General features: G+C 42.2%; 1 protein-coding gene and 1 pseudogene across 2 annotated transcripts; one reads left to right on the top strand and one right to left on the bottom strand.

Annotated features, from left to right (window-relative positions):
• Nucleotides 1–1,655: 1,655 nt before the first annotated feature.
• Nucleotides 1,656–8,198, bottom strand: TM4SF1 (transmembrane 4 L six family member 1). Its single transcript, XM_079764213.1, has 5 exons — nt 7,897–8,198; nt 5,946–6,035; nt 5,712–5,857; nt 4,378–4,558; nt 1,656–2,514 (listed from the first exon to the last, which is right to left on the bottom strand). The coding sequence occupies exons 1-5, from the start codon at nt 8,071–8,073 to the stop codon at nt 2,500–2,502; spliced, it is 609 nt and encodes a 202-aa protein (XP_079620339.1). The 5' UTR covers nt 8,074–8,198; the 3' UTR covers nt 1,656–2,499.
• Nucleotides 8,199–24,302: 16,104 nt separating this feature from the next.
• LOC307096776 (large ribosomal subunit protein bL19m-like) lies at nt 24,303–51,084 on the top strand (annotated as a pseudogene). The gene is made up of 2 exons: nt 24,303–24,347; nt 50,395–51,084. The product of its transcript is annotated as a large ribosomal subunit protein bL19m-like (transcript).
• The last annotated feature ends 21,005 nt before the right edge of the window (nt 51,085–72,089 follow it).

Raw genomic sequence — 72,089 nt, 5'->3', positions numbered from 1 at the left:
TACCACCACCCTCCGTCCTTGCCTTCCCTCTGAGATTATGTTACAGAATTTACCAAGTGACCAGAAAATACACACAGGAATACTCAGAGATACAGGAAAAAAACATTTATTTCCAGATGTACTAGTACTGTGATTCAGGGGAGCCTGTTTCCAAATCCTGAGCAAACCAATATAGAGGAAGCTTTCTCTTTATACCTTTTGGTTTCTTTGTACCCCACATATGGATCAGACTTCTGGACCTTTCACGGGCTTTGCAAAAAGCCCCGTGTGTTGGGATGGGGGACGTGAGACCACACCTAAAGGCCTGGCCTGGCGCCAGCGCTGATAACCCCCTCTGGGGGTTGTGTATTGTTCATGGTTTATGGCCTCTCTAAAATGGGAGTATTTATGTCTTGCAAGACCAGATAATTAAGGAAGGGGCAACGAGTTAATTATCAGCTAGCAAGAATGTGCATTAGGGATACTGATTAGGTACAGAGTCAGGCTGCTAGCCCACCCCCCTCAAAAAAAGTCTTATTTCCCCATCAATTGGATGGTCTGTTCTTTAAACAGTATCCTTCATAAAAGTCTGTAGGCTTCATCAGACTGCCAGAGGGAAAGAGGTACAAAAAAGATTAGAATCCTTCAGTCAAGAAAGTGCTATTGGGTGTCTCACAGGCAGGAGGAGCTCTGTGGTCTAACAGCCGGCAAAGCTGATTTATTAACTGCTTGTCTGTTGCCAAGGAAAATAAACACCTTTAGAGATGTAGATGTGAGCAAAAACAACTCCATCTCTGTGTTCCAGATTTCATCTCATTTTTTGTTTCATGCTGCAAACTTTCACCAACCTCACTCACTGTTCTTGGCAAGTGTATCAAAGCCTTCTAGTTGATGACATCTGTTTGCCTTAAAATGTAGCCATAAACACTGTTGGGAAGGTGGGACAACTGGAGATAAATATCAAACTGGTGATAGATGATTATAATCAATCATCTATCGCAAGACCACCAGGAGGCATGGCCCCTGTTGCTACTGCAGTCTTTGTCCCTGTCTTGTCAATTATTAGTACCTGTCATACTATTTTTTAAAGTATAGTAACAGGAGTCCGTAGCAGAGAATAATCTGTGCAGAATTGTTGGGTCATGTATTCTGCTCAGACCTAAAGTTCCCATAAGTAAATTACCCTGCAATATATTCTATTATATTTTATGGAGTTGCCTGCTTCGTTTGTTTGTCTTAACATACCATCCTGGTACAGTGGTCATTACAGCTTAGCTCCATCATCAGACAACATTGAATGCAGAAAATTTCTGAAAACAATACCCAATAAATAGGTCAGGGGATCCTGTCACTTGAAAGAGCCTACCTCTGTACAACCAACATGAAATATCAAGAAAGAAAATGTTTGTCATCCCTCCTCCACCCCAGCCTGATGCCAGCAGTATCCAGCAGAAAGGTAGGCTACCTAACAGGTGAGGCCTCCGAGGGATGGCAGAGCAATGAGCAGAGGAAGGTAGGAGAGGAGGGAGGGGATGAGGGAGAGAAAGTGGGATAAAGAAACAGGGAAACACACAGCGCCTAACAATAGGGGTTTCACAACCTGCAGACTAGGAAAAAATAGGGAGGAAAAAAAGGAGAAATTTTAAACAAAGGACAAAGAAACTACACAAGAAAAAAATGGTAGTGGATATTTTATTTAGTTGTATTTAAACAAGCAAGTTTGGGATATTTCCTTGTGGTCCTCCTGCCCCGTTTCCCTTCTCCCACATTTTCTCATGGTGCTTTATTCCGTTTCCCAATCATCCTTCCTGTCTAATTATCCAGGCCTTTCTCTTCTTAAATACATGATCCTCAGTGCTTGTCCTTGAAGGACAAAAAAGTTTGCACTGTTAGGAACACTTAGGATCTGGAAGTGCTTGCAGCAACCAGCAGCATTGTATGTTTTGACTCATTCATTAGGCTTGGAGCATCGTGAGTCAGTCCTCCCACTCTGGGCAAGGAGCTGTCCCTCCCAGAAGGCAAAAACAGTGCAAAGAGGCTTCATGTTAGAGAGTTGCAGGTATATCAATGGAAACACCATATAAACAATGAAAAAATCATCTTTTCAAGTTGTTGGATTTTCTCCTTCATGATCTTAAAAAAGCTATTAGAAATCTTTCATTTAATAAACACAAGAACATATATACAGCAGAAATTTGGATGTAATATTTATCATTGCAATGTTTCTTAAAAACATTATTTCAAGCCAGAGTTTATCTCAGATGCTCTGAGGACCATCACTCCATCTGTAAATTACCTCAAGAGTGTGGTTTATTTTCTCGTTCCTTAAAAATATATATATTTGTTTGCAAAGTGCAAACAATGACATCACATGAAGATGCCAGTCTTTACACACACTTATAAAAGGAGCATATAAGAAGTATGATACACTAGTACAAAGTTTTACAAATTAATACAAGTAAAATATATAAATTACATTGAAATAAAGGAAGATTGTGGTTCTGTCTTGGGGTGGTTATTTTAACAGTCATATTGCTGTAAAGAAAATGAAATATGCATTAGGTTACAAACATGCTAAATGAACAATGATGGCATTTCAGTCTTTTAAATACCTATTTTAAGCAAGCATGAAGCTGGCTGATCTCAACTTCAGCAGAGCTTCTAGGGACAATACTAGAGCTCAGACAATGCTCACAAAACATTTCCTACACAAACCAGACAGACCAGTTGTCCTCTCAGAGTAAAAGCTGCAGAAAGGGGCCATGGAAACTGTAGCTTACCAATGCTGAGTTGGCTTTGAACATGTTGGGTAGGTTTTTAATCTTAGGGATTTTAGAGATAATGCCATGGGAGTTTCACACAGGAGTGGGCTCAGTGTGGGTAACCTTTCTCATTAAATGCTACCAGAGTTCTACAGTTGACTCATCTTCAGTAAAAACCTTGCCCTTTGAAAGTCACTTTTGTCTTATAAACAAAGGTAACAGAGCTGCTCTGCAGTGTTGGGAAAAGCAGCCACTCCTACTGTGACTCAAATGTAAACCCAGGGGAACTGTTTGCTCCCTCCCAGGAGAGCGTGTCATTCTGCTAAACCACTACAGTAACTTTGGTCATGGACATATTATGCCTGTCCCCAAGATGCATGAGAACTGCGGTCTAGTGGGGCCTCACAAAATTTAAACTATGCCTTATATGAAGCTCAAAACTAAAGATAGGTTACTTAGTAATCAGAGAAGACTCTTCCCTGCCTCTGCCAAACCATCTTGCTGGAAACAGCTCATGGTAAAGGGTTCCCCTTCTTTGTTTTCTTGGGAATTTGGGGAGCTCCCAAGGAAATTATTAATCTTGCTGGATTAATCTTGCCTGACAAGGCAAACTAGAGTTTTATTTTAACTTTCCCTCAAAAATTATAGCAAGTTTCAATTTATTTGCAGCACCATGTATTTTTTTTATGGTAACAGTGGGCTTTTGGTGTTCATTGAGTTTTGTCTTATTTTAAAAGAAAGTTAAGAGACCTTGAACCATTTACAGAGAAGTAAATGGCTAGGGAAATATACATTAAATAAATTTCTATTCATCTAATCCTATTTTACAGAATAAGACATAAAACAACACCACCCTCCAAATTGGACCAAAGCTGAACTTCCGTCAATTTAACAATATATAATTTTTAGGAGGCTATAGAAACAAGATGTTCCCCACTACTAACAAATGAATATTTTTCTCCAAAATCATATCCTCAGGAAACAACTGCTTCCTGGTTTTCTTTCACAATGAAAGGCTTTTCATGAGCTGCTATTGAAAGGCTACTAGTGATTCTCTCTGCTTAGCTGTTTGAGCTTTTTATGACTTCTTATTAGGAAGGAGCTGTAGAAAACTCAACAGAACAGCAAGTATTGCATACAGGTTAAGAGCAGGTGCTGCGGCAAAAAATGACCCAGGTTTGGAAGCTCATTACTTTCTTGACTAAGTGATTTTAGGCATATTGCTTAATGTCTGAGTCACAGTCTCAGCTGAAAAATGGGTTTAGCACTATGCATAATGCAATGAATGTTGGCTATTATTTGTGAAAACTAGTTGGTAACAGGAGAGAAGCAAAGAGAGGACATTTCTTTTGTGTCTGCACCCAGAACAGTGGGTTGGCTCCTGAATGGGGCACTTTGTCTATGGGTGGCATTTTCCCATATCCACAGAGTCAATTATGAAGGTAACTGTAACCTTCAAGGAAACTTATTATTGAGAGCAAACTGAACACTGTAAATACTTTGCCACAAAGACAATGTAGGAATAAATGCTGGTAGGCTGAGCAATGTTTGATTTTTGCCTTTTTCTCTGTTATGGTGCATTATATTGCTTGACTACACGAGGGACAGGCTACGATTTTTTCACGCAGGTTCTTACCTGGTGGTGAGTACAGCAGTAGCCACATATGCCTCCAAGCATTCCGTTTATTACTTGAATGAGACACAAGATGAATTCAACTCCACCTAGTGCCAAGAGTATAGAAAACAGAGAAACATTCCATTCCACAACGTGCCTGGGTTCAATGCACTGGGACCATGTGGATTTGTCCAGAAGGTATCTGCAAAAAAAGAGAAACTTCTGACACATGACCACACCTAATGGAATATCTCATAAGCTACTTTTTGTGGGGTGTTTCTTCATTCAGAAAAAAAGGAATGAATTAATTTAATGGCCTATCTCAACTTCTTCCGATCCATGTCATTCCACAAAATGATAGTTTAGCCCAATTTTGTTGTCATGATAAACATAAAACTTAACAGAGAGTATTAAACACTCAGTGTGAGACATTGAGCCAGGGCTGGGAACGCAATAGTGAATATGGCATGGGCTCTGTCCTGGAAAAGCACAATTTTAGGGGACAGACAATAGGCAATCTCATGCAACAGATATACTAATCAGGTAAACCAAGTGCAAAAGGGCCACAGAGGAATGAAACCTAACCTAGACCAGAGAGAAGACCTACGTATGTAGCTTTCCCACAAGTCTGAGCTTCATGAAGGTGGAAACCAGACCTTTCATCATTGTATATCCAGCCCTTAGACCACTATCTGGCACATAGTAGGTTCTCAACACATTTTTAAAGTAATTGAATGATACTTAACAATCCAAAGTTACTATGAAAAATGTTAGGAAATAATGCTGAGGTCATATCTGAATATATACATATATGAGGTAATATGCAAGTTATGCAAATTAGGCCAGGATGCTGTAAAAGTCACGACTGGTCAGAAGGAGGTTGCGCACGCAGGTGAGGCCTGGAGCGGAGATGGAGACAGAGACAGGGGGCCTGCCCAAGCTTCTGCACTGCTGCGCTGGCTTGGGCAGTCCTGGAGTGAACACAAGCAGGGGGGCAGGGGGGCAGGGGGGAGGGGGAGCCTGGGGCTGGCTGAGCCGCCACACTTGGAGTGGACACAGGCAGGGAGGCGGGTGGGGGGGGCTTGGAGTGGACACAGGCGGGGTGGGGCGGGGGCTGGGGCAGAAGTCAGGCCGCAGCAGCCTGAGAAGTAGGCAGAGGACAGACCACTGAGGGTCTTATATACCATAGCAGGGAGCTTAGCTTTTATTCCACAGAAGGAGGAAAAGTGAAGAATGTCAACCATGGGAGCATCCTGGATGGATGAACGGATGAATAATGCCCTTTTAGTTTGATGGGTTTGCACTATACACATGTGGTGGATAAGAATGTGGTCTGTTATGGAACAATTACTCACTGTCCTTCAGTGTCCAGAAAGGTATAGTTCCACTGGTTGGAGGAATCAAGACATAGTGGTCCTGCCGCTAAGCCCAGAGCTGCCACAATGACGCAGTAGCCAGACCCTGCAATTCCGATGAGAGATGCCAGCACAGAAGAAAGCATCTGGAGGAGGAGAAACACTGGAAGTGAGCCACAGAGTGTCCTGCAATGATGTGGAAACCAATGTCTCCACCAGAGCGGGACGACCTACCGCACATCTCTTGCCACAGTTGTCGTGGCCGCAGCAGCCACAGCAGTCCTCTTGTTCCAGCCCAATGAAGACAAATGCTGGCAGGAATATCTGATTAGAAAACAAGCAGATTAAAGTTATTGTCTTTCCCCAAGCCCGTTAAGGGTCAGGTTAAGTACTTTTGGTAAAATATATTTACTTCTGACATTGTTGACTGGCATTGGGTTACATTGATCAAGTATCTCAAATAATGTGACATGATGAAGAGAAAAAACCCTCTAAATGTAATATCTGCTTGTTTTCATGTAATGTGTCAAAGCATTCTTTAGGGTGAGGGTGTGGTATGGGAGGACTAAAACAATAACCTTTGAATGTGCTTATTTCACACAAGTTCCTAACATAGTCCTAGCTGCAACTGCTGCTGGGTTTTGTTGTTGCTTTTTGCAAGTGTTGTTTTGCAATTATTAAAACTTGCCTTTAAATCTGATTTGTTTTTCATTGTAAAAACATAGAAGATACCAACAATCTTTAACAGAATAACTGACACCTCTTTTTGTAAATGAAAGCGATGGAAGCTCTATAATAATAAAAGTGAACTGCTTCTTTGAAGACACGATTGTATGGTTATCTATACTAATAAAAGCCTAGGTGACGTCTCGCCCTCGCATCAGCACAAGATGGTCGCCCCCACATCATCACAAGATGGCCACCACAAGACAGCCACCCCTATGTTGTCACAAGATGGCCACCCCCAACGTCATCACAAGATGGCCACCACAAGATGGCTGGCAGGGGAGGGCAGTTGGGGGCAATTGGGTTGGCATGGAGCAGTTAGGCATCAATCAGGCTGTCAGGAGAGTGGTTAGGGGGTGATCAGGCTGGCAGGCAAAAGCGGTAAGGGGCAATCAAGTAGGCAGGCAGGTGAGCAGTTAGGAGTCAATAGTCCCGGATTGTGAGAGGGATGTCCCAGATTGGAGAGGGTGCAGGCTGGGCTGAGGGACACTGGGCCTCTAGTAGCTTTATAACAAAGCTCTTTAAATAAAGTAAGTATGAAATACTTTGAGATAAAAAGAAGCTTAAACAAGTACAATATTATTGAAGGACAAATGATTATATTAATGTTATAGTAATGTTTAAATCCAAAGCAGATTTATCAAACTCTAATTAGTGTATCAAGGTTTAAATGTTTTAATATCCTTTATTTGAATATGAAAACTATTTTCTCTAGTATTAGCAATTCTATAAACTTCTCTTTAAAATTCTCAATCCCAGCATTTTAAAGTAGCAAGCTCAACTTTGTACACATTCTTTCCATGCTATGCTTAAAGCTAGTATTTTCAGCTCCAAAATTGGCAAGCACATTCCTCTCACTTCAATTAAAAATAAACTCTGAAAAAAAACAACACATTCCACTGCTAGCTTCAGACACTGACCTGCTGCTAGTGGCAGGATTTTCCTGGTCACCACACCCAGGAATTACATAAAGGGGAAAATCTATAGTTCTTCCTAAATAATAATTTACTCACAATTTTCTTTTCCTGTCACATTGCCTGAGGACAAACAGCAGAGATTTTGGATCCCAAGTTCTGTTGATTTAGACAGAAAACCAGCTGACTCCTCTCAACTCCCCAGAACAAAAATGATCCAGGGCTGCCAGCTTCAGGGCTAGAAACTCCAGTCTCTCAAATCTGATTTAACAGCTAGTATCTGTTTCTAGTTGTAAAGTAAAAGAGTTTAGCAAAAAGATAGTTCACTTTTAGTTGAAAGAGGATTTTGTAAAACGACATCCAATAAAATTAGTATCTTATGCCTATCTCAACTTTTGCATAATCTGCTTTCAAAAGAAGAATGAACAAAAATCACTGGGTTTGGAAATAGGCATTATAAAGAAAAATTTCCATGAAAACACAAGAAATCATCACATTTAACAGGAGAGAAGTTGTTAAGGTTGTAATAATTTTGAACAACTTACCAGCAAGCCCCCTCCTATGATGCCGGAAAAGAACCACACGAACTTGCTAAGGTGGTCTTCAGAGGCATACTTTGTTTCCCCATTGGGAAAGTACAGCAAGATGTTAGCTACAATGCAGAGGATGGCGAGCCCCACCAGAGACTGTCCGATGCATCGTGCGCATTTGCCATAGCACATGGTGGCAGGGAGTCTGGGGATTATTTTCCCCCCTTCACTCTGCAGCTGAGGGATGGCCCAAATCAGATGGGAGTGTGCCTGTCTGCACAGAAAACAAAAGCTGATTTTCAGCCCATTCCTACAACCTCTTAAATACTCTGAGTTGATGAGGTAGTTTGCTTTCATTGGTCCTGATTACAGGCTGCAGTTGGGGAGGGGCGGGAGAAGGAATGTCCCGCCCTTCAAAAGGGTTGGGACAAGTGAAACTAGGGGCAGGACATGAGAAACAGTCATAGGGAGGAGAGAAAATGATTAATCCTCAACAAGAAATTAACTGTGTAACTCCTTTCCAGGATAAAGGATCCACAGGAAAGTCTAGTACAACTTACTAGTAACTGCCAAGTGTAAGTGTCCACGCTGTGACCTACCCGGCTTGAGGCTTTGAAAGATGGTGGGCTGTGATCCTGCTCCACGCAGGACAATTTTTAGTTTGAGAGCTCTGAGTTCACTTCCACTTCTGCACTGATTTAATTGGAAACCCGGGCTAGTCCCCTGAGGTCTGAGCTCGTTTCCTGGTCTGTTAAAGGCAAGGCGTCCAAGCCATTGCCCGTGGATTTGAGGAAGCTGTCAGGAAAATTACAGAGCAGCCTTCTTTCCTCTGCCTATGGCATGCTCTGCAGGCTGCCCTGACTGTCCCGCCTTCCTGGACAGCTGCTTCCAAAACAAATCTGGCACTAAAACAAAGATGGCATTAGTCAAGATCAAGAGCTCAGACATCTTTTTACTGCTGAGCATTGCTGTCAGGCAAAGTGATGCCAAGGAGGGCCCAGGGAGGTCTACAGTATGGGGGAAGGAGAGAAGAAGAAGAAGAAGAAGAAGAAGAAGAAGAAGAAGAAGAAGAAGAAGAAGAAGAAGAAGAAGAAGAAGAAGAGGAGGAGGAGGAGGAGGAGGAGGAGGAGGAGGAGGAGGAGGAGGAGGAGGAGGAGGAGGAGGGAGAAGGAAGAGAGAGGGGGAAGAGGGAGGGGGAAGAGGGAAGAGGGAGGGAGGGAAAGAAGAAAAGAGGAGAGGAGAGGAGAGGAGAGGAGAGGAGAAGAGAGGAGAAGAGAGGAGAGAAGAGGACTGGCAAGCAGACTGGTGACACAAGATTGAGAGAACCTGGAATGACTAGAGTCACAGTCATTGATGGGGGGAATGGGGGAGGGTGAATTGTCTCCCCAGCCAATCCCCTGAGATGGGTTCTGCACATAAAAGCAGAAAAAGGGTGTCAGACCAACTTTCTGATGTGGTTCTTGCAGAGAAGTCTGTTTCTGAATCTGTTTAGCCCTTGAATAGCAGGTTGGACCATCAGGCAGCATGGGGAGAGGACAGGGTGGCCAGATGGACCAGGACAAAATAATGAGGACAGAAAAGAGGCCAAAAGCCAAGATGGTGAGTTATCAATTCAGAAAAGAAAGGGGAGTGGGGCTGGTGAATCCAGAAGCTCAGGCTGAGGCCAGAATCCAAGGAATTTGGGGCAAAACTAGAGAGCAGGACTCATACTAAATGTGAGGAGCCAACTGGAGTTACTGACGGCAATCCACTCTGGGAGGAGGACTTAAGAGGAAGCATGGCCTGAGCATGCTAGCAAAAGTGAGGCCATGATCCACATTAGCCTGAGGAAATAGACAAATGGAAAACTGAGTGTTGGCAGGGAAGCTGGCATCACTGTCTGCTAAGGAATAGGGAGGCAGATCTGCACAAGTGCACCATTCCTTCACCACTATGCATCCAACAACAGGGAATGGTGCCCTCTGTCCTGGCTAAAGAACTACTGCAGGTGGGATTCCTCAGATGTCAGGGCCTGGGTGGCAATAGAGGTGAGTGAGTTGAGGCATCCTCATTCTAACCCTCTATTCTGTTGATCTGTTCCACCAGTTTTTCCATGACACCCACCACACCCTTGTCTGTCTAAAAACCTGCATATAACTCCCATTTTGTCCTTCAACACGCCCCATCCAGCACCATGCAGACCGTGATGCCCTAATCAGCCACCAAAGCTCTGCTAAGATCTCAGAAAGCAGGCTACCTTCCAGGGCACAGCAGCTAAAACAGTGTCAGTGATTTAGTTGGCTCTCAATAAACATTTGCTAAATTTTGTTCAAATAAATAGCAGAGTTGAGTATGTTCATTTCTAAGGTTATTTGCTTTTAAGCAAAACCAAAATGTCTTATGAAAAGTTAGGCAAAATTGGTATTTCCATTTGAAAATTTTCAGTTTTACCTAGTATTCTCAGGAGCATCTGATCAACCAAGTGATTCTCTCTGTGGTTCTCTTTTACGTTTCCAGATCCCAGCTACCTTTGGGGGAAGATGACAAAAACTGTTATCTAGTTTCTGTACATTTAGGGGAGAGGGAGGGACAATTAAATAGTATGCAACCCCTCCCATTGCAATAGAATTTTATAGCTCTCCTGTGTGGAGCTGTTTCCAGGTGAGGAAATTGAGGCTCTTATGGGTAAGTGAGCAGGCTAGAGTCACAGGCTAGTGAGTGACACACTCTGGATTCCTCCTACTCAGGTCTCACTGACTCAGGCACTCGTGACCTTTACTTTACACGTTGACATCATAGCACCCTCTCCACTGAAAAACGTGGACCAGATTTAAGCACTTTTTATTTGTCATTCCTGAATAACAATTTCAAGACATTAATTATTTTGGTTCTACTTTAATTAGATAAATGATTTTAAAGTTAACCTGGTATTTTCAAATGAGACCACTCCCCACAAACATGGGTTGAATGGTCAGAATTTGCCGGGAACCAGTTCCAACATGTCATAATTACAAGAGTTTCATCAAAAGGTTGGTGAAGCTTGGAGGTCTCAACAAGGACTGAGCCACATATATAGTTTGCCTGTTAGAACGGCTAAAAAGCATCTCCCCCAAACCTGAATAGGATAATCATTTGCTGCCAGACAGCTCAGGGCATCTTAATCTACATGTTATTGCCTCCTGTTGGCCAAACACCTGAACAGCTATAGGCTATTCCCTAATCTGACAATGCTTCTGTAAACCCTACCCTTTGAAGTGCATTATCTCCACCTTGCCTTAGGACAAATTGTGTTAATAAAAAGCATGGGATCCTGAGTCAAGGAGAGTCTTTAGCTCCTTTAGCTGAAGCTCCTCTGACCCCCAATGCCTTTCAAAATTATCTTTCATCTTTGGACTCCTTATTGAATCTACACCCAGCTCCTTTCTCCAGATTGCTGAACCCTTTGTAAGGCTGGGACAAGAACCCTGGCAAGAAATCTAGTGGAAGCACAGCACTAAGGCTGTGCCAATAGTTGATAAGCTTGTTTTATTGTAGAAAAATAGAACTGTCAACAACCAAGACATATGCATGCACAATTAAAGGTTTAAAAATAGTAGTTAATTTTTCCTAAATTCAGTATAGTAGAGAAATAATAAAACCTATTTTCATTTTGTTCATCCTGATCTAATGTGTAAAAGAATCTCCCCACCTGGCCTTCAAACTTACATAAAAAAATATGTTAAACTTTTTTCCCCAGAAAGCTTGGGGTGGACCTCTCCCCCTGGTGCTTTTGTGCCATTTAAAATTCAGCCCAGTAGGGTTTCTGTGGGAACTGGAGAACATACAATGATGAGAAGTGAGTGCAGTTGGCTTGGAGCTGATTTTTAGACACCACTTTTCAGGGTTCCCTGATGAAAGGAGCTTTTCTTTGGTGGTTGAGTTCTGAATAAAAATCCTTCCTGCTATAAATCTGCTGTCATTTCTGTGGCTTCAGTGCTCTCAGATACTTAGATTGAAGTATACATAAGAAGTAGTGTGAGCATTCTCCAAGTTATCATTCCAAGTTGGTGAGCTAATACTCCACCTAGACCTCCTGGTATCACTACTTTCAGTCAAACTGGTTTTTGTGGCTGTCAGTCAAAAGCCAAAGTGGCAAATTTCCCACCGATACTGAATGAACTGAAAATTCCAGTTACTGGTGATTTTTCCCTAGGGAAATTTTACCAAGAACCTTTATAGAAATGGAGCAGTTGAGACTTGGTGTGTGTGTGTGTGTGAGAGAGAGAGAGAGAGAGAGAGAGAGAGAGAGAGAGAGAGAGGGAGAGAGAGAGAGAGAGAGAGAGAGAGAGAGAGAGAGAGAGAGAGAGAGATTTGGCTGTAAGACTTGGTTCTGACCAAGGTAGACAAGTTGATTGACCTTACTTCCTACCTTTCTGTGCATAGTCTCTGCCTGACACTGATTCGAGAGAATTGCAGTTCTAGCATCTAGCATAAACACATGCCTCAGATTTCCTCCCCAGAAAAGGAGTTGAGATTCTAACTTGCTGAATCATCTAGTGACAACCCCTTCATTGTGTTAGGTTACAAAAACATAGTCGTGTACTATGGGTACTCTGATGGGAAATCCATTCCATTTTCAAGTTAAGCTATTAGCCACTCTGTTTCAACTGACTAAAACATTCTGCAATCATGATTTTCAGCAAATCATGGTGATTTGAAAATTACTTTTTCAGACTTAGAAGGTGAAGAAAATTTGAGCAAGAATTGCTGAGACTGAAACACCAATTTAAAACCTAAAAATTATCTAGAATATTTCTAATAATTCTTTCCTTGCCCAATAGGAGCCAACTAAGCTTTTTGGTGAGACCCTTAAGGATAGCTGTCCTTGAAGGTAATGAAATCAGGAATTTGGTATAGAGATGTCAGTTGTTGAGAAGATATTATTAGAAACATGCTTGGGATTAGACTCCATGCTTTTCCTTGCATCTTCTTTCAGACATAGATTCTGGCAGCTCTCACATCACCTCAAGAGAGCACCAGGGAGAATGATTATGAGCCTTGTCTTTCTCCACTTCCTCCTCCTATTTCCTCTTTTCTCAATTGTCTTGGTGTCTGTAGGAATCTGAGCCCCAGACAGCCACATTTAGATTTGGCACAAGGCTTGTGTGGTTTTCTTTCTCACTTTTATTTTCTTTTTTAATGAAGAAGGATGAACATGAACATAAATGAACAGGAAACATTTTTTTTTCTTGAATCGCATATGTGGCATTTCACAGGGATATCTTTAGCTTATGGTATATTACAGCATATTAAAGACAATTTTAAAATTATTGTAGAGAATTCTTTAAAAAAATTCTACAAGAGGATAAAGATTTCTGACAAATTCACTTTTTATTTATTTTCTAAAAAGGATATAGATCAGGGTTTCCCCTTCATTGTCATTTTTTCTATCAGAGCTTCTAATCAACATGAGGATCATTCAACAAATATTTACTGAGCAATTACTGTGTGCCAGGTATGAGTTGAAGAACCTTACATGTAAATCTCAACTAAATTCTTACAACCACCTTTTGAGGTAGGCACTATTATAAACACCACTAGTGGCCTGGTGCACGAAATTCGTGCACATTAAAGGGGGATTAATTAGAGGAAATAATTTAATATTGCTATTTGCCCTTTCTCTATAATAGAAGTGTCAGAGATGAAAGAAAATTAGTAAAATGTATATGAAAACCTTCCTCCTGTCAGAGTCTGGGGTGCACCATGGGACCCAGAGTCAAGTCCCCACTCAACCACATGCGCCTCAAAATTGCATGAGACCCAGACCTGGCCAGCCCCCGCCCCCATTGGGCTAGATCCAGACCTGGCCAGTCCCACCCTTGTCAAGCCCCACCAGGCAGGGGACGTAGCCTCAGGTCCCCTGGCCTGAGGTCCCCCAGCCCAGACCAGGGTGGGGGGCATGCCTTGAGGTCCCCGTCAAGCCCCGCCAGGTGGGGGACATGGCCTGAGATCTCCTGTTAAGCCCCGCTGGGTGGGGAGCATGGCCTGAGGTCCCCCATCAAGCCCTGCCAGGTGGAGGGGGGCGGGCGCAGCCTCAGGTCCCCCGTCAAGCCTCGCTGGGCAGGGGGCGTGGCCTGAGTTCCCCTGACCCAGCACTGGGGGTGCACCTTGAGGTCCCCCGTCAAGCCCCACTGGGTGAGGAGCACGGCCTGAGGTCCCCTGTAAAGCCCCGCCAGGCAGGGGGGCATAGCCTCAGGTCCCCTGGCCCAGTGCTGATGTGGGGGGCATGGCCTGAAGTCCCCTGTCAAGCCCCACCTGGTGGGGGTGCAGCCTGAGGTCCCCCAGCCTTGCACTGGGGTGAGGGGAGCAGCCTGAGGTCCTCTAACCCAGCACCAGGAGGGGAAGCACATCTTGAGGTCCCCCATCAAGCCCCGCCGGGCGGGGAGACTCGGCCTGAGGTCCCCTGTCAAGCCCTGCCAGGTGGGGGGCGTGGCCTGAGGTCCCCTGTCAAGCCCTAAGGGGGCGGGGGAGGGCATAACCTCAGGTCCCTGCTGATTGCTCGTTAAGGCTCCTTATGGGAACTTGGCTTCAGCTGTGGGTGCAGCCATCTTTGTGACGGAGTGATGGTCAATTTGCATATTCCCTCTTTATTAGATAGGATAACACAGGCCATTAAATTGTAAGTAACTCTCCCAAGATCTTATGGCTTGTCCTTGGGGCCAGGATGAGAATTCAGGCAGTCTGGATCCAGAGCCCACCCTCTTAACCATTCCACCACATTACCTCCAACTCAGGCAGGTGGTATATGAGAACAAGTATTGCCATAAGTGTTAATACCATTATACGTAAAATACACCTAGCCCCCAGATATTGGTTTCTAAATTTCATTCTTCATTAAAAAAAAAAAAAAAAACCAAGACACTTTAGGAAAATGGCTGGTTCTAGGGCTGAAGCAAGGAAGATTTGAGGTAATTTTGAAATGTCTTGTGTTAGTGTGCAGTGGTCTTTCAGGTGATGATTAGTAAAATTTAGTCACAATAGGTGACACAGGAAATACTTGAGCATACTTGCATTATGCTCAGTCCTGGAAACAGAGGCACAGTGTGCCATGCGGGGTCACAGGGAAAGACACCAGGGTGTTCAGGAGGCAAAGGAGGCAAAGGGGAGAGCTTAGGCCACCTTTATTGGAGTTTCAAGGGAAAGGCAAGGCATGGTAAAATAAACAATTTAGAATTGGCTAGTTTGGATAATTGTGAAGAGCTATAAACTATAGGATGATCCCTAGTTGCCTGCACCTGGCCCTGGGATGATTAAGGAAGCAGAATATTGTCTCCTGGGGTCAGGAGTCAGATAGAGGAGGACTGGCTCAGGATTGGTTAGTATGTATATTAAAGGTATGCTCCTGGCTGGGCCTTTGCTATCTCAAAGAATTGGCTAGCCCCAGAAAGTGTAGTCTCTCCCGGCCAGAAAGGTTTTAAAGATACCAAATACCTTAATATACAGAAAATGAAAATATAAGCAATACAGCTAGAAAGTCAGGAAATGCTCACAGAATGATTGGCCCCTGTTGAAAGGACACAGGGGTCAGCTTGAAAAGGTTTTCATGGGCCAAATCTGGAACAATTTGAGCATTAGTAATGGATTATAACTAGTTGAATTATTAGGAATTCACAAGTTTATAGAGCTATTAATTAAAAGTTAGATGAAAATGCAACATTGACATTGTCTCAAAGTACATATCTCCCTGCAAATTCTTATATTTAGAAAGGGGAAAAGAGTAACTGGAGAAGACTGGTGGACACCACCTTAATCAGGTGATACAAGTTAACATCACCAATAGTGAGACTAATGAATATCATGAGCCATCTGATAGAATGCAAAGAGGGGGACTTTAACATGCCCCCTGCCATAATCCTGCTTCTGATATTTGTGTCCTTGAATAATCTCCTCATCACAAGTGTGGGCAGGACCTGTGACTTCTTTCTGAGCAATAGACTATGGCAAAGGTAATGGGATGGCATTCTGTGGTTATCTCACATTATATAAGGCTCTATCTTGCTAGCAGTCTTACTCTAGAGTCTTGCTCTCCTTGTTGACTTTGAAGAAGCACAAGTTCTACAACCACAAGGAAATAAATCCTGCCAACAACTGAGTGAGTGGGGGAAGCAGTTCCTTCCCGAGTAGAATTCTGAGAGGAGAACTCAGCTGTCAATTAGACATTGATTACAGCCTCATAGAGCACTCAGCTACACTGTGCCCAAAGTCCTGACCCCCCAAAACTGTGAGATAATAAATGTGTGTTGTCTTAAGCTGCTAAATTTGTGATAATTTATTGTGCAGTATAGAACATGAATATGGCCCCTTCTACCATATTCCTGCCAAAGATGCGGGCAATCTTCAAATGTGTCATGGTAATGAAAGTAAGGAAAAACTGAGGAAATAGGCTTGATTGCAGCAAACGGAGGACACATCTCAACTGAATGCAAGGCAAGATCTTGGATTGGATCCTGACCCCTAGGGGAAAAAACATTGCTATTAAGGACATTATTGGAACAACTGGTGAAATTTTAATATGGACTAGGGATTAGATAGTAGCATTGGATAATTATTGAATTCCTTGATTTTAATTATGTAAGATGGTTATAAAAGAAAATGATAATATGAATATGGCAAAGTGTTAACAATTGGCGAATCTAGATAAAAAATATATAGGAGTATTTGGCACTATTCTTGAAACTTTTTAATAAATTTGAAATTATTTCAAAATAAAAATTTCAATGTTAGAGTTCACCTTTAAAATTGTACTGGAAATAATTCAGAGAACCCTATTGCCATTTTGGGAACCCCAAGGGACTTAGGGACCATAGTAGGTATACATATAAAGAGTGTGAAGTATATAAAACCTTTTATCACTTTCTATGGGTTTGGTATGTTGTCAGGAATTTAATGTTAAGAGTTGCCCTTTGGTACTAATTCTTACCCGTTATTCACCTAGGAGCAATAATTCCTGGATTGAGTGCAGTGAAGTTGATGTGGTGACATATAGTGGACTCTGTGGGGCACTGCCTGGATCCCCTTCAGGCCTAAGGCCCTCGTTCCCCAATCTGCTGAGAGTGTACTGGCTGAGGCTCTCCCTGAGCATTGCTCTCAACCTATGGAAGCTGTCTCACACAAGGTATAGCCCTTCCTGAGGGCAGCCCACTTGTAATGACTGATGAAGAGGAATAGACTTAGCATCCTTGCTTCAACTGAGACAACTCAGAAAGGCCACCCTAGCTCCAGAGCTCCTTGTGGAATCAGCCAAGGTTCCTGTTATAATTGCATCATAGTTTAACTTCTCCTGTTGCCCAGTCCTGCTTCTTCCTCCCCTCACCTCAAAGGTGATGATCCTAAGAGCACTCCCTCCGAAACTTCCTGCAAGCTAATCTCCATCTGTAGTCTATTTTCCAGGTAAGTTGATCTTTAGCACATGTCTTGTCCAAACCTATCAGACTATCTCCTGAATAGTAGGTGCCCTGGCTATATAGCTGCTCCTTTGCATGGAACACAGACAACATTTCTGATCCATAAAGAGTATGAATTTTTAAATTCTGATTTTTTAAAAGGATAATGTGGAAATAGGACCTAACAAAAATTAGATATTTCTCAGCCTTTCTTCTTACTACATTGTCCTCATTTGAGAAAAATTGATCTGTAGTGATTTTGTTTATTTCAAAATTTTAAACATACAGAGAATTAGACAGAATCATATAATATTAGGCCTACCATATAGTTCCTCACCCAACTTCAAAAATTATCCACCACCAATCTTGCTACATCAATACCTCAGCTACTCCCTCTCATTCATATTATTTGAAGTATATTCCAGACATTATGTAATCTGTAGTTTTTCACTATGTATCTTTAAAAAAGAATGTGTTAAAAAATTACTAGCATAACATTATGAATTAGTAACAGCAGTTCCTTAATAAATAACATCAAATATGCTCCCAATGTTCAAATTTCCAGTTGTCTTATAAATGTTATAAAAGTTGTTTTGCTTTGTTTATGCAGTTTCTATGTTTGAATCAAGATCCAAATAAGGTGTGCATGTTATGATTGGTTGAAATGTTGCTGAAAGTTCTCCTCCACCTCTTTTATTTTCTCCCTTTCACTTTCTTTGTTAAAGAAAGTTCTCCACAGTCTAGAAACCTTGTCTATACTAATAAAAGGGTAATATGCTAATTAGACTGGATGTCTTCTGGACATCCTTCCAGATGTCCTTCCGAACAAAGCCATGGTGGTGGGGGCCGAGGCAGAGGAGGTTAAGGGTGATCAGGCTGGCAGGGGAGAGCAGTTAGGGGGATCAGGCTGGCAGGGGAGAGCAGTTAGGGCATCAGGCAGGCAGACAGAGTGGTTAGGGGCGATCAGGAAGGCAGGCAGGTGAGCAGTTAGGAGCCAGCAGTCCCAGATTGTGAAAGGGATGTCCGACTGCCAGTTTAGAACCCATCCCTGTGGGTCGGGCCTAAACCGGCAGTTGGACATCCCCCAAGGGGTCCCGGATTGGAGAGGGTGCAGGCTGGGCTGAGGGACACCCCCCCCCCCCACGCACAAATTTTGTGCACTGGGCCTCTAGTATTGTATAACATGCTTATCAGTATTTCCTATAAAATAGTTGGACCTGGGGACTTTATCAGATTCAGGCCTTTTAATTTAATTTAAAATTACAAAATGATGTATTCCATCATTAACTCTTCATTTATTAGGTGGGCTACATTTAAAAAGAAAACTTTCTCCTTGTCTATTATTTGGGGCCCAATGGCATAGTTTGAATAAAAAACTTAGAATAAATGTGAGATTTCTTTTCTTGATTTACCACTGTTCAAAATAATGAGTTGGTTTCCTATCATCCTCCCATGGATATTTATTTTATTTAATAACATTATGAACTTCTGGAGTCTAAAATGTGCTTTAGGCCATCGAGGTACTATCCTTATTGATGCTCAAGATGCTCTCTCTGGTCAATGGGAGTCTCTTCAAGTTGGATCCTGAGTCCTTTTGTCATGACCCTAGTCTTCTTTGGTAACTTCTTTGCCCCCTTGTATAACAAAATGTGCCTAGCTCATCTCGTATATTTTCTGCCCCCTAGACCTGGAATTAGTTATTTTTATAAGGAGCTCTGTTTCTGTGTAGTGGGAAAATATATTCCAAAACCACAATATGGGCTCAAACAGGCATTTCCAGTAATTTTTTTTTAAATCCCTATCCAGAAAGAGGTTGGGAAAAAATGGAATTCTTTTACTGTTCTTTTCATACTTGTCTGTATTTTTTTAAAATATATTTTATTGATTTTTTACCGAGAGGAAGAGAGAGGGATAGAGAGTCAGAAACATCGATGGGAGAGAAACATCGATCAGCTGCCTCCTGCACACCCCCTACTGGGGATGTGCCCGCAACCAAGGTACATGCCCTTGACCGGAATCGAACCCGGGACCCTTCAGTCCGCAGGCCGACGCTCTATCCACTGAGCCAAACCAGTTAGGGCTATACTTGTCTGTATTAATTGAAATTGTATCATGTATATTCATTCTTTTAATTTATGACATACAAATAATACGTAAATGTAGAGTTGAAAAAGTCAAAGTATAAATTCTTTCATGTCCTTCTAGGCCATTTCTCCTGCCAGAGATAACTGTAGTTATCAATTTGTTCTGAATCCTTTCAGACTTTGTCTTAGACAATATTGCTACTTAAATAAGACTAGTGCTCTAAGGATTCTAGATTCTGTTTTAATTTATTCAAATTATTTGAAGAAACAGTAATCCAAGGTAAAAATATAATGGATAGAAATAGAAATCTTCACTGGTCCCAATAACCAGGGCATCGGTGTTGCCAGCTGCAGGGGGTGCTGTTTCCATTGACACACCTTCATATTCGTAGCACACAACAAACCTGCCCACAAACCAATAACACAAGAAGCAAAGAACATGAACAAATAGAAAATGACCCTTAAATATATGAAAAGATGCTCAAGTTTTCTTTTAATAAGACAAATGCAAAATAAAACTACACCAAGGTACTATTTTTCATCTTTCAGGCTGGCAAATATTGAAATGCTTGCTAACACACCCTCATTCAATGCTGGTAGAATAATTGTATTCCTGGAAATTTGACAATATTCATTCAATTAGAAATGTATTAGCACTTTCTAATTCAAAACACTTCTAGGAATTTAAAAATATATACAAATATACTTGAATGTTTAGGAAATTATATATATGTAAGGGCTTCTTAACAAGAGCTGCACAGAAAAATTAAAAGATTCATCAACTCATATGGGAAAAATCTTGTGTTTTTGTCTTCATTAAACTCTAACTGAAACTTATTATTTCCTTTAATTATGAAAGTAGGCAGGAAACCACAGTAGTATCAACCTTTGTTACCAATAAAAACCAGGTCTTTTATGTCATATTACAGCTATTGCAGATACACTGAAATATGATTTTATGTTTACTCATACTGTTATAGGCACATCTCACTGACATCAGAGAGGTGTTACTGGACAGGACAGCCCCCTGAGCTAGTTGGGAGAGGGTTGTCCCCAGCCTCCATCCTTGTGTTCTCATATAAATGAATTTATATGAGAGACCTTGGCTGCATTGTGAAAAGCCAATTTATTAAAGCAATTAAAGCATGCAACTTTATTGAAAAAGCAAAGCAAAGCAAGCAAATCTATTTCATCCAGCTTGGAGCACTGACGGGCTTTCCCAGCTAATCTGGAAAGCGAGTGTCTGGAGCAAGTTTGAGGAGTAATATACCCTCCTCCTGTCTGTAGGTTTCAAAAGATCCTCTTGCTGAGTATCTTGGTACAGATTAAGTCTCAATGTTTTCTTGTTGTGGTCTTCCCAGAATCCTGCAACTTTATCTTGCCGAGCCCCCGAGACTTCTGGCTTCTCTGCTTAGTGAATTAAAAGTGACCTATTTTCCTTTCCTCTTCCCTCTCCCTTTCTACATTCTCTCATTAGGGAGGTCTTTAACTATTTGCTCTCCAGGTGTCCTTGGCTGGGGGAGATATTGGTTTGTTATTTGCAGGCCAGCTGCAAATTACTCACACTGTTTGGCCCTGGCGCAAGTTTCCTGTTTCAGTTTCCTCTATTCTGCCTGCCTGGTATCCTGTAAGAATTCTATGAAATTGCAGTAGTTATAAGGCTCACTTTTAGATCTTGTCATTTAATTCATTAATAAATAAGCACATATATTTTAAAATAAAAATATTTTGGTAACTATATTTTAATATAATTGCTTTCTTTTCAACCCTAAGAATTTTACTTTATACACCTGAAATCATTATGGTGAGAAGAAATTCATAGGCTTTACCAGACCTCTGAAGAGGCACATGATACAAAATAAGTTAAGACTATGGTAATTCACAGCATCCTATCTAATAAAAGAGTAATATGCAAATGAACCATCACTCCACTACACCCACAAGCTATGCCCACAAGCCATGCCCATAAGCCAATCAGGAGCGAGTATGCAAATTAACCCAACCAAGATGGCTGCAGCCACAGAGAGAGCAGGAGGGAGGCTTGGGTTTCCCCGGCAATGGAGGAAGCCAAGCTTTCCGCCTGCCCTTGCCAGCCTAGACCTCCACTCAAGACTACAAAGTTTCAATGATAGAAGATACATAAATCCAAAAAGAAATGGCGGCAGCCACGGAGCTGGAAAGAGCAGGAGGCTAGGGTTGCCCCCGGCGATGGAGGAAGCCAAGCTTTCGGCACACCCTGGCCTGCCCAGGCCTCCGCTTAAGGCTACAAAGTTTCAATTATAAGATACATCAATCCCAACAGAAATGGTTGCCGCCACGAAGCAAGCAGAAGGCTTGGCTCCACTCCAGGCTACAAAGTTTCAATTGTAGAAGATAAATAAACCCCAGATACCAGGGCCTCTGCTTGGGTTGCCGGGGGGCGTGGCCAGCCTGCAAATCACCACAGGCCCCTTGCCTAGGCTGCCCCACATCCCAAGGGAACTGATACGGGACACCCTTCAGGGCAAACCAGCTGGCCCCCACTCGTGCACCAGGCCTCTATCCTATCTAATAAAAGAGTAATATGCAGATTGACCATCACTCCAACACACAAGATGGCTTCCCCCATGTGGTCAAAGATCCTGCCCCCATGTGGACACAAGATGGCCACCACAAGATGGTGAGCAGGGGAGGGCAGTTGTGAGGGACCAGGCCTGCAAGGGAGGGCAGTTGGTGGCGATCAAGCCTGCAGGGGAGGGCAGTTAATCCTTTGCACTCGCTTGCTTTTTTCTAGATTCCTTTATTCTACTCGGGATTTAATTTTTTAAATACCCCAGATTTTACAAAGCGCAGCAGTAGAATAAAAAACTGGAGTTTCTTTTCATACAAACTTATTTATTTGGATTTTTTTATATTTCAAATTATTGATACATTCAATACAATTCAACATATGAGCTGCTACCAATGCTAACTGTGTATTAAAAAATGAAGAAGGAGAATATACAATCAAGTCACACTCGACATCCGAGTGCAAAAGGTTAAGGGGTGACCAGGTTGGCAGAGGAGAGAAGTTGGGGGCAAACAGGCTGGCAGGGGAGCAGTTAGACATCAAACAGGCTGGCAGGGGAGTGGTTAGGGGGAGATCAGGCTGGCAGGCAGAAGTGGTTAGGGGCAATCAGGAAAGTAGGCAGGCGAGTGGTTGGGAGCCAGCAGTCCTGGATTATGAGAGGGATGTCCGACTGGCAGTCAGACATCCCTCAAGGGCTCCCAGATTGGAGAGGGTGCAGGCTGGGCTGAGGGACACCCCCCCCCCCCAATGCACAAATTTCGTGCACCAGGCCTCTAGTCATGTATATAACAGCAAATTATTGGAAGCAGCCAAAAGGGTGGACTAGCTAAAAATATTTGTACATTGCTACAGTGGAATACTCTACATTTGCCAAAAAAATGAATCACTTTATGTAATAAAATGAAACGTATCCCAGACGTTGTAAAGATGATAAAGCAGCATATGGAAGAATTTGTGCAGTATGCTACAACTTGTATTAAAAAATGAAGAAGGAGAATATACAATCAAATGTCTATCTGCTTTCATGTGCGTGTAATACCTCTGGGAGATAAACAAGCTACTGCTAATATTGGTGGCTAACAGGGAAGAGAAAAGGGGTGGGGATGTGGTGTCTGGAGTGTCAGGAAAACTTTTTTCCAATAAATCTCCGAGTACATTTAAAATGTTGAACCTTGTGAATGTATGATCTATTAAAAAATTAAAAAAACAAAATCTAGCATTTAGAAACTTCTTACAAGAGTCTGTCAAGGGCATTAATACACAGCCCAGGGCAACACTTCAAGTCCAGTCCCCACCTTGACTTTGCAACAGCAGCCTGCCTGCGGAAAGTCCTGGGGTTCTATCATTCCCAGCGCCGAGTAAAAAGTTCATAAGACTTTCTTGGCTCTTGTCTTTCCTTACACCTGTAGCATTGTTGCTTCCAGAAGTAAAATTTAGCCTGTGCCAGTCCAAAGTAAACACACTCCACTCTTATCTGTATTTTTCTTACATCACAGATGCTCATAAACCAAGATGGCTCTGGCGGAATTATTCTCAAAGGGCAGCGAAGGGAAGAATGTGAATATTCATAGGTTAAGCATCTTTTGTCTGCAATAGCATTTGTTCATGTTTTCATAATGTATTTAGTTTAAAATTAAGCCTTACTTATAGAATGGGGCAGATTTTTAATTTTGTTATTTACAAGTGAGAGAACATATATATTATGGGACTAGATCACTAAAATATTTCTTCTTCCCCAAACTCCTCTCATGAATTTCCTATTGTTTTCAGAATGAAGCCAAGTTTCAGTACAACCCATTGATGACCATGCTTGCCCAACATATTTTTGGCAATACAGTGTACGTTTATATTACCAAAGTAAAATATTTTTAAGAAAACATTAATGTGGAGAGCTGAGTGCAGAGCTAGCATGAGTAATGACTGCAAAATTAAGCAAGTCAGAAAAACAATTGTAAGTATATATAAATATTTGCTTGAATCTTTATGATAACAAATGGTACTTCTTCTTGAGACTTGGAACAGCAGAGGGAAGCCTGCTTTACTTTTCAGAAAATATTTTATTTAGAAACAGACTTGAGGTTCTTTGTATAATAAACAAAACTATAACAGGCTTTTGCCACAAGAACTCTACCAGATTATTTAAAATGTTATGACCTTATTATTTTTATGGTGTACTCTGGGAAAATATTTGAGGTCTCAACAGAAACCTTCAGCTTGTTTTTGAGTTAGGAATGTTTTCTTTGGAGTCATGAACAGGATGAAGAAAAATGGGACAGCTGCCAAGACCCTGCACTTTGAGCTTTTGCATGCTACAAAGCAAAATACTGGCTGGAACTGTGGGGAGCTTCAGGGCTGCTGGTGGGTTAGGGGTGGGGAGAATTTGGGAAGATGAAGAAAAAACTCTCTGTGACTTCTGAAGACCTGTGTAACGAGGTGAGTTGTAAAGAAAGGAATAACTGTTATTTTCAGATTCTTTTTCCACCCATAAAACTCAGTACAAAAATTTCCCTGGATTGGGTTCCCCAGAGGAGAACATGGAGGTTAGGGCTTTGGAGTGGAAGCCACACAAGCTACCTAATCGAGGAAGAAGGTTTGTTTCCCCGTGGCCCTGAGAGTGGGGCATGTGCACTGATTTCTGGAAGGCTCCAGGGCTTAGGCTCCCTCTCATAGAAGTGCCTAAGGGGAATAATTACACGGTGCCCATTAGCGGTTCCACACTTACCTCCAAGTTCACAGGAGTCTGAGGTTCTGTGTGTGGTAGAACAGTGCACCACCATGAGGGGCATCTCTGGTCTTCCTAGTACGCTGCCTGACCAGGGCCCTGGGAAACTGCTGAGTCACAGCCGATGGAGCAGCTGATAGGACTCTGCCAGCCATGGCATTGCAAATACCAGGATATCCTTGAATGAATCCCTGGAGGATGAGAGAGAACACACCAAACATGATTGAGGTTGAATTTTCTGCCAGTCATATGGGTGAAAGTACAGAGCAAATAAAAGCAAATTTCTCTGATTTAGAGAAATGTAGCATTTAAACATCAGAAAATGTTTACTTACTTGCTACACTGAAAGTATTCTTACTTGCTACACTGAAAGTATTTCTATATAGTTAGGTATAAAGCTCATTTTCCCTTTGTAGCATGCAAAAGCTCAAAGTGCAGGGTCTTGGCAGCTGTCCCATTTCTCACTATTCCCATGCAAGTGAGACTGCCTGGGACCAACATGCCTCTCCACCCTTCCTTATATACACTTCGCATTAGTCTTTTATTTGTTGGCTTCATTCATTTATTCATTGAATTAATTCTACAGAAAATCTTGAGGGCTTAATATTTGCCTGTAACTCAGAGACATAATTCCAATCTCAAGAGGTTCATAGTGTAGAGCAGGGGTGGGGAACATCGGACCTGAGAGCCCTGTAAGGCCTGCAAAATCATTTGGTCTGGCCCTGCCAAGGCATGGGGTGTGTGTGCGTGGCGGGGGGGGGATTGGGGAAGAGGGGAGGTGTTAATGAAATGTTTGACCAAATATAGTAGGCTAATATTTTTTTGTTAATTCTCACCCAAGGATATTTTGCCATTGATTTTTTAACATTTTTCTTTCTTTATTGATTAAGGTATTACATATGTGTCCTTATGCCCCCATTGCCCCCATCCCCCCAACTCGCTCATGCTCTCAACCCCTTACTGTCTGTGTCCATTGGTTATGCTTATATGCATGAATACAAGTCCTTTGGTTGATCTCTCCCCCTTTTCCCACCCACCCCTATCTTCCTTCTGAGGTTTGAGCATCTGATCAATGCTTCTCTGTCTCTGGATCTGTTTTTGTTCATCAGGACATGTTGTTCATTATATTCCACAAATGAGTGAGATCATGTGATATTTATCTTTCTCTGACTGGCTTATTTTGCTTAGCATGGTGCTCTCCAGGACCATCCATGCTGTTGCAAATGGTAGGAGTTCCTTCCTTTTTACAGAAGCATAGTATTCCATTGTATAGATGTACCACAGTTTTCTAATCCACTCATCTGCTGATGGGCATTTAGGCTGTTTCCAAACCTTAGCTATTGTAAATTGTGCTGCTATGAACATAGGGGTGCATATATCCTTTCTGATTGGTGTTTCTGATTTCTTGGGATATATTCCTAGAAGTGGGATTACTGGGTCCAATGGGAGTTCCATTTTTAGTTTTTTGAGGAAACTCCATACTGTTCTCCACAGTGGCTGCACCAGTCTGCATTCCCACCAGCAGTGCACAAGGGTCCCTTTTTCTCCGCATCCTCTCCAGCACTTGTCCTTTGTTGATTTGTTGATGATAGCCATTCTGACAGGTGTGAGATCATACCTCACTGTCATTTTGATTTGCATCTCTCAGATGATTAGTGACTTTGAGCATGTTTTCATATGTCTCTTGGCCTTCTTTGTATCCTCTTTTGAAAAGTATCTATTTTGGTCTGTTGCCCATTTTTGGATTTGGTTGTTTATCTTCTTTTTGTTAAGTTGTTTGAGTTCCCTGTAAATGTTGGAGATAAAACACTTATCGGAGATAACATGGGCAAATATGTTCTCCCATGCAGTGGGCTTTTTTGTTGTTTTGTTGATGGTTTCTTTTGCTGTGCAGAAGTTTTTATTTTGATGTAGTTCCATTTGTTTATTTTCTCTTTAATTTCCATTGCCCTAGGAGCTGTATCAGCGAAGATATTGCTTCAGCATATGTCTGAGATTTTGCTGCCTGTGGATTCCTCTAAGATTTTTATGGTTTCCCCTCTTACGTTTAAGTCCTTTATCCATTTTGAGTTTATTTTTGTGTATGGTGTAAGTTGGTGGTCTAGTTTCATTTTTTGCATGTATCTGACCAAATTTCCCAGCACCATTTATTGAAGAGACTGTCTTGACTCCATTGTATGCTCTTGCCTCCTTTGTCAAATATTAATTGAGCATAGTGGTTTGGGTAAATTTCTGGGTTCTCTATTTTATTCCATTGGTCTATATGTCTGTTCTTGTGCCAGTACCAGGCAGTTTTGAGAACAGCGGCTTTGTAATACAGCTTGATATCTGGTATTGAGATCCCTCCTACATTCTTCTTCTTTCTCCGGATTGCTGCAGCTATTCAGGGTCTTTTTTAAATTCCAGATGAATTTTTAGAGAATTCGTTCTAGGTCTGTGAAATATGCTGTTGGTATTTTAATGGGGAGTGCATTGAATCTATAGATTGCTTTGGGTAGTATGGACTTTGTAATGATGTTGGTTCTACCAGTCCATGAACACGGTATGTTCTTCCATTTGTTTATGTCTTCCTCTATCTCTTTTTTCAGTGTCCTGTAGTTTTCCGAGTACAGGTCTTTTACCTCCTTAGTTAGGTTTATTCTTAGGTATCTTAATTTTATTGGTGTAATGGTAAATGGAATTGTTTTTTTAATCTCTCTTTCTGTAAGTTCACTATTGGTATATAGAAATGCCATAGATTTCTTGGCATTAATTTTGTATCCTGCTACATTGCCAAATTCATTTATTAAGTCTAATAATTTTTTGATGGAGTCTTTAGTGTTTTCTACGTACAGTATCATGTCTTCTGCAAATAATGACAGTTTTACATCTTCTTTTCCATTTTGGATACCTTTTATTTATTCTTCTTGTCTAATTACTATGGCTAGCACTTCCAGTACTATGTTGTACAGGAGTGGTGAAAGTGGGCATCCCTGTCTTGTTCCTGTTCTTAGGTGAAATGGTTTTAGTTTTTGCCCATGAGTGTGATGTTGGCTGTGAGTTTGTCGTATAAGGCTTTTATTATGTTGAGGTATGATCCCTCTATTCCCACTTTGCTATGGGTTTTTATCATGAAAGGGTGTTGGATTTTTGTCAAATGCTTTTTCTGCATCAATTGATATGACAATGTGATTTTTATCTCTCAACTAGAGTCCTGGTGCATGACATTTGTGCATGAGGCCGGGGGGGGGGTCCCCTTTGCCCAGCCTGCACCCTCTCACAGTCCAGGACCCCTCAGGGGATGTCCACCTGCCAGCTTAGGCCCACTGTCCACAGTCAGACATCCCCTGAGGGGTTCTTAGTGTTGCTGCAGAGGCGGGAGAGGCTCCTTCCACTGCCACTGTGCTTGCCAGCTTCTGGCTGAGGGGTGCTCCCCCTGTGGGAGTGTACTGACCACCAGGGGGCAGCTCCTGCGTTGAGCCTCTGCCCCCTGGTGGTCAATGTGCATCAAAGCAACTGGTCATTCTGCTCTTCAGTGAATTTGCATATTAAGGTTTTATTATATAGGATTTGTTTATGTGATATATCACGTTTATTGATATGTAGATATTGTACCATACTTGCATCCTTGGGATAAATCCTACTTGGTCATGGTGTATGATCTTCCTGATGTAATGCTGGATATGATTTGCTAGAATTTTGTTGAGAATTTGGGCATCTATGTTCATGAGGGATATTGGCCTGGAAATCTCTTTCTTTGTGTTGTCTTTATCTTGTTTTGATATTAGGGTGATGTAAGCTTCATAGAATGAGCTTGGAAGTGTTGCTTCCTCTTGAATTTTTTGGAATAGTCTGAGGATAGCTTTTAGTTCCTCTTTAAATGTTTGGGAAAACTCCCCTGTGAAGCTGTCTGCCCCCAGACCTTTGTTTGCTGGAAGCTTTTTGATGACTGCTTCAATTTCCTCCACAGTTATCAACCTATTGAGATTCTTAGAATCTTTCTGATAGAGTTTTGGAAGGTTGTATTTTTCTAGGAATGTGTCCATTTCCTCTAGGTTGTCTAGTTTGTTGGAATAGGCGTGTTCATAGTATTTTTTAACAATCCTTTGTATTTCTCTGGGATCTGTTGTTATTTCACCTCTTTCATTTCTGATTTTGTTTATTTGGGTACTCTCTCATTGCTTCTTGGTGAGCCTGGCTAGAGGTTCATCAATCTTGTGTATCCTTTCAAAGAACCAGCTCTTGGTTTCATTCATCTTTGGTAATTTTTTTTTGTCTCTATCTCATTTATTTCTGCTCTGATCTTTATTATCTCCTTCCTTCTGCTCACTCTGGGCTTTACTTGTTTCTCTCTTTTTAATTCTTTAAGTAGTAGAGTTAGATGATTTATTACCATTTTTTTTCATGTTTTTTAAAGAAGGTCTGTAGAGCTATAAACTTCCCTCTCAGGACTGCTTTCAGTGTGTCCCATAGATTTTGGATTGTTGTGTTTTCATTGTAAGTCATTTCCAGGATGTTTTTAATTTCTTCTTTGATCCTTTTGGTAACCCAATCATTGCTTAATAGCATGCTATTCATCTTCTAAGTGTTTGAATTTTTGTGATTGTTTTTATTGTAGTTTACTTCTAATATTATGTCATTGTGGTCTGAGAAGATGCTTGATATGATTTCAATCTTCTTGAATTTGGAGAGACTTTGCCTGTGACCTAATATGTGGTTTATCTTTGAAAATGTCCCATGTGCACTTGGGAAGAACATATATTCCATGGATTTGGGGTGAAATGTTCTGAAGATGTCAATTAAGTCCATCTGATCTAGTGAGTCATTTAGGATTGCTGTTTCTTTGCTGATTTTTTTGTCTAGATGATTTACCCAGTGATGTCAGTGGTGTATTAAAGTCCCCTACTATGATTGTATTTTTGTCGATCTCTCCTTTGATATCTTTGAGGAATTTTTTTTTTTAATGTATTTGGGTGCTCCTGCATTGGGTGCATACATGTTTAACAGGGTTATAACCTCTGGTTGTATCAATCCCTTTAGTATTATGAAGTGACCTTCCTTATCTCTTGTTATGGCCTTCACTTTGAGGTCTATTTTGTCAGTTATAAGTATTGCTACCCCAGCTTTTTTTTTTTTCATTTCCATTTGCCTGAAAGATATTTTTCCATCTCTTCTCTTTCAGTCTGTATGAATCACTTGTTCTAAGGTGGGTCTCTTGTAGACAGCATATATATGCGTCATGTTTTTTTATTCATTCAGCCACTCAATGTCTTTTGATTAAAGCATTTAGTCCATTTACATTTAAAGTTATTATTGATAGGTACTTGTTTGTAGCATTTTTATTTCTTGTGCCTGTGTTCCTTCTTCCCTTTTTATTTCTTCTTTTTTATACAAGTCCCTTTAGCATTTCTGTCATTGCTGTCTTGATGGTGATAAACTCCCTTAGCCTTTTTTTTTTTTTTTTGTCTGTGAATCTCCTTATTTCCCCTTCAATTTTGAATGATAGCCTTGCTGTATAGACTATTCTTGGATTCAGTCCCTTGCTTTGCATCACTTTGCAAATTTGCTTCCATTCTTTTCTGGCCCAATGTGCTTCTGTTGAGAAATCATTTGATAATTTAATGAAAGATTCCTTGTACATAACTTTCTTTCTCTCTGTTGCAGCCTTTAGGATTCTCTCTTTGTCCTGAATGTTTGCCATCATAATTATGACATGTCTTAGTGTCTGTCTTTTTGGGTTCATCTTGTTTGGGATTCTCTGTGCTTGTGTGACTTTTTACTTCCCCACATCAGGGAAGTTTTCTGACATTGTTTCTTCAATTAGGTTTTTTAACCCTTGTTCCTATTTCTGTCATTCTGGCACCCCTATTATTCGTATGTTGCTTCATTTCATGTTGTCCCAAAGATCCCTTAGGTTCTCCTCCTGTCTTTTAATTTTTTTCTCCAATTGCAGTTCAGTTTGGGTGTGTTTTGCTTCTCTGTCTTCTAATTCGCTAATTCAGTCCTCAGCTTCTCCTAGTCTACTGTTGAAACTTTTCATAGTGCTTTTTATTGCAGTTATATCACTCTTTATTTTTTCTTGATTCTTACATAAGTTGTTGATTTTTTCATCCATCCAGTTTCTGAACTATATGATTCTTATTCTGAATTCTTTTTCTGATATATTGCATACCTCTGTTACACTTAGCACCTTTTCTAGCTATTCCTCATTTTCTTTCCTTTGGGGGTTTCTTTGTCTCCCCATTTTTGCTCTCACTGAAGGATCCAGGTGTCGAGTCATGCGGTGGCTGCTCCTCAGGCTGCAATGGCTCCTCAGGCAGCAGTTGCTCCTCAGGCCATCATGGTAGTGGCTTCTCCTTAGTTGGCAGCGGCTTCTCTGGTGGGCACTGCTCACGTGGCTGCTCACAGAAGTGGTGGCTCCTCTGGCTGGTGGGAGCAGGCTGCTCAAGAGGCTTCTGTTACTCAGCCAGGGGTGGGCTGTGCATGGCTGCTGCACCTTGGACAGGTGCAAGCTGCTCGCGGGGCTGCTGCTGCTTGAATGGGGAAAGGCTGCTCACATGGCTGCTGTTCCTCAGATGAAGACAGGCCACATGAGGGAGGCTGCTGCTCCTTGGATGGAGGTGGGATGCTCATGTGGCTGCTGCTTTTCAGACAGGAGCAGACTGCTCACACTGCTGCTGCTCGTGTGGTCGCAGCACCTTGGGCAAAGCATTGGGCAGGCCAGAGGGAAGTGAGCTTCGGAACTCACCAAAGCCCATGGCTGGGGTGGCTGGAGTCTCAGTGACTGTGGAACTGCAGCCAAGGCAGCAGGTCCTTGGCAGGGGTGGCTGTATAGTCCCAGGTTGTGTCTGAGGGAACTCTGGGTGGAGGTGAGGCTAGGTTACCAGTCACAGAAGCTCTCCCCTTCAAGAAGGCACAGCCTCTTTGGTAGAGCCAGCTTCCCCAGGACAGTTTGCAATGGTAGCAGAGGCTTCCCAGCTAGGCAAGCCTGGTCTGCCTGTCCCAGAAGGTTCTTCAGGATCTAACTGTCCCTCACTCACATACACATGCACACACCCCACATATCCACACACTCCCCTTTCACTCCCTCACTCACTCAAGCTCTCTCCTGCACTGCCGTCATCTTCCTTTCTCTGTAGTTGGGTCTGGAGTGTTATTGACCCATTCGTGGATGGAGTCTTCTCTCCATGTGTCTGGTTATGTGGCTCACTCTCTACCACATTGACCAAACAGGACAAAATGCAACTTGACAAGACACGACACAAAGGGACTAAAACATGAATGTACTCATGACACCGATAACTGCAATATAAGAGACCACCAGAAAAAAAGAGAATTAGGGAAGAGAAAAGAGAGCACAAATGACACCAAGGAGAGAAAAAATGGTAAGAGAGAAAAGAAAAAGGAAGAAAGAGGAAAAATATATAAGTATATGGGGTGAAAACACCACAGAACAAACAAATAAACCAAAAAATGCAAACACCAAACACCCAGAAAAGAGGGTGGGGGCAGAATCTGTAGAGGCCAAGCTTATATACAGAAAGTAAGGTTAAGGAATTGGATGAATATGGGGAAGACCTCAGTTCAGTATAGAGGAAGTAGAAAGAGGATGAGTGGATAAGAAGAAAGAGAAAGAAGAGAAAACAATTTTTTAAAAATCCTAATATATAAAAATCCTGGCTCCGTCACATCCACAACAACTGGAGGTTCGACCAACCAGAAGTCAGTCCTGCAGTCAGCCCTGGATTACCTTGGCAACCCAGCACTGACTGCTATGGCTACAGGTGGTGACCCAGCACTGACTGCTGAGGGGGCTGCGAATCAGGCCTGGAGAGAGGCCTGAAGAGAGAAGCAGGGTCTGATCCATAGCCTCTGTGGCAGCTGTTGATCAGCACTTGTCTCTCTCTTTAGCTCCGGGCCTGGCCAGCAGCCGCACCTCCATTTCTCTCCAGACCTCCATCGGGGCTGCTGATCAGCCCCACCTTTCTGATCAGGCCCCGTTGATAGGCCCAGAGACTCTGACTGTCAGAGAAACCGACCAATCAGAACAAATTCTGGGTCAACTGTGAGGAACCAATGGCTGCCTATGAGGCGGAGCTTTTGACTGACTGGCATAGAAACTGACCAATCAGAACCAAATCTGGGTCAACTGTAAGGAGCCAATTGTTGCCTAGGAGGTGGAGCTTTTGATGCTGACTGGCATAGAAACCAACCAATCAGAACCAAATTGGCCAGCAGAGGAGGGCAGTTGGGGGCAAGATCAGGCCAGCAGGGGAGGGCAGTTAGGGGTGATAAGGCAGGCAGAGGCAGTTAGGGGCAACCAGGCCTACAGGGGAGGGCAGTTGAGGGGGACCAGGCTTTCAGGGGAGGGCAATTGGGGGTGACCAAGCCAGCATGGGAGGGCAGTTGGGGATAATCAGGTCAGCAGGGGAGCAGTTAGGTGTTAATAATGCTGGCAGGGGAGCAGTTAGGGGGTGATCAGGCTGGCAGGCAGAAGCAGTTAGGGGCAATTAGTCAGGCAGGCAGATGAGTGCTTTGGAGCCAGCAGTCCGGGATTGTGAGAGGGATGTCCCAGATTGGAGTGGGTGCAGGCTGGGCTGAGGGACACCTCCCAGTGCATGAATTTTGTGCACCGGGCCTCTAGTTAATTTATAAAATAGGATAAAATTAAAAAATAAAAATAAAAAATAGATAAAATAAAAATAGAATGATAAAAAATAATGGAAGAAGAAATAAAAATAAAGAAACAAATGAATACAGAAAATACAGGAAAAAAAGAGTGATAACAAAATAATAAAATAAAAATGAAAAAGTGTCTGCCAAATTTTAATGCCCCATGGGGGCTGGTTTAAGATCCCATGCTTCTGTACTGTCTGCCACTTCTCAGTTTCCTGTTAGATTGTTGAAGTTCCAAGCGGTCCACCGCTCTTCTGTTTGTGTCTATCTCCACAGCCTTGACTCTCAGCAGGCGGGACCAGTCTTCCACTTAGCCTGTCTGCCCACTTTCAATCTTAATCTCTCAAGTGGCTATTTCTGACAGAGCTATAGTTGGGGAACTTGCTGTATGGCTTTCTAGGACTGCATGGCCTCTCTTCAGGCCAGTCCCTGTGGGCTCTCGGGAACTATTCAGATTTTTTTCTTTTTTTTGTATCCTTTATAGCACTCAGGGAGTAGTCTGGGTGATGCTGTATTGGTTGCCTGGAGACTGCAGGGAGGGGCTATCTCTTCAGGGGAAAATGGCTGCTTAGGTCTGGGGTGTCAGGTATGTCTCAGTGCCAGACTCCCAGCCACCTCTCCCCAAGCTGCTCTTCTCCCCAGCCTCTCCCCAGACTCTACAAGTCCACACCTCAGCCATAGGTGAGTGTTTGCATATGAAAGGTTCTATGAACTAGGTTTAGAGAATAAAAGCAAAGACCAAAGAGGTGAAAGAGATGCATCACTGCAAACCCCGCCCCGCCCCTCCCCCCCCCCCGCCCCGCAGTATGGCACAACTTGGGCAGTTGTTCAGGCCTGCCCCCTTGGTGCTCAGCCTCTCGTGGCTATGGGTTTAGACCTAGAATCCCCTGCTGCCAGCAGCTCTCTGGACTTCCTTTCTACAGTCAGATGTTACGCCTGTCCCAAGGGATGCAGGTTTGGTGCCATGCAACTTCCTTCTGACCCTCTGGGCTTGGAGGCCTCATAATTCTCTCCAGCCCAGATCCGTTATTTTACTGTTCTCCAGGCGTTGTCTGCCCTTCCTGGCTGCAAATTATCTCACCAGCTGTGTCTACTTCACCAATTCGGGGCAGATGTTATTTGATTTAGTTGCTCCTTCTATCTGCTCCAGGACAAGGCTCAGGACACATCTGCCTATTCCTCTGCCATTTTGTCCACCTCTCCATTGATTTTTAGAGAGAGTGAAAGATAGAGGGAAAGACAGAGAAATATCAATGTGAGCGAAACATTGATTTGTTGCCTTCTGCTTGAGCCCCTACCAGGGCCCTGGTGGGGAGGATCCTATAGCTGAATGATTTTTGTTGATAATGGCCCCAAAATTATGTTATAAATATTCAAATGGCCCTTGGCAGAAAAAAGATTCCCCACCCCTGGTCTAGAGCATGATGATCAGAGGTTGGGAGGGAGGAAGAGAGAGCAGTTCATGAACCTAGAAGGAAGACAGAGCACTTTAGCTGTACAGAGGAGCAGTAACCCCATCTGGAATGAGAGGAGAAGTCAGGCTAAGTTTTTTGGGGAATAAATCACTGGATAATCTTGAGATTGTAGAGAGTAAATGAGAACGGGGGTGGGGGTGTGTGTGTTGGGGGACATTCCAGGGAAATGAACCAGCCAGGGCAAATGCTTGGAGACATGAAAAATAGTCTGCTGAACTAACTCCAGACTTGGGCTTTGCAAGGATGTAAGCTGACAAGGGAGCAACAACACATTCTTTTTGCCCATTGTAGTTTTTAAACATTATGCTCTACATGCTGCCCTTGACAATCACTAATTTCTCAAAGGTTTTACCCAGTATTGACTTTTATAAGAAGAAGTAACAAACCAAGCAAAATAATTTCTAGAAGGAAAGTAAAAATGACTATTGTGACAGTTTTATAAGACAAATCATTTGAAGGTTCTGAATTCCTCCTGATATATATGAAGAATGAAAAAATGTTTAGACTAATTCATTTCTATACCTAGATTAAGAATTGTGATATAGTGTTTTTCTGCAAATAACATGTATTAGCAGATGTTACTGCAACAAATATCTTTCCTGATATGGATAGATTTAACATATAATTTATTGCTTGTCAACTGAAAATAAAATTATTTAATGAATAATGCAATTACCTGTCTTTGAGAAGACACAGAAAAGTTAGTATGGACATGATTTTCCACAAAGGACAAATGTTGTTTTTAGACAAAATTCAGCATGCCTTCTTCTGAGTAAAATCTTGTCCTTGGCTAATTTATCCATGCAGATATTCCTTCTTCTTTCATTAAACTCTCCATCCTAAGCCATCTCTCTTTCAGGAAATGTCCCATGAACCAAACTCAGTATGTTTTCAGCAGCTTGCTCATTTTTCCAAAAGAAACAGGAGTATCATTTTCTATCAATGTTTATTGCACATGAGTTGTTTGTCACTAGTTCAATGGACCAAATAGAGAGATGGAAGAGATGATGAAATTAAATAATTGTTGCCTCAGATTAGTTCCTTCCTTAAAAACAAAAAGTTTTGAAAATTTTGTTCCTTAGGAATAATTTAAGATTTTCAGTGAATGTTACTTTAGAGAAAGTCTCTACAACTTTTATTTGTACTGTGGACCCCTGTGATAGCCTAGTGATACCTGTACCCCTTCCCAGAGTAATGTTTTAAATGCATAAAATAAAACACATATGATTACAATTAAAATAGATAATTATATAGAAATATAATCAGCAAAATGGCTTTAAAACTTTACAATAACATATGTGTCTTTAAGACATTAAATAATAAGATCTAGGCACAAGTCTAGTAGCTACTATTTTTGAAGTAGTGATTAGATATCTATGACAATTATAATGTTACAAGAAAATGTCTTCTGTTTCTCTTGGGTACAGAGGAACAGTTAATAATTACTATGGTTTGAAATCTACATTCATAATTGAGGGAAGTACTTAGAGGTTTCAAAAAACAATAACAACAACTTTTTTTTTTTTTCATCCAAACCTATGGACCGCTGAAACCTAGCCCTGGGCCCAGGCGAAGAACCCTTATTTGGCATTGGCCTGGAATCAACACATTGACTCCATTTCTACTGTTAAGATAGAAATCACGGTGAGGGCTGATGGGGGTGGGGGAAGGGGAGAGGGCAATGGGGAGAAAGGGGGACACATGTAATACTTTCAACAATAACAATTTTTTTTAAAAGATAGAAATCGCTGTAATGAGACCCATCCCTCCAAGAGAAGAGAAGGGTAGCTTCATTTCCAAATAGGAAATATGAGAAGAAAGAGGAGGTCCACTATTACCTTGTCCCTTTAAGATGCTTCATTGTAAACTCATTCCACACTCCTTTGTTCATTATTTATTATTTCAGAATTTATTTATTTATTTATTTTAAAAAGCTTTAGTCCAGAGACAGCCAGAAAAACAAAACAACCATGAGCATGCCAAAAGACCCTTGGGCCCCAGCTTCATCTCCTGCACGATCTTGGTAAATCCCTTAGCTTTGATCCTTAGCTTATGGCTCAATCACCATAAGAGTAATAGCTATCTAGCAGTATTGTGGTGAAGGTTAAATATGACAACATCCATGTTAAGCTATAAAGAACTATGCAAACTCTCCATATATTGATAGAATATTTGGTCTCCCCTATGTCTTTTTCTCACTGTTGTACAAGACCCCTGGGGCCAGAGAAAGGCAAAGTCAATGACAACACAGTAAGAAAGAAGTGTCACTAGCTTGAGACTAGTACAGAGCTGAAGAAAAGTAGAATTTCCTCTGCACCTGGCAGATCTCAGAGCATCTTTTCTTGCTACTTTATGCCTGTTTAAACGCCCCCCCCCCCCCCGCCGCCGCCTCACTACCCCCCACCGCCTGCTCCACCAGCCTCAATGAGAAGAACATGAAAAGTTTCCCAAGTTTGCTTTAGCCACCAGTGTATTCATCCATCCACCCACAAGTAATTATGAAAGAATGTTAGAAATGGCTGGGCATGTGCCAACCAATTAGAATTGTAAGCCATCACAGAATACAATGGTTCATTTGTTTTAAAATAAATATTTAAACCTACAACTATTTGTAAGCATAATTGTTAAGTCCCAGGAAACATTTTTTAATCTTCAGCCTATACTTGGCTAAACTCTTCTAACACTGAAACCATATCCCATACTGTGTGAATGGTTATTATTTTAATACTTATATGTATCTTTTAGAGAAACACACAGAAGTATTTGGGGATGATATGATATGAAGTATGGTAGATTAAATGAGATTGGCCACGTGTTAATCTTTGTTAAAGCTGTATAACAGTTGTAATGAATTTTATTGTACTACTAGTGGCCCAGTGCACCAAATTCGTGCACAGGGGCAGGAGTATCCCTCAGCCCAGCCTGCACCCTCTTCAATCTCGGACCCCTCGGGGGATGTCCGACTGCTGGTTTAGGCCACAGGGGTTGGGCCTAAACTGGCACTGGCTCCTAACTGCTGCCTGCCTGCCTGCCTGATCATCCCTAACCACTTCTGCCTGCCAGCCTGATTGCCCCCTAACTGCTCCCCTGCTGGCCTGATTGATGCCTAACTGCTCCCCTGTCGGCCTGATAGCCCCCAACTGCCCTCTTCTGCTGGCCTGATCGCTCCCAAGGCTTTTATTAGTATAGATATGACCTTTTACAGAAAATTTCACTAACCCTGCTTTACAATAAGGGCTTGACAATTGAATCGTTTGGGGCCAGACACCAAGATTTCTTTCTTTGACTAGTGGAGGGAATAATTATCTTGTCTTTAAGTTGCCCTGAACATCAAATGAGATAATGACTTAGAAAAGTATAAAAGCACCATATAAAGACAACTGTCTTTTTCATGTACTGAAAAGACAATAAAGTGGTAAAATGAAAAGCACTATTTTTATTCTCCCCCTTCCTTCATTTACAGTCTTTATTTAAACTTTGAAATTTATAAAAATTTCACTCCTATTTTTATTTCTTTATATTCAATATTATTTTGTATTAGTTTCAGGTTTTATATTAGTTACAGAATAGTGGTTAGACAATCATACACTTTACAAAGTGTTCCCCAATATTTCCAGTACCCACCTGGCATCATACCATCATTACAACACTATTGACTATATTCCCTATTTAAGTGACTATAGGTTTACAGGCCTTCCAATCTTTCTTTTGTGTGGCTCGTCCTTCCTTTCTTTATCACTTCTTCCCTCATTTTCTTCATATAGTATTTCAATTGGCCCTCAAAGCTCAGCAAAGGCCCTGGGACACACTTAATCCATTTTACAGACCAGGAAACTGAGGCCAATTCCAGTTGGCTGTGGAACTGGACTCAGTGGGCAGGGAGCCCTCACAGCTGTGCTCTCCACCCTTCCAAGGGGCAGCCGTGGGGCAAATAGAACAAACCTCCGTCAGCCTTCTGAACCTCGTTCTCGAGCACCTCTTCATCGTGGATGCTCCACATTCTTCCCTCTCCCCCGTCCCCCTCCACCCCCATTCTTTACTGCCCCCCTTCTGGGGAGCAGATGGTAGACTTCACACTCACTGTGCAGGCACGTGCTGCTGTGGGCACAGCGGAGCGGGAACTTGGGGAGGGGCAGGTGCAGGCTTGCTTCTGGACCGCAGCGGAAGCAGGAGTCGCTGCCTGGTTAGTGCCAGGAGCTTCACCGAAACTGCTTCAGTGGGGTACCCGGCAGTGTGGCGCCCCTACACTGAGGTGGCACCACCCCTCAACCCCCGCCTCAGGGCTGCGGGTTCGCATCCCTCCACCCGGGCATCCTTCCACACTGGCAGTCATCGCCTCTTGTTTCCCGCTGGGCCAACCCGTGCAGAACCTCACTCTTCATGGGCAAGGCAGATTCCCACCTGCTGGCCCCCTGCCCCAGCCTGAGCCCCCTCTGGTGCACCCCTTGGGCCGCCGCCTTCTGGCTGGAAGCTTTGCCGAAGCTGCAGCGCTCGTCTGGGAGCCACCCCTCAGGCGGGCCAAGAAGGACAAAGCCCAAAGGGAGTGAGTCTTGAACCCCCACATCCCATTCTCTGGATTTCTTTCCATACCTCCTCTCTGCTTCACATCTTGAATGGGTACAGGGTTCGGGCACCCTGTGGCCCAGCCACATGGCCTCCGGGCGGCCTGGTAGAGTCGGTCTCCATGAACCTGTGGATCTGTAGCCAGAGGCCCAGCCTGGGTCTCAGCAGCCCCATGCCTGCTGGAGACGGCTGTTGGATGAGGACTAGAGCCCATCCGTCATTAGCTCCCCAACTCCAGAGGAGGCACCACAGGCTCACGTCCCCTGGCTGCTGCAGTCCGCTAACCCAAGCCTGCTGCATGCACAGCCTGCTAAACGGTCGTTATATATATCCCAAAGATTATATTATATACTTTTTGTAATCATTCTAAAAGATATCAATTAAATTTAAACTGGTTTTTATATTAAAAATTTGGTTGAGACCACGAAATGAATCCTCCTTATTTATTAGACCATATAAAATATTATACTCGAGGTTGAAATTTTACCACATATAAAGACTACAATATATTTTAAACTACTAATTTCTCCAGAGAAAATATAAGAATAACTTTCTCAAAAATAAATTTCTATACTTTATGCATTTTGTTATCACAACTATATAATTTCTCCCATCTTAATTTGAACTTTAAACTCTTAGAAGCCTTAAATTTTAGCTGGCAAGTTAAATACTTAGCATTTCTCAGATTAGTAATAACTTCATATTTTAAAGAATATATTTCAAATAAAATACAAGACATATTTACTTAATAGATTCAATTCTATCCTCTAGGTTTTTGATACGAGGCAAACTCAGATGAATATTTCAGTATTTTGTCATTTTAACATACCTAGATATTCAATAAATTTTTATCATTTAATTTAGCAAACTTCAAAGCTCTAAGTTGCCATAGACTTTGGAAAACTATGTTTCTGGCTGGCAAAAGGAGGGGGAAGCAGAGAGGCAAACTTGTAGCTATTTAAATGTAAAAGCACTACATTCTTTCCTCAGAGATAATCATCTAAGGTTTCTGCTTCGGGAAACTCGACGAGCCCCCTCTTCTATCAATATACCTATACTTACCCCTGAAAAGCTCTACCACAAATCCCTCATTTATCTACGTTTCAACAATTTTGAGACTTGAAAGGCAATTATTATTGTCCAAGGCATTTACTTTGGCAAATTCTGTAACAGAGATAACTTATTGACTTTTTAATAGCACTCTCGGGAGTGGGCGTCCATTTTACAGGATCACCACGTGTCTCCCCACCCCCACATTCTGCTTGGTTTGGGGAAATTTAGCAAATGGTCTGGCTGCCCAGGTTTCTTTTCTTACTGAATTAAATTAAAGGCATACTTAATAAACTAACAATAAACACATTAAAACCAAACAAAAAGGACAGATCAACAAACATATAAACAAGACCTAATAAATCACAGTTCTTTTCCTTGAAATTTCTCTCCATAGCATTGACTACCCTTTAAATTTATTTTAGCTAAACTCTGCCTGTCCCAAGGCGTCATATGGTAATTTAAAGACAAAGCATCAGAGAGTCTCCCTGTGAGAGTGTTAACAGCACTACCTTCTCTAGTTGCCTTTGGACTTTGGATCCCCAATACGAATTAGGTAATTTGTAATTTGAACAAGACCCCACATAGTTAAATATGAAAACGACACTCTTTTTCCTTGAGCCTGATTTAAGAGAGTACCTTTTGACATTTTAATTTCTTTATAATTTTGCCTTTTAACCGAATTCTTCTCCATTATGGTCTGGCTTGAAAAAGACGTTCCTGCCCACTCTGGATTGTGACTTCCAAAGCTTGGCATGGGCTTTATGTGTAGTGAATCTCCCCATCAAATTTACTGGTGATCCCCACCTTTACCAGTGGACCTCTTCCTTCGCTCAGGCAAATAAGCTTCTTCTCCAGATGTCCCTCATTGAGGCGTCATAAATGCTGCAGTTTTTTTCACAACAAGCGTTCAAGAATCTGGAGAAGGGCTGCACATAAATGGAGACTAGACAAGAAATATAAATTTGGAAGGCATGTTGGGGAAACCAGGCAGAGGTCACACCTCTAGTGAAGTGGGCTCCCCAAATCTCCAGACCCACGACTTTTTAGTAACACATTTTGACCTTTAGCAAAGCAGATATACACATCAAAGGTAAGGTTTGGTAAACAATAAAGAATTATCAGGTTGGGTGAATTGCCCTCAGGTGTTTGGCAGCAGGTACTAATATGCAGATTTTCAGCTCTGCTGAAGACATGCATCAGCCTTCTGACAAACTTCTCACATTTATTATGCTAACTACTATCCTTAGCCTCCAGCACAAAGGGAAAGACAAAGGTCAATGATAGCACATTAAGGAAGAAATATTCCTGGCTAGGAACACATTTGTGTTAAATAAGTGCAAACAAATGAAAGTGAATTAGTATATCAGAACATTTAGATTCTTTCTGGTTTGTCTGGAGAGATGAGTGCTATGAATCCTAGTTTGTTCTCAAATTACTTTACCAATATTGATGCTGTTATGTAACAGATGATAACAATGAAAATTACATTAGGCAGAAAAACACATAAAACATGATGGGGTTTTTTGCATCTTTTCAGCTATATTGATGTGACTGCTAGTAAGGACCCTATCCTCCAGTTTTATCTGTTCAAATATTAGCTGGCCTTTTATAATAGAAAAATCAGAATGACTTTATTTTGAAAATGCATATGAGCTATTAACAAGATGGTCAACTTAGGGGTCTTATATAAAAATATATAGTATATATTTAAAGTAAAATTAAAATTCATAATGTATTATTCATGGAATATTTTAGGACGTCATCATACCTTCAATACCTTAAGCATAGTCCTTGCTGGTTTGGCTCAGTGGACAGAGTGTCAGTCTGTGGACTGAGAAGTCCTGGGTTCAATTCTGGTCAAGGGCACATGCCCAGGTTGTGGGCTCAATCCCCAGCAAGGGGTGTGCAAGAGGCAGCCAATCAATGATTCTCTCTCATCATTGATGTTTCTATCTCTCTCTACCTCTCCTTTCCTCTCTGAGATCAATAAAAAAATATTTTAAAAAATACCTTAAGCATATACAGCAGCATCAGAACTATAGAAATATCTTTAAACAGCAAGTTATGCGTGAATCATAATATCTTCATGTAAATAATTCACCACTTTAATCTTGTAGCCAAGCCATAAATCCATTATATAAAGGGGTTATCTCATAAGAACATGAAACTGGTGATTAGTTTAGTAAGACAACACTATAAAATGATCCTAAAGATGAAATTTGAAGAAGTTTAAAAATGCTTCTCTAGAGCATTTTTTGCTTTCCTCAGTATCATTAAAACTTTATATTAGGACCAATATAACACATTTAGGAGTGATTATTAAAATCAAAAGGAAATGAATTAGTTTCTGTATGTTGTTATTTGAGTTATAAAAAGAAATATGGCCCTAGCCGGTTTGGCTCAGTTGTTGGAGTGTCAGTCAGCAGACTGAAGGGTCTCAGGTTTGATTCCCTCCAAGGGCATGTACCTTGGTTGCACCTCAAGCCCTGGCCCCAGTCAGGGTGCATGTGGGAGGCAACCATTGATGTATCTCTCTCACACTGATGTTTCTCTCTCTGTCTCTCCCCCTCCCTTCCACTCTCTCTAGAAATCAATGGAAAAAATATCCTCGAATGTGGATTAGCAAACAAACAAACAAACAAAAAAGAAATATGTATTCCTTCTGTCACATTTACAAATATCTCTATGAATATAATTTATGAATTTTATTCCATATTTCCATGAAACAGGTCTTAATATTATATTGTAATGCCACACAACAAAAACTAGTAAATAAATATTGTGTTAACTCTTTTTCTCCCATTTTGTGTCAAAACATACAACTTTTGATCACAGCAATAGTGACTTGCTGCCACAATGACCAGCTCCTTGTGTGATCAGTCCTTCGTCTCATAATTGGGAAAGTCTTTCTGTGCCACCCAGGGAGCCGATTCATGACAAAAGTTGACAAGCTGTTAGACAGCCATTCTTTATCCTGTTCAGGGTCTTGCTGGGACAAATTGGGTCAAAGGTAGTTGCCCGAATTTTAACTCTTTTAAGAAAATCTAATGAGTCAAAAAGAAATTACATTTTCTATATTATTTTGTCGAATGCTGATTTAATTCACTTTTGATTTCTGTGGTCCAGCTTATCACATAAATGTGTAGACAGTGTGGCTCAGTGATTGAGTATTGACATATGAACCAGGAGGTCACAGCTCAATTCCCAGTCAGGGTACATGCCCAGGTTGAGGGCTCAATCCCCAGTATGGGGCTGCAGGAGGAAGCCAATCAATGACTCTCTCTCATCATTGATGTTTCTATCTCTCCCTTGCCCTTCTTCTCTGAAATCAATAAAAATATATTTTAAAAAAAAGTCAGCGTTCCATGATCTAAGTATATCAATGGTGAAATATTTCAATCATAGTATTCAAGGGTGTATAGGCTTGATTTTTAGAGTAACATTTTCCTCAGTGCAAAAAAAAAAAAGAGGCAAAAACTCAAAAAGAATGTGGTAGATACACTGTTTACTAAGAATACCTCTATTTATGCAGATCTTTATGGTCTTCAAAGCCCTTCTAAATTTATAGCCAAAATGTTGATAAAAGGGCTGTAAGATTATTCCATTTTCTAACCATAATTGAGCTATTTCATTTGATGCTCAAAACAACATTATGATATAGACAGAGCAGGTATCATTGTTACTATTTTACAAGTGGGAAAACTAAGATTCCGAGATGTCAAATGATTTGCCCAGGATCACAGACAAAGAGGCCAGTCTAGAAGCAAACCTATGTTTCCTGGATCCTATCAATTTCCCTCCTGACATGCCATATAGCTTCTAAGATAGTTATGAATAATGATTAACCTTAAATCACTTGTTTATCTTGGAAAACATATTTCTCCCTGGATCCCCAGCTGACGGACACCAGCCCTCTGCCCAGGGTCTTGGGCTTATAGTTAACAGGAGGGGAACAGGTGGCTGCTTGGCCATCAGGTATTGCAGAAAGACTGGGACACTTTCTTTTGGAAAAGGGTTTCCAGGCTTCGAGTTGCCAGGCGTTTTAAAAAGGGGAGAAAAACAAATTCCCCTCTGCAGCAAATGGAAAAAGAAACACCAAAGTCAGTGTTTAGTGTTCCAGATGAAAGTGTCATTCTTAAGATAATCTGTTGTTATTTTTAGAAAGAGAAATACAACTTCAGCTCTGTATACTAAAACAATGGCCTCAGCAGAAACCAAGATGGTAGCATAGGTAAATGCTGATACTCGGATCCTCCCACAACCACATCAGAAATACAACTAACATACAGAACAACTATCATTTAGAACAGGCGTCCTCAAACTACGGCCCGCAGGCCACATGCGGGTGTTTTTGCCGTTTTGTTTTTTTACTTCAAAATAAGATATCTGCAGTGTGCATAGGAATTTGTTCATAGTTTTTTTTTTTAACTATAGTCCGGCCCTCCAACGGTCTGAGGGACAGTGAACTGGCTCCCTGTTTAAAAAGTTTGAGGACCCCTGATTTAGAATCACCTGAAATCTGGCTGAATGGAAGTCCTACAACTAGATAATTAAAGAAGAAAACACATTGAGACTAGTAGGAGGGGCGGAGGCATGGAATGGCTGGTCCAACAACCACGTGTGGCATTTTTTTAATCAGGAGGGATATCTTGGCTGCAGAGGCCTCCTGTGAGGAGCAAGGAGTCCCAGCCCTACACTAGATCCCTTAGTCCAGGGTTCCAGTCCTGGGAGGAGAAGTCATGAGTGACATGAAGACTGCTGGAGTCCTAGGAAGTTCCTCTTAAAGGGATGGACTCACTTCCTCTGAGCTCCAGCACTGTGGCAGCAGCTTGAAAGGATCCAGAGACATACAGGGAGGAAATAAATTGTGTGGCATCAGGGCAAGAACTTGGGAGCAGCTTTTTCCTAGCCAAAGTGCTGGGACATCTCCCCTTCCCCTCCCCCCACCTCTACCCCCCACCCCCGCCCCCGCATAGAGCTAACTGGAAGGCACCATATCTGATTCTCCATCAACCTGGCCCTCACTGTTCACCCTACCCTAGTGATTCCCTGAGATCCCGCCCCACCTAATTTGCAGCCCCACCCAAGTTGTTTGCAGTGTCTTTTCCATATGAATGGCCTATTCTGGTCCAGGCTTCAGACTTTCCTAAAATCTCTCAAAGCAGCAGCTGGACTCAGTGTGCCCATATCTCTGGATAAGTGGCCTCAGGCCCAGCACTAGCAACAGCTTGCCAAGGTTCACAACTTAGCCTCTATTAGGCATCTCTAAGACAAACACAGGTAGCAGCCATCTGCAGATCACTCTGTAGCTTGTGCCAAGTGGTCTTAAGCAGGACACAGGTAGTGCTTAACTTTGCACCTCCCAGGAGGCCCCAGAGCCAGAGCACTCAGTGGACAGCTTCATACCACACCAAATTACAACTCTACAGTATTCACAAGCAGCATAGTCAAGGGGAGAATTCAGTGAGCACCAAAACCCTATGAAGCAAGTCCTACTCTATAGGGTGTCTCTTGCACAGCAGCTCTTCCATTGTAGTTGCAGCTGGCCCTCACAGCCAATTGGCCTGGAAGTCAATTCCTCCCAGTGATGCCAAAAGCAATCAAGGCTCAACTACAACAAGACAGTGCACACAACCTACACAGGGACCCACCTAAAGTGCCCAGTTCAGGTGAGTGGGGAGGCTGAGCCACTGGGCCTTAAAGGATACATACTACACAAGATCACATTATGGTTTCCAGGAGACATAACAGCTCTATCTAATACAAACACAGAAAAGTAGCAAAAATGTGGATAGAAAAAAAAAATGTCACAAATGAAAGAACAGAAGAAATCACCAAAAAAAGAACTAAATGAAATGGAAGCAAGGAAACTACTGGACATAGAGTGCAAAACAATGATTATAAGGTTGCTTAAGGAAATTAATGAGAGCTTCATGGACCTTAGTGAGAATGTCAAGAAACTTAGTGAGAATTTCAAGGAAATTAGTATCAACATCAAGGACATGAAAAAAGACCAGTCAGAAATTGGTGGAAGGATACACTAACTGAAATGAAGAATAATTTACAGGGAAGCCACCGTATACTAGAGGATGCTGAGAAAGAAAAAAAAAAAAAAAACCTAATCAGAAGAGTAAAAAGAAAACATAATCCAAAAACATGAAGATAGTTAAGGAGACTCTGGGACAACTTTAAGTGTACCAACATTCACATTATGGGGGGTTCTGGAAGGTGAAGAGAGGCAGCATGAAATTAAAAATCTATTTGAAGAAATAATGACAAAAAACCCTTTCTTACCTGGTGAAAGAAATAGACATAGAAGTCCAGGAAGCACAGAGAGTCCCAAACAAGAGGAATCCAAAGAAGACCACACCAAGACACATCAGCATTAAAATGCAAAATGCTAAAAACAAAGAGAGAATCTTAAAAGCAGCAAGAGAAAAGCAAGAAATATTCAAAGTGATGAAAAGCAAGGACCTACAACCAAGATTAGTCTACCCCGAAAAGCTATCATTTAGAATTGAGGGTCAGATAAAGAGCTTCACAGATAAGAAAAAGCTAAAAGAGTTCATCACCACTAAGACAGTATTACATGAAATGTTGAAGGGTATTCTAGAAGAAGAAGGAGAAGGAGCAGGATGAGAAGAAGGAGAAAAAGATAAAAAAATATGAACAATAAAATGGCAATAAATGCCTATTTATCAACAGTTGAATCTACAAATAAATGAACAAGGCATCAAACTGATGAATCAAATAGGACCAGAGGCATGGAGACATGAACAGACTGATGAATCTCAGAGGGAAGGAGGAAGGAGGGGTGGGAAGAGATTAACCAAAGAAGTCATATGCATATATGCATTACCTGTGGACACAGACAATTAGGTAGTGAAGTCCTAGGGTGGGCAGGATCTGGGTGAAGGAGGGCAAGAGGAGAGGGAAAGGGAAGGATGTCTGTAATACTCTCAACAATAAAGATATTAAAGAATAAAACATTTAAAACACACCAAAAGACAAAAAAAAAAATCATGTCCTTATCCATGAGGGACACTGATGCAGAAGCAAGTAGAAGCCACCCAAAGTCTGTCATTCCTACAGGACTAGGTAATGCTTAAGTAAATAATCAGTTTCCATCAGACAACTCAAAGTTTAGTCAAGTCCAAACAGGACTGCTGCCAACCTTTTTAAGTCAACACTGATATCTAAAATAAACACAAGGTGACTAACACACACTGGTACTATAATAAAAATATGCTGTATTGTGGAAGAGCTCCTAGCCAAGAGATGTTCTTGGGCTTTTTACGTGGGCATCTGTTGATTAGTCAGAAGAGTAAGTCCCCTAAACATTTTAAAAATTATTTAATTCAATAAACTTTTGTTTTGAACACTTACTCTCAGGAACTGTGAATGATATAAGATTTTACCCTACTTTCAACTTAACAAGTTAGTTTTTTACAGTTTCATAGAAGCTGGCAGACATACTAGTAATGAGACTCCTGAGTCAGAGACACAGACTTACAGCAGTAGCAGCAACCAGTGTCAGCATTTGAGAGCAACTCTGACCTTGGCAAACCAGGTCTTTTATACTCAACAGCAAACACACCTGCTTATTACTGTTGAGGTAGAGAGACACTTCCTCACTCTTTCAAAGCAGTTTGCTACACAGACACCCTTGAAAAACAATCCAGAACAAAGGCAGTCAATGCCTCTACCGGGAATATGTGTATAATGTGAGAAATTCATTGAGAATCATCTCCCAACACTTATTCTTTAGCAGACACTGAGAAATGCTAAGGATATGAAGATTAAAAGAAGGAACATGCTATCTTGTTTCTGATAAATCTAATATTGTTAATAAATTTAACCATGACATTGAACTCCCAAATTCTGTCCATAGAAAATGTGGGAAGTTCAGTTTGTTCAGTATCCATCCTTAACTTGATTCTTATAATAATAAAAAATTCGTGGAAGGCAGAAAACATAAGCCTATGTGCAATGTGATACCACACTTTTAACTTTAAAAGACAAAGAAATACTTATGCAGAGGAAAAAAGACTAGATGGCAATATCATTATACCAAAAAATTATCCAAAAAATATTAACGATAATTTTCTCTACGTGAGGGAATAGGAAAGATCTTTCCTCCCTCCTTCTCTCCTTCCCTTCCCTACCTTTCCTTCCTTCTTTCCTTCCCCTCTTCCTTCCATCATTCCTTCCTTCCACATTAAGATTAATGAAGAAAAGAGAGTAGGATAGGGAACAATTAGAATTACCAAAAGAGTTCATTTTCTTTACTTAAAATATATATATTAACATGGTTTTTAAAATCAAAGAAAGTTTGAGAAGATATGAGTGGGAGAGTGTAAATAAATATTCCTTTCACTTCTATCTACCTGCCCTCAAATAATTCTTCTTCAGAGGTAACCTCTGTTACACATTTTTGCATTTAAATATATAATTTGCATAAACAAATATACATGTGTACTAGTATTTTTGTGTGTCTTTCCTTCTGTTTTTTTTTTTTAATTTTGTACCTTTATTAGCAAAGGGGTTGCACCAGTTTGATACTCACCAAAATACATGTGAGAGTCTCTTACTCCCAAAACTCACCCATGCTTTTTAATAATTGTCAATCTGTAGACTTTTTTAAAGAAATGGTCCTGTGGTTTTAATTAATTTAACTTCTCTTATTATGAACTAATCATAATATTCTAGCTATAATATTTTAAAAGATACCTAGATTATTATTATCAAGTTCTTACAGTATATTCTGTTGGGCCTGGACAAATAAATAAACAGGGCACGGATGACAGCTAGGTTAGGGATGGCAGTCACAAAGCATGAGTACTGCTCTTCCGCCTTCATGTCAATAATCTTCGGTTTTATTTCTGAGCATGAATGGACACTCAGGATCCTTCTCATCACAACTCTGGGGTGTGCCATCACTCAATCAGAGTTGATGAGCTTATACTATTTGCCATACTTGTTTTAGATGGCTTATAACTAAATAAAATAAAGGGACAAAAGCCCAAGCTGTGGCATCCCACATAACAACTAATTTAAAATAAAGAATTCTTCTGGCATGGATCTCTGTAGGATTCACACTGTGTAACATGGCTAGTTTGGCTGACATGTTTTTCTTTTTCAAAGAGTTATTAGATATATATTAAGCTCCAGTTATACACAGAAGGAAGGAGCTGGTTGGCTAGTGTACCATTCACAGGTGGCTTTCTTTTCTGGCTTCCCTCCTCTCTGAGTACTCCCTTCCCCTTTCAAATAAACCACTTACATTCAAATTCTTCTCTCAGGTTTCTTCCAGGAACCCAAACTAAGACACAAATTTTATCTAACTTAAGAGATGCAAAACCGAGGCAGGAGTGGCTGGACAGGGAAGCCTAACCCTGGCGGTTGGGGGAGCAAACTGACAAAGCACACAGAGGTTGTTGACCTCTCCTGCTTTCAGACTCCTTCCTGTGTCACCTTTTAATTGTAACCTTCACAAATGTAATATCAAAGTAATTCTTTAAAGATATTAAACCCTTTAAGAGGTACAACTTTTGTTGTACAAATTTGTTTTGCAATGTGAGACTTCTGGAAACTCCATTCAGGGACAGATACTGGACCCCCACCCCTTGCACATACCTAATCCCCCTCAAATATAATGGCCATAGCTCTCCCTGCTTCAAGTGAGTGACTCATGGCTTTGCTCCTCTGGGTGGTCTGCCATCTACCTACCCTCAACACTCAGAATATTACTGGGAAAAGGCAGGCATCTGCTGATGGCTGGGAACCCAAGAACAAAGCTTGTATGTACTAGTAGAAGCAAATTTGGTTCCAACAGATTTACTGCAGAGAATGGATGTACTGTTATGTATCCAATTAATCCCTATTGCTGGATATTTAGGCATATAGAGTTATTGTTTAGAGTTGAAAACCTAAGGACTATAATATTGAGACTGTTTTTGTGTGTGACTTGAGGTACTAGTTTCTTTCCCTAATAGTCAGACCTCATTCATAGACAGTTAACACAGCTCTCTACTTTCTCACTACTGAAGCAACTCAGTCAAAATCCATTCAAAGAGGAAGAACAAATCCTCTGAAACTTCAGTCGGAAAGAAAATATATGTTATAAAGGAGAAAAATACTCCACACTCCGAAGTTCTAAGTTGGAAGCATTCTTAGTGTTACTAGGGCCAACCCATATGCTGATGGAAAAACCAGCGAGTTTCTGGGGATTTGCATCCAGAGATCAGGAGCAGGACTTGGAGCCACTTTTATCCTTAGGAATACTATTGAAGGACAAAGTGTTGAGATTTGCTCTGAACTCTATAATCCTAGAATCTAGGAGATCCAAGTGATCAAATTAGAGAAATGGCTGGATGACAGCTTGCTATACTTAGGAGATGCCCTTCCTGAGTACAGCACTGCTGATGTTAATATAAAGCCAAGACTACAAGAATTGAGCCAAGAAGTTCCTGTTAATAGCATGAAAGTAAAAATGAAGCCTAAGGGCTGGTCCAAACTCTGTGAGCATCCAAAGCTTAATATTAAGGGAATTATATTTGATCTTTATTTAATTGAAGAGCAAATGAGAGAAGCTCAGAAGTGGAGTTAGCCAAGACTTGAGTTTGATATAATGAGGAAATATGATACTTCAAAAATTAAAGCTGCAATATGGGATGATATTGAAGTGTCAGAAAAATCTTGATTTGAAATGTATTTAACTCCTTGCAAATGATATACTGACTGTCAGAGAATTTTTTCAGTGACCAATTTAATTTCATATATAAGGACATAGTCATTAAATCAGCTAAGCATTCATTATTTTATGAGTCTGTTAAAAAATTAAATTGGCACATAAGCTTATTGTTTTAAAAAGAGAAATATACAAAAATGTATATATATTTGTCAAACAAAGGTGCAAAATTGATACTCAAAAGAGGCAAAAAAAAAACAAGAATTCTGCAATGTAGCAGGATACAAAATTAACACCCAGAGATCTATGGCTTTTTTATCCTATCTAATAAAAGAGTAATATGCAAATTAACTATCACTCCGCTACACCCATAAGCCACGCCCACCAGCCAATCAGGAGCAAAATATACAAATAAACCCAAACAAGATGGCTACAATCACAGAGAGCAGGAGGGAGGCTTGGGATTCCCAGGCAATGGAGGAAGCCAAGCTTTCTGCCTGGCCTTGCCGGCCTAGGCCTCCACTCAAGGCTAGAAAGTTTCAATTATAGAAGGCAAACAAATCCAAACAGAACTGGTGGCAGCCACGGAGCTGGAAAGAGCAGGAGGCTAGGGTTGCCCCCGGCAATGGAGGAAGCCAAGCTTTCCGCACACCCTGGCCTGCCCAGGCCTCCGCTTAAGGCTACAAAGTTTCAATTGTAGAAGATAAATAAACCCCAGATACCAGGGCTTCCACTTTGGTCACCAGGGAGTGTGGCTGGGCTGCAAACCACCACAGGCCCCTCACCCAGGACACCCCAAGCCCCAAGGGAGCCCCCACCCTGATCCGGGACACCCTCCAGGGAAAACCAGCTGGCTCCCACCCATGCACCAGGCCTCTATCCTATCTAATAAAAGAGTAATATGCAGATTGACCATCACTCCAACACACAAGATTGCTGCTCCCATGTGGTCAAAGATCCTGCCCCCATGTGGACACAAGATGGCCACCACAAGATGGCCAGCAGGGGAGGGCAGTTGTGAGGGACCAGGCCGGCAGAGGAGGGAAGTTAGGGGTGATAGGACATGCAGAGAAGGGCAGATGGGGGGGACCCAGGCCTGCAGTGGAGAGCAGTTGGGGGGGACTAGGCTGGCAGAGGAGGGAAGTTAGGGGTGACAGGGCCTGCAGGGAAGGGCAGTTGGGGGGGACTCAGGCCTGCAGTGGAGAACAGTTGGGGGGTACCCAGGCCTGCAGGGAAGGGCAGTTAGGGGTGACCAGGCCTGCAGGGGATGGCAGTTAAGGGTGACTAGGCCTGTAGGGGACGGCAGTTAGGGGCAAACAGGCTGGCAAGGGATCAGTTAAGCATCAATCAGGCTGGCATGGGAGTGGTTAGGGGGTGACCAGGCTGGCAGGCAGAAGCAGTTAGGGGCAATCAGGAAGGCAGGCAGGCGAGCAGTTGGGAGCCAGCAGTCCTGGATTGTGAGAGGGATGTCTGACTGCCCGTTTAGGGTCCCAGATTGGAGAGGGTGCAGGCTGGGCTGAGGGACACCCCCCCCATGCACGAATTTTGTGCACCGGGCCTCTAGTATACCAATAATGAACTCACAGAAAGAGAAACAAAAAATTCCCATTTACCATTGCACCAAAAAAATTAAGATACCTAGGAATAAACTTAACTAAGGAGGTAAAAGACCTTTACTCAGAAAACCACAGGACATTGAAAAAAGAGATAGAAGAAGACATAAACAAATGGAAGAACATACCATGTGCTTGGTAGAATCAACATCATTAAAATGTCCATACTACCCAAAGCAATCTACAGATTCAATGCAATCCCCATTAAAATACCAATGGCATATTTCAAAGATCTAGAACAAACTCTCCAAAAATTCATCTGCAATAAAAAAAAAAAGACCCTGAATAGCCACAGCAATCCTGAGAAAGAAGAACAAAGTTGAAGGGATCACAATACCAGATATCAAGCTATATTACCAAGCCATGGTTCTCAAAACTGCCTGATACTGGCACAAGAACTGACATATAGACCAATGGAACAGAACAAAGAACCCAGAAATCGACCCAAACCATTATGCTCAATTAATATTTCACAAAGGAGGCAAGAGCATACAATGGAGTCAAGACAGTCTCTTCAAAAAATGGTGTTAGAAATATTGGGCAGATACATTAAAAAAAAAAATGAAACTAGACCAACCAACTTACACCATACACAAAAATAAAAATCTTAGAAGAAGCTATAAGCAGCAAAATCACAGATAATTGTTATAGCAATATCTTTATTGACACAACTCCTAGGGCAATAGAAACTAAGAAGAAAATAAACAAATGGTGTATATCAAAATAAAAAGCTTCTGCACAGCAAAAGAAGCCATCACAAAACAACAAGAAAGCCCACTGCATGGGAGAAAATATTTGCCAATAATATCCTATCTAATAAAGATGGAATATGCAAATTGACCATTACCCCATGACAAAGATGATGGCGCCCACAGCCAATAAGGAAGGAATATGCAAATTGACATGACAAAGATGGTGATGGCTGGGCTGGGACACTTGCGTCATCGCCATGGCGATGAGGCAGGCGTTCTGCCCCATCCTGGCCACTCCAGGCCTCTGGGCAGCACATGCACACAGGCACGGAGCAGCCGGGGCAGGGCAGGATGACTGCTATTGGGGGTGGGGGGTGGAAGGAGCTACAAGAGAGTGGCAGGGCTGGAGCAAAGACGGAATTCGGCTCTGGCTGGAGCGAAGGCAGAAGGTGGCGGCCAGAGTGAAGGCCCGGGTCCTAAGTGCCAGAGGGAAGATGGTGCCAGCAGCCAGGGGAAGGAAAGCCTGTTCTTGCATGAATCTTTGTGCATCAGGCCTCTAGTTTATGATAAGGGTTTAATCTCCAAAATTTACAGAGAACTCATACAACTTAACAAAAGGAAGATAAATGATCCAATCAAAAATGGGCAAAGGATCTAAATAGACACTTTTTGAAAGAGGACATATAGAAGGCCCAGAGACATATGAAAGCATGCTCAACGTCACTAATTATCTGAGAATGCAAATAAAAACAACAATGAGGTACCATCTCAAACCTGTCAGAATGGCTATCATCAACAAATCAACAAATGACAAGTGCTGGTGAGGATGTGGAGAAAAAGGAACCCTCCTGCACTGCTGGTGGGAATTCAGACTGGTACAGCCACTGTGGAAGACAGTATGGAGTTTCCTCAAAAAGTTAAAAATGGAGCTCCCATTTGACCCAGTAATCCCACTTCTAGGAATATATCCCAAGAAACCAGAAACACCAATCAGAAAGGATATATGCACCCCTATGTTCATAGCAGCACAATTTACAATAGCTAAGGTTTGGAAACAGCCTAAGTGCCCATCAGCAGATGAGTGGATTAAAAAACTGTGGTACATTTACACAATGGAATACTATCCTATCTAATAAAAGAGCAATATGCAAATTGACCATTACTCCAACACACAAGATGGCTGCCCCCATGTGGACACAAGATGGATGCCACAAGATGGCCACCAGAGGAGGGCAGCTGGGAGGGGCCAGGCCTGCAAGGGAGGGCAGTTGGAGGCAATCAAGCCTGCAGGAGAGGGCAGTTAGGGGTGGCCAGGCCGGCAGAGGAGGGAAGTTGGGGGCGACCAGGACCTCTAAGGAAGGGCAGTTGAGGGGTACCCAGGCCTGCAGGGGAGAGCAGTTGGGGGGGACCAGGCTGGCAGGGGAGGGCAATTAGGGGCAATTAGGCTGGCAGGGGAGAAGTTAGGCATCAGTCAGGCTGGCAGGGGAGTGGTTAGGGGCAATCAGGAAGGCAGGCAGGCGAGCATTTGGGAGCCAGCAGTCCTGGATTGTGAGAGGGATGTCTGACTGCCCGTTTAGGCCTGATTCTATCGGGATCAGGCCTAAATTGGCAGTCAGACATCCCTCGAGGGATCCCAGATTGGAAAAGGTGCAGGCTGGGCTGAGGGACACCTCCCCCTTAGTGCATGAATTTCGTGCACCAGGCCTCTAGTGCCATTATAAAAAAAGATGGAACTTTTACCATTTGCAACAGCATGGATGGAACTGGAGAGGAATATAATCAAAATAATCCAATCAGAGAAAGATAAATATCACATGATCTTAGCGGCGGTGGGCTGAGTGTCGGCAGCAGGTGGGGTGGCAAGCGATGAGTGGCAGCGGGCAGGGCGGCAAGCTACTTGCGCAGGATTTTGTGGGCTGGGCCTCTAGTAATAATATAATAAAACTAACTTGTCATTCAATAAAATTTTTAAAACTATATGGTTTTAATTATTATTATTTTATTTTGAGAGTCCATTTATTAAAGTTGGGGAGAGTGAAACAAGGTAGGTCATGGAAGAAGCAATAGGAGAGCCTAGGTGGGGCTGCTTTAGCTCACTGGGAAGTCAGAGAAAAGGGGGCCTTGGAGACAGGCGTGTGTGTGGGAGGGGGTTAGCCTGCTGGCTGCAAGTCTTGTGGGGACCCTTAGAGTTTAGGAGATGCATGCCTGTGGGGGAAGAAGAGAAGGAAGGGAAGGCACAGGTGTGCTTCTAGGAGGGACAATACTTATAGTGTGTCTTTTACTTGAGATTTTTATCTCTCCCTTGCAGGCCGGAATCTTAGGGGAGGTCTCAGGGGAAGATCTCAATAGAATATTTGTCAGCTTTTCCAGGTGTGTCCTTTATGGGGCATGGTCTCTACTGATTGGTCAGTGTCAGGGCAGCAGGTCATTAGTCATTGAAGCTGATCCTGGCATTGCCCACCTAGTTTTTTGTTCATTTGTTTGTTTTTAATTGATATATTTTATTTTATTTTTTTCCCTCACCATTTATCCCCTCTATGCCCTCTTCTGCCTCTACCCCTTTCCCTCCCTGCAAGCACCACACTATTGTCCATTAAAATTGTATCATTTTAATTATTTTTAACAATCTCTTTTATTGTTAAAAATGTCTTGGTACGCATGATAAACTATATAGTTACCCTAGTTAGGGCAATGTCTCTTTGCAGGGATAAGTCTAAGGCTCAGGGACTGAAATCCCTGGTTGCCCAAGCCAGCTGGGAGCCCCTCCATGAAGTCAGGCCTCAGCAGCACAAATGCTCAGCTCCTACCTGCCCTGGGATTGTCTGTATTTAGACCTCTCCTGACTGAAGCTTCCCTTGGCACATGGCTCTGTCAGAAGAGGAGCTTGAGAGAAATACTGATCTGCCTTTGTCTCTCCAAGGCCGGACTCCCAGTCCATAGCAGGTGTAGGTCACACAACCCTGAGCCCTTCATTAATTAAAGGGCAGGTGGTGGGCAGGTCTTCCCTTCCTGTACTGGGACTCCCATAGAAGGTAAGGTGAGTGGAGAAAGCATGCCAGTGAAAAACAGGCAAGAATCCCACGAAAACCTTGCCTTGGAAACATTGGCAAAAAAATAAAAAGTTTGAAGGCCAAATATAAGAAAAAATTAATTAGGGCATCGGTTGCAGATCCTTGCTGAGAGTTTCTAAGCTGAGTTTGAAAGCAATTGAGGATAGTAACGGACATACAATTTCTCTCATAAGTCATTTGATTTACTCAAAGGTCTTGCTGCACAAATCACATTTAACTCCAATGTTTTCCTAACTACAGAAATCTGAAAGTCCACTTTCACAGAGTGGAATGTCCTGCTCCACCCTAAAATAGCAGAGTTCAAAGGTTCTGAGCCATTTCCATTTCTCACAGTTTCTGTCTGTCAGAAGTGGAAACTTTAGGCTAGATGAGCTATGATTCCTGTGAAGGAAAACAAAAATGAGATAAAGCTAAAAAGTTATCAATAACTTTATCAGTAAAGTTAAGTAAATCACATGTAAATCCTATATTAAAAGGAAAGAAAAAATCAAATGTACCCTTTATCATGTCACTTTTACAAAATTAATTCCTTTAGGGTATACGATTTCTGAGACATTTCTTTTGCAGGCAGATAGCCCAGCCAACGTCTCCATCTTTATGGTCTCCCAGGTCTTAATCATGCACTGTCACTCTTGTCACCTAGGCTCCGCACTGTTTCTCAAACATCTGTGCCCTATCTTGCTTTTCCCAACTGGAAGCCCTGCTCCTGACAATTTTAGTTCTATTGAAATACTCACCTTTCTTCAACTATCAAGTGTAATCTCTCTTCTACTATAAAGTCTTCTTGGATCACAGTAATTTTTCATTTTTGGAAACTTACATCACTTTTTAAAAAACATTTTTATTGATTTCAGAGAGGAAGGGAAAAGGGAGAGAGAGATAGAAACATCAATGATGAGAGGGAATCATTGATCGGCTGCCTCCTGCACATCCCCTACTGGGGATCGAGCTCACAACCTGGGCATGTGCCCTTGACTGGAATTGAAACCTGGACCCATTCAGTCCGCAGGCCAATGCTCTGTCCACTGAGCCAAACCAGCTAGAGCAACTTACATCACTTTTCAACAAATCACTTTACCTCTGGTCATCCGAATTTTCTTATCTGCAAATGATGACACCATCTATTTCTTAGTAGTTTTGTGAGGACTGAATAAGACAATACACACTTGTGACTAATTACCAGTAAATGTTGGCCATTGCATTGGGGGGAAAAATGATATTGTAGAGAGTCCTTTGGGTCCATCAGCATTGGGCTCCAAAATCATTTAACTCCCAGAACTTGTGAAATGGGAATAATTCCTTTCTCATAAAGTGCAGTGAAGACCAATAAAGAGAATGTAGGTAAAGCTTATCTTGGCCCTAATACATTCAGCTTGGTTTTTTTCCTCCTTATTGACTTAGAGGAAATTCTTTCATTCACTCATTTCCTAAGCATTTATTGAAGCTTGGGATACAACTATGAATAAGACTCCTCTCCCATGACCTGGCAATGGCAGTGCAATGATGGGGATGTTCAGAATGCTGATAGGAAGGGCACCTGATCCAGACTTGGGAGTTCGGGAAAGCTGGGAGCTGAGTGGGGGTAAGGAGGACTATGATGGTCATGCATCCCATGTAGAGGTATACAGCACATGCAGAGGCCTAGATGTGGAGAACATGTCCCAGCACAAGTTCAACATGGCTTGACACAATGTGGACAAGACAGGCAGAGGATGTAATGTACCTTTGTAGACATATTTGTCCCATTAGTGTTCACACAAATAGTCTTCAGAGAGCCTCAGAACAACCCAACAAGATGATCAAGGCAGATATAGTCATCCTCACTTTAAAGGTGAGCAAACAAATGTTTAGAAAGTATAAATGACCAATAGATTAAATGAACTAATACAAGGTCAAAGCTTATTAATGGTGAGGACATGTGACAGTTTCTAGTCTGCTATCTGGGTCATTATTATACTAGTATTCATACTAGAGGCCTGGTGCACTGATTCGTGCACTGGTGGAGTCCCTCAGTGTGGCCTGTGGAGATCAGGCTGAAACCAGCAGTCCAATGCTGCCTGCCACTCCTGCCTGCTGCTTCTGCTCATCCCGGTTCTGCTGAGCCTGCTGCCGCTGCTCCACTGTGGTCTCCAGGCTGCAGCAGCCAGCTGTGAGCCGTGTCTGGCATGGTTGGTAAGCTGAGTGGAGATCCTACTGTAGTAGCGCACTGACCACCAGGGAGCAGCTCCTGTGTTGAGTATCTGCACCCTGGTGGTCAGTGCACATCATAGTGACCAGTCGACCGGTCATTTGGTCGTTCAGTTGTTCGGTCACTTAAATATATAGACTAGTGACCCGGTGCATGAAATTCGTGCACGGGGGAGGGGGTGTTCCTCAGCCCGGCCTGCACCCTCTCCAATCTGGGACCCCAGAAGGATGTCCTACTGCCGGTTACAGGGATCGAGCCTAAACCAGCAGTTGGACATCCCTCTCGCAATCCGGGACTGCTGGCTCCTAACCACTCACCTGCCTGCCTGCTTGCCACCAACTGCCCCCCGCCGCTGGCCTGCTCGCCCCCAAATGCCCCCCCGCCAGTGAAGACCAATAAAGAGAATGTAGGTAAAGCTTATCTTGGCCCTAATACATTCAGCTTGGTTTTTTTCCTCCTTATTGACTTAGAGGCAATTCTAAGCCTGATCACCCTCAACTGCCCTCCGTGCCAGTGTGCTTGCCCCCAACTGCCTCCCCTGCTAGCCTGCTCACCCCCAACTGCACCCCCTGCTGGCCTGCTCTCCCCCACCTTCCCTCCCCACTGGCCTGCTCGCCCCCAACTGCCCCCCTGCTGGCCTGCTCACTCCAAACTTCTCCCCCCACTGTCCTGATCACCTCCAACTGACCCCCACTGACGGCCTGCTTGCCCCCAACTGGCCCCCTTGCTGGTCTGCTTACCCCCAACAGCCCCACCCCCACCAGCCTGATCACCCACAACTTCCCTCCCCTCTTGGCCTCTAACAACCTCTACCTCAGCCCCACCACCATGGCTTTGTCCAGAAGAACATAAAAAGTGGGAGGAGTCATGAGAAGGGAAGAGTTCAGAGAGTTTATAGTCATAAATTTCAAACAATGAACACACTCTACAAACTTCTTCCTTTGTCTGGAAGGTCTCTTGGAAGGTCTCCTAGTCAAATTAGCATATTACCCTTTTATTAGTATAGATAGAGGCCTGGTGCACAAGTGGGGGCTGGCTGGTTTGCCCTGAAGGGTGTCCCGGATCAGGGTGGGGGTTCCCTTGGGGCGTGGGGCAGCATGGGGGAGGAGCCTGTGGTGGTTTGCAGGCTGGCCACACCACCATGGAGTGAGGATCCCCACTGGGAGGGGCATAGCCAGCCTGGGTGAGGGGCTGAGGGCTGTTTTCAAGCTGGCCACACCCCCTTCAGGGTGGGGGTCCCTGCTAGGGTGCCTGGCTAGCCTGGGTGAGGGGCTGATGGCTGTTTGCAGGCTGGCCAAGCCCCCCAGCAGGGACCCTCACCCCATGGGAGTGTGGCCAGCTTGGGTGAGGAGCTGAGGGCTGTTTGCAGGCTGGCCACCTCCCCGGTGATCCAGGCTCCCAGCCCCTTCTTTTTTTCTTTTTTCTTTTTTTGGCCAGCCTGGGTGAGGGGCTGATGGCTGTTTGCAGGCTGGCCAAGCCCCGCAGCGGGGACCCTCACCCCATGGGAGTGTGGCCAGCTTGGGTGAGGAGCCCAGGGCTGTTTGCAGGCTGGCCACCCCCCCGGTGATCCAGGCTCCCAGCCCCTCCTATTTTTCTTTTTTTTTCTTTTTTCAGCGCCTCCTTGAGCGGAGGCCAGGGTCGCCTGGAAGCAGGTATCTGGGATTTATTTATCTTCTATAATTGAAACTTTGTAGCCTTGAGCGGAGTCCAGGGCTGGCCAGGGTGGGCGGGAAGCGTGGCTTCCTCCATAGCCGGGGGCAACCCAAGCCTCCTGCTCGCTCCAGCTCTGTGGCCACTGCCATCTTGATTGGGTTAATTTGCATACTCGCTCCTGATTGGCTGGTGGGTGTGGCTTGTGGTTGTAGTGGACGTACAGTAAATTTGCGTGTTTCTCTTTTATTAGATAGGATTCCCTTATTTCCAAGCTAGATTATAAGAGTGTTGAGACCAAATTATGCCTTAAAATTTTATTTTTGAATCTCTCACAGTGAAAGTCAACTAGTAGGTGCTCAGTAAATGTGTGCTGATGGTCACATGAGCAGATTCATGTTCTATAACTTAGTGAGGAGTGAGAGAAAAATAACAGCAAGATAAGAGCACATATCTGAATAACTAAATAAATGAAGTAAAGTTAATGTGTACCTTCAACAAGGTACTTGAACTCTTTTGAATTTCCATTTCTTCATCTGTAAAATGGAGAGGCGGGGGTAGACTAGAAATAGAAAAACATCAGTGGTTCATCAGAAAGAAGCCAATGTCCATCAGCAGGAATGGATACACAAATTGTGGTATCAAAAGGAATGAACTCTTAATATACACAACATGGGTAAATCTCAAAATTATAATGCTGAGTAAAGAAGCCAGATAAGAAAGTATACATATTGTGTGAATCATTTTTATAAAATTCTAGAAAATGCAAATGAATCTATGGAAACAGAAAGCAGAGCCATGGTTGCCTAAATAAATGAGGGATGAGAAAGAGGAATTACAAAGGAACACTCGGAGACTTGGGGGTGGGCAATGGAAATGTGTGTTATTTTGATTGTGGTGATAGTTCCATTGGTGTATACATGTGTCAAGACTTATCAAATTGTGCACTTTAAATATATGCAGCTTATTGTATGTTCATTATACCTCAATAGGCTATTAAATAATAGGAGAAACTAAGAAGCAGTGTTTTGCTCCGTGATTCTGAATTCTCAGTGGGTCTTGTCATTCCAGAGGATGCTAGCAGTTCTGAGTCCGTTTTCTTTAGCAATGCTTTCCCATGAGAAAGGAAATGCAGTTTGAAGTTTGTGCCCTTCTGATATCCATGGATCAGTTCTCATACAGACGATCATAAGCTGTCACATTTCAAACAGCCAAATACTTGCAAGAAGTTTGTAGAGTGTGTTCATTGTTTGAAATTTATGACTATAAACTCTCTGAACTCTTCCCTTCTCATGACTCCTCCCACTTTTTATGTGAATTCAGCAGTTACTGTGAAATCAAAGACTTCATTTCTAGAAAAGAAAAAACAGAAAACTATGTATGACTACATTAAGTGACAAAATAGGCTGGAGTCAGTGTTTCTAACATTCAGGCCATTAACCTATATAACCATATATATATTTATGATTACTTCATATATATTTGAAGTAATGTATTCACATGGTACATATTTAAAAGTACAAAAGAATATGTAAGGAAAAGTCCTGCCCCTGCTGTTTTTGGCCAAACCCTGGTGGTAACCATGGTTTGTTTTGTTTGCAGGTATATATATGAAACTGCATATATGTATCTTCTTCATTACTGCTTTTTCAAACCCAGCAATCTGTGTGTTTTAATAAGCCCTCCAGGTGATCCTATTGCCCACTGAAGTTTGAGAATCACTGACTGTACATAATCTATCCCCTTGCATTTTTCAGTTATAAAAGGGGTAGATATTTGTCCAAAATTCCTGAAGCAGGAATTACAGAGCCTGGTTCTGAGCTGGAAATAAGATTGAGTGACACTGTGGAGTCTCCCCTTGTGCTGTGATTGCTGCTGTAATGTGATTCTACTTTTCAAGCATCTTTATAAAACCCTTACCACTGTGAGTCCTCTTCAATTCTGTTCAGTGTAGACTTAACTTTGGTCCTTTTTATGAAACTACTAGAGGCCCGGTGCACAAAATTTGTGCACTGAGGGGGGTGGGTCCCCCAGGCTGGCCTGTGCCCTCTCACAGTGCAGGAGCCCCACGATCAATCGCCCCAAAAGGTAGGCCCCACCCATCCATCTGGGGCTCCTTGATGGATTGCCCCAAAGAGGTAGGCTGGAGCCATGGGACCCACCTCTGCGCCGCGCACACAGTGTCAAGTCCCTGCCCACCCGTGCACACCTGCTGCACACACAGCCTCCTGGCGATCACTTGTTACAGCGTGAGGGCATCACGGCATGAGGGCATCACTACCACACAGGCTTTTATTAATAGGATAATAAAATTTTACAAGGCAAACCAGAAGGTAATTGTTAGTTTTTGTTATAAGCCCAGTGACAGTTTATCTGATAAGGGACCTGGGTAAAATGTTTAGCTACCCATTTAACAGCAACATCAAAAAAAGATATTACAGTGATCAATAAATTAGTGTTTGCATAATGAACTTCCAAAGATGCATGAGAAAGTAAAACTAAAACAGGACAGTTGCTTCCACCTGTCCACGAGGTGAAATAGAGATAAGGCTGGGACCCCCATGGTAGTCACTAGTGGATAGACAAACTCTTATCCTATATAATAAAGAGGTAATATGCAAGTTGACCATCACACCCTCACAAGATGGCTGCCTTGTGACCAGGCCGGCAGGGGGGTTAGTGAGAGATGACCAAACGACTGAACAAGCAGGCTGCATGGAGCTACCAGGCCGGCAGGGGGTTTAGTGAGAGATCACCAAACAACTGAACAAGCAGGCTGCATGGGACTACCAGTCCAGCAGGGGGGTTAATGAGGAACAACCAAATGATTGAACAAGCAGGCTGTGTGGGGCGACCAGGCTGGCGGGGGGGGGGGGGGGCAGTTAGGGGTGACCAGGTTGGCGGGGGGGTGCAGTTGGGGGCAACAAGGCCAGCAGGGTGGGCAGTTGGGGGTGATTAGGCTGGTGGGGAGCAGTGAGGGGTGACCAGGCCAGCAGGGTGGGGCACTAATGGGCGACCACTCCAGCAGAGGGGGGCAATTGGGGATGACCAGGGGGGGGCAGTAAGGGGAGAACAGGCCAGCAGGGGGGGCAGTGAGGGGCAATCAGGCCCGCAGGGGAGGGCAGTTAGGGGTGATCAGGCAGGCAGACAGGTGGGCAATTAGGAGCCAGCGGTCCAGGATTGTGAGAGGGATGCCCGACTGCTGGTTTAGGCCCGATCCCCCCCACCCCCTGGTGCACAGATTTTGTGCACCAGGCCTCTAGTTCCTACATAAAAAGCCAGCATTCAATATCTCATGCACATTATGGTTGCTTAAAATACAAAAATTTCTAACCATATTTTGATTAGTGACTTGATTTGAATTTTTTAAGGGATTAAAATGGTACTAATATAACAGCTAAGATAGGGAAACAGCTCAAATGCCCATCAGTTGATGAGTGGATAAAAAAGCTGTGGTACATTTATACTGCTACTATGCAGCAGTAAAAAAGAAGAATCTCCTACCCTTTGAGACAGCATGGAGGGAAAGTATCATGCTAAGTGAAATAAGTCAGTCAAAGACAAGTAACACATGATCTCACTCCTATGTGGAATCTAAGTAATAAAATAAACTGATGAACGGAGTGAATCCAGAGACACAGATGGACGCATGGAACAGAGTGCAGAATCTCAGAGGGAAGGTGGGGGAAGGTGGGTGGATGGGGTAACCAGCCAAAGATCTTGTATGCATATATGCAGAACCCTTGGACACAGACAATACGGTTTGAAGGCCTAGGTAGGGGAGAGCTGTAGGGGATCAATGGGGAAAAAAAGAAAACATATGTAATACTTTCAATAATAAAAAATTATTTTTTAAAAATTTTTTAAAAGGCAAGGACTGCAGATAAGCTGGCAGTGACCATTTTATCTTTTTGGTCCCAATTATGCCAATTTAATTAAAATTCCCTGTATCTAAACTGTTCCCTTTTACTGAACTAAAGGTATTTTAGTGTGGTGTATGTAAAATATCAAATAAAGAGTATTTAACACTTCTTTTAAAAAAGGGGTACTAATTTGAGTTTAAAACAGTATTTATTCCCCCTTCCCCAAATTTTAAAATTTCTAGAGTAAAAGAAATAACTTCATGGACAGCTCACTTTTAGAATCTAGAAAATGGAAATACAAGGCAAAATCTGGATGTTTCTGAAGAGACAAAGCTTGTCCCTAAACTGTACCACAGTTCCTGGGGATTCACGTACAAATGCAGATGCGTTCTCATCCTTTAACAGTCCTCTCACCTTAATGGTCTAATCTCAGAGGCCATCCTGACTGTTATCAGTAGTTCCTTGCTCATAACTTTCTGTCACTCTCTACTTGGTTTCAATATTAAACACATTCTTAATCCCTAATTTACATTGTACCCATGCACTGTCTGGCCCCTTTCCTGGAAGGGAAGTTCCATGACGGCAGTGCATATGCCCTAGCACCGTATACCCAGCACCCAGCTTGGGGCCAGGCACAATGTGGGTGCTCAGTGTGTCTCCTCCAGGCACACTCATTGACTGAGATACTGTCAGAAATAAGATAACAATTCAAACCAATGATCTCCTTACTGACTCCCCTTGTCTCATGCTGGCTCCCTTTATACTTGATGAAGACACATACTTGAAATTTCTCCAGATATGCCATCTCAGGCCTTCATCAGCTCTCTTTTAGTCTACTGACTTGGAGGGTATAGGGAACCCCCTGGGGTAATGTGGTTAATCCATTTCCATTGTCTAGATCAGTGGTCGGCAAACTCATTAGTCAACAGAGCCAAATATCAACAGTACAACGATTGAAATTTCTCTTGAGAGCCAAATTTTTTAAACTTAAACTTCTTCTAACGCCACTTCTTCAAAATAGATTCGCTCAGGCCGTGTTATTTTGTGGAAGAGCCACACTCAAGGGGCCAAAGAGCCGCATGTGGCTCGTGAGCTGCAGTTTGCCAACCATGGGTCTAGATTATGAAAAAGAGGTATCCAGGAAGTAGACTCATTTGCTATGGAAATAAATTAATTTAATATAGACCATAGCAAAATCCCATTCATTATTTAATTTCCAGGAACATCTCTCCTTGATTAGACTGTTGACTTCATTAGCTTATAAGCCAAAGGAATGCAGCTGCCCCGGGAATATATGTTCATGAGCAAATGCAATAAAAGCCAGTCACATTGTACATGGAAGTTCTCTCTTTTTCTACTCCTAATCACCTTGCTCTCTGAGGCACTCATTCTCTGATAAGATATTGATATTTTGGAGATTTTCTCTACTCTCTCTGTCAACACCACTGTGCAAAGTGGTCCTGGCTATATAATAAAAGGAATTTCTGTTGAGGAGAGGGTAGAGAGGTTTTCTCATCAGGCAAAGGAGGTTCCACCAGTTCTAAAATACAGTTCACCACTAGAAGTCAAAGTTGGGGAGAAGAGTAGGCAGTACCCTTTGTTTTAAGTCTCCCATCTTACCATTGCCTTGGGAAGGTTAAAAACTTGCTATTCCATTTTAATACTCAGAAATATTACCAAGGGAGAGAGTGCAGTCAATCACAGAGTTTGGCTGGCTGAAGTAAGTTTAGATTACTTTTACTAGTTAATTAATTCAACCCATTTTTATTGAATTCCTGTTATGGTTAGGAATTCTAAAAGACACAACTATAAGTGGAAGGGCGGAGGTCACTGAGGGGGGTTGACAGTCATTAAACAGCTAGTATAATTTATATAATTAGTTACTTAATTAGAATTGAGAAAAGAGCTAGAAGAGAGAAGAGTGCAGTGCTTTGAGAGCATATGACAGAGGGCCTAATCCTATCCAATGAATGCAAAAATGCTTCCCCAAAGAAGTAGCATTGACCTGGTCTTTTGAGTCAGAGTAAGAGATGACCTGAAGGAGAGTGGTGGGCAGGGGAGGGTATTCCCAGAGAAGACCAAAGTGGTGGGTCACAGAGTGCTTTGGGACACCTTGGCAAGTCAAGTTAAATAGAGGTCAGATGATACAAGGCCTTACAGAAAGGTTCAAGTTTTTGGTTTTAATCCTGACAAGAATGGGATGCCTCTGAAGAGTTTACACAGTGAATTACACTGCAGAAGAGTGACCATAGGGATACTAAGAAATTATCTTTGTAAAACTTTCATTATTTTCAAATGACATGATATTGTACATAGAAAACCCTAAAGACTCCACCAGGAAAATACTACACTTAAATGAATTCACAAAGGTAGCAGGATACAAAATCAACATCCACAAATTGATGGCATTTTTATACACCAATAATGAACTCTCAGAAAGTGAAACTAAAAAAGCAATCCCATTTACCACTACAACAACAACAAAATTAAGATACCTAGGAATAAACCGAACCAAGGATGTAAAAGACCAGTACTTGGAAAACTATAGAACATTGAAAAAATAAATAGAAGATACAAACAAATGGAAAAGTATACCATGTTCATGAATTAGAAAAATAAACATCATTAAAATGTCTATACTACTCAAAGCAATCTATAGATTCAACACAATCTCTATTAAAATTGACAGAGCTAGAACAAATATTTATATGGAACCATAAAAGACCTCTAATAGCTGCAGCAATCTTGAGAAAGAAGAATGAAGTAGGAGGAAGCACAGTATTAGATATCAAGTAATACTACAAAGCCATTACAATCAAAACAGCCTGGTACTGGAACAAGAATAGGCATATACCAAGTGTACCGATTAATAATGCTGATTTTTTTTTCAATAGATGAAGTTACACATATGTTGATATATATGTGATTTGATATGTATGCTATTTTGTTGTATTGACAACAAGCTTCAAAACTTTATGTCAAATTTTGTGAAGGTGTTAACATCATAGATATTTTTACGCTTTAAAAATGTGGAATTTTATGCCAAAAAAATAGCATTTGCAGAAAGTTTTAATCCATTACTTTATTTGAAAGAAAAGTGCTGCTGAAAGTTATTGTATACTTCAGGAAGCTTATGGTGAACACGCTCCATCTCAAGATACTTCTGAATGCTGGTTTAAATGCTTTAAAAAGTGATGATTTCAACATGAAAGACAAAGAACGTCCAGGTCAACTGAAAAAGTTTGAAGTCCAACAATTACAAGCATTATTGGATGAAGAGGCATGTCAAACTCAAAAACAACTTGCAGAAAGATTAAACGTTGCTCAGCAAACAATTTCCGATTGTTTACAAGCAATGGGAAAGATTTTAAAAGAAGGAAAATGGGTGCCACATCAACTGAATGAAAGACAAATGAAAAAGCGAAAAGTCACCAGTAAAATGTTGCTTCAACGGCACGAAAGAAAGTCTTTTTTGAATTGAATTGTGACTGGCGATGAAAAGTGGATTTATTTTGAGAATCCCAAATGCACAAAATCATGGGTTGATCCAGGTCAACCATCCACATCGACTGCAAGGCCAAATCGCTTTGGAAAGAAGACAATGCTCTGTGTTTGGTGGGATCAGGAAGGTGTGGTGTATTATGAGCTTCTAAACCAGGTGAAACTGTTAATACTGATCACTACCGACAACAAATAATCAATTTGAACCATGCACTGATTGTGAAATGACCAGAATGTTCCAGAAGACACAGCAAAGTAATTTTGCTTTGTGATGACGCACCATCACACACTTCAAAATCAGTTAAAGACACATTAAAAGGTCTTGCCTGGGAAGTATTAATCCATCCACTGTATCCACCAGACCTTGCTCCTTCCGATTACCACTTGTTCCAATCGATGGCACACGCACTTTCTGAGCAGCACTTCAAAACATATGAGGAAGTGGAAAACTGGGTCTCTGAATGGTTTGCCTCAAAATAAGTTCTATTGGGACGGTATCCACAAATTACCTGAAAGATGGGGAAATGTGTAGCTAGCGATAGACATTACTTTGAATAAAGCACTTTTGATGTTTCTCTTGAAATTATTGTGTTTTCTTTGATTACAAAATCTGCATTATTAACCGGTACACCTAGTAAGTTCTATGGTTTATCTCTTCCAGTGCCCCCAACCCCACATTGAGGTATGTGAGTCTATTCCATGCCTCCCTGCTTTGGGTTTTATTTTGTTGGTCAATTCATTTTGTTTATTAGATTCCACAAATAAGTGAGATCATGTGATATTTGTATTTCTCAGTTTGGCTTATTTCACTTAGCATAATATTTTCCAGGTCCGGCCATGCTGTCCCAAAGGGTAAGAGATCTCTCTTTTTTACAGCTGCATAGTATTCCATTGATTAAATATCACATAGCATTTTTTGTTTTGTTTTGTTTTGTTTTTTAATTTCTTTATTGATGAAGGTATCACATATTTGTCCTCGTCCCCCCATTCCCATCCCACACCCCTCCCCACACATGCCCCCACCCCCCTGTTGTCCTTAACCGCTGGTTAGGCTCATATGCCTGCACGCAACTCCTTTGGTTGACCTCCCCCTTTACCCCCACCCTTCCCTACCCTCCCCCTGAGGCCCGACAGTCTGATCCATGCCTCCTTGTTTCTGGGTCTGTTCTTGTTCATCAGTCTATGTTGTTCATTATTTCCCCTAGATGAGTGAGATCATGTGCTATTAGAAATACACTTATAAGAACCGAAAATGAGACAAGCAATAATGGTTATGGTGACAGGCAAATGAATCAGTGTGTAGTGAGTTTCTTTCTGGGCCAACAGTTCTTTTGAGACCCAATTTCAATGTCAAACAGTTCCTTATGTGTACATGTCAGCACTGACATTTCAGTTCTGGATGGTGGACAAATGGTGGTAATGCAGGTCCGACTCTGTCCGGTTTGGTCCTGGGCAATCTGCAGTGATGCACAGCTGCTAACTGCTAGTATGGGAAGGCCACATCAGCGTCTTCCGTCTCTGGACTGCTTCTCTTCTGTCTTCATGGCTGGAGTAGTCCTGTCGATTCCTCTCTTGCTGGAATCCACATGGTCTCGGAGTTGTTTTCTGAAAATATACAAACATATTCTCGACCAAAGGTTAATAAAGGAATATTTTCTATACATTTGACTGGGGATCCTTTTTCAATTTTTGCCCAAATGATTTTCCTCTGGCTTGTTTTGTCACCTTGTGTGTTTTCCATGGGTGTCTTGCTTTTAGCCTTACAATTAATTTTCTAGATGTAATTTACTTACAGGATATTTTTCCTTACATGATATTCCTCTACTATCCCCTCCTTTTTTGATTTAAATGTTAGGAGGCTTTTGAAAATTTTATAATGTATTCTTGGTGGCTTTTAAATTTTAATTTTTTGCACTATAATATAACTGTTTTAGGTTCATTATATGGTGCACACTTTTATCATGAGATGAAGTACCAATAAAAATTTTAGTTGACTCTTTAGGAACACTTTTTTGTCTGGTACAATTAATTTTTCTAGAATATTCACTTGTTTCAACTAGCCAATTTAAATTTGTCTGAAAACTTGACTACTATTTTACTGTCAAATTTATTACTCTAACAATAATCTTGTTTTACCCTGTAAATATTGGTGGAAGGGATTATTTGCCTTCTTGAGTAGGTCCTGAGCATTCCTGGTGGTAGGCTGGATTTAGATATCGTAAACCCCCTTCCCCACACCATGGGTACAGGGCAACTCAAACAATTCTTGTTGGAGTGAGAGGGCAGCTGCTGTCGGCCAAGTCTCTGTCGGTCACCTGGGTCCTGATCTGAGCTGGGCATGGGAAGCACAAAGCAGCCATGGGGGCAGGAGACCTCCCTCAGAAGGGGCTAGGATTCAGGCCCCTGCAATGTTGGGGGGGTGAGGGTCTGTGCCCCACCTCTGTTGATCCCCAAATTCTCTCCTGATGGCCCCTCTGCGACTGTGCCTGTCTTAGGTTGTTCCTTCCTTGAGGAATCTTACCCGTCTCTGGCTAACCAGCCATCCTCCGGGGCCAAGCAGGGTGACGTGAGGTTCAGTTTTGTCTCCTTGGTAGCCTATGCCCCCGTGGCCTCCATGCCCAGCACCTGCCTTGGGATCCCCTCGCCTGCTGGCGGGGCCCCAGCACTGATCACATATCTTTTGGAACCCGGGTTTCTTCTCCAGGGAGGGCTCAGTTCGCCCTACTGGGTGAGAGACAGATCCATGGCACCAGTCATCACGAGACTTCAACCTCGACATGAACAGATAGCTCATGCAACAGCTGTGAGCAATTGAATTGTGAGAAGAGGGTCTCTCTTGGCCTAAAGGGTAAGAGGGACCCATATAGAATGCTCAGGTGCCCTCCCAGGAGGCCCTCTACCCAATGAAAAGGGTTAAATCCTTACATGTCCTTTTTAAATTGCTGCCAGACATTCAAAGAATTAGTTTGTATGTTTGCTTGGGATAATTGTATATTATGCTGTAGTAATTCTAAAGTATCAAGAGATGTGTTAAGTTTGTCTCCAAGCACCAAACATATGACTTTTTTATTTTATTTATTTTTTATCCCCAAGGGTGCGAGGAACTATTATAAGTACAGGGGGTGTTCCAAATCTGGGAATAATTTTTAATGACAGTGTAGGATAATATCATGTAAGGATATTCTTTGTTCTAGTCCATGGGAATTCCCTTTCAGACTGGCTGTCCATTTCTTTTTATATAGACAAGGTCTTAGTTACATTTTCTGCACCTCCACCGGGGGCACGTAGTGATAGTAGTGACACCCTTTCTTTGGTGTCCACACAAGCCAGAAACCTCTCTTTAATTGTACACACAAAGGGGCATTGTTTTGATTTTGTATCATACAAAAGGGAAGCTGGGTGGGGACCCCTATGTATTTATGCAGACTGGTGCAACCACTGTGGAGAACAGTATGGAGTTTCCTTAAAAAACTAAAAATAGAACTCCCATTTGACCCAGTGATCCCACTTCTAGGAATATATCCCAAGAAACTGGAAACATCAATCAGAAAAGATATATGCACCCGTATGTTCATAGCAGCACAATTCCCACCCATGGACCTCCTAGATGTCCAGCGTGTTTGGTATTATTGGTACCTACATTAGTCAGAGGATCAGCCCACGTAAGGGGTCTTACCCATGAAGGGTCAGGAGCATAAGATCAAAATACTTACCCTCTTGTCCCGGTAAAATTACCGTACATCTGATGATTGCTAGCGTGGCTAGAGAGGCGTTCTCAGGCATTTTTGGGTTTCTGGTTACCTCACAATTTCTTCCCTGCGGTTTGACGTTCTGATTGATGTTTCTCTGTTTCTGGATCTATTTTTCCCCCCATCAGTTTATGTTGTTCATTATATTCCACAAATGAGTGAGATCATGAGATATTTATCTTTCTCTGCCTGGCTTATTTCACTAAGCATAATGTTCTCCATCTCCATCCATATTGTTGCAAATGGTAAGAGCTCCTTCTTTTTTACCGCAGCGTAGTATTCCATTGTGTAGATGTACCACGTTTTTTTAATCCACTCATCTGCTGATGGGCACTTAGGCTGTTTCCAAATCTTAGCTATGGTGAATTGTGCTGCTATGAACATACGGGTGCATATATCTTTTCTGATTGATGTTTCCAGTTTCTTGGGATATATTCCTAGAAGTGGGATCACTGGGTCAAATGGGAGTTCTATTTTTAGTTTTTTAAGGAAACTCCATACTGTTCTCCACAGTGGTTGCACCAGTCTGCATTCCCACCAGCAGTGCACGAGGGTTCCTTTTTCTCCACATCCTCTCCAGCACTTGTCATTTGTTGACTTGTTGATAATGGCCATTCTGACAGGTGTGAGATAGTACCGCATTGTTGTTTTGATTTGCATCTCTCTAATGATTAGTGATTTAGAGCAGGT

This window comes from Cnephaeus nilssonii (assembly GCF_951640355.1).
Source record: "Cnephaeus nilssonii genome assembly, chromosome: 3".
Classification (NCBI taxonomy): Eukaryota; Metazoa; Chordata; class Mammalia; order Chiroptera; family Vespertilionidae; genus Cnephaeus; species Cnephaeus nilssonii.
The sequence above is the reverse complement of the archived record's forward strand: the minus strand, read 5'-3'. Positions and strand labels throughout refer to the sequence as shown.

Coding starts and splice junctions, on each gene's coding strand:
- TM4SF1 (XM_079764213.1), bottom strand. CDS start 8,073: ATGTGCTATGGCAAATGCGCACGATGCATCGGACAGTCTCTGGTGGGG. Junction 6,036..7,896: donor TCATAGGAGGGGGCTTGCTG/GTAAGTTGTTCA, acceptor TTTTCTAATCAG/ATATTCCTGCCAGCATTTGT. Junction 5,858..5,945: donor ACTGTGGCAAGAGATGTGCG/GTAGGTCGTCCC, acceptor CTCCTCCTCCAG/ATGCTTTCTTCTGTGCTGGC.